This window comes from Carcharodon carcharias, chromosome 10 (assembly GCF_017639515.1).
Source record: "Carcharodon carcharias isolate sCarCar2 chromosome 10, sCarCar2.pri, whole genome shotgun sequence".
Classification (NCBI taxonomy): Eukaryota; Metazoa; Chordata; class Chondrichthyes; order Lamniformes; family Lamnidae; genus Carcharodon; species Carcharodon carcharias.
This window is the reverse complement of record NC_054476.1, coordinates 83,157,146-83,229,234: the sequence shown is the minus strand read 5'-3', so window position 1 is coordinate 83,229,234 and position 72,089 is coordinate 83,157,146.

Sequence of the window (72,089 nt, the reverse complement as noted above, 5' to 3'; positions counted from 1 at the left end):
CAGGCTCCAGCATATTCTGCTGCTCGGACGTCCGTGATGTGAGCAAGGCCCTGGCAGTAAGACCTGTCTATTGCACGTCACACATGTCAAGACGTGTTCTACACTGGTGAGCTTTCCCGCTGACCTGGGCGGACAATCCAGCAGTTGGGGATGAGTCTGGTGGGCTGGCCTTATAATGATAAGCTGAGGTATTGCAATGAGGTCACAATGTCCGATAGCAGGGAATTGATGGGCCGAGCATACAATCGCAAACTAGTTTCATGACGTCGTGAAACCGATTCCTGGCCTTTTTGCCAATTGTCAACTCACGTTGCCAATACGCCCAACAACATCGGGCACGGAAAACCCCACCCTGTGATTCTTTTATGTCTCAGACCCACCCATGATAATCCATATCTCTGACATTCAAGGTTTCTCAAATGGCTATTTTCACTGCTTCCTGACATCCACACTCAAAGCCATATGTCACCACATGCATGTGCTCGCCCTCTTTCTTAAGCAGCTCACTCGCCTAAATACAAGATGCACCTCAGGAACACACTAAGGGTCCTTCAACAGCATCTTCCAAACCTGCGACTTCTACCATCTAGAAGGACAAGGGCAGTAGATAGATGGGAACACCACCACTTGGAAGTTCCCCTCCAAGCCACTCACCGTCCAGCCTTGGAAATATATTGCCATTCCTTCACTGTCACTGGGTCAAAATCCTGGAACTCCCTCCCTAACAGCACTGTGGGTGTACCTACACCACGTGGACTGCAGCGGTTCAAGAAGGCAGCTCACCACCACCTTCTCAAGGGCAATTAGGGGTGGGCAATAAATGCTGGCCTAGCCACATCCCATGAACGAATGAAGAAGTTTCTTTCTCAGTGTTGTCCTGGTCCACAGTTTCATTTTATTCTTTGTCTCATCCAACGCTTTAATCAAGAAAACTGTAGTTTTCAACAGCTCACGGCTACCAACTTTGGATCTTGCTGTTCCTTCACTCCCCTCTGACCCCAGCCCTTCTTCCAATCTCGCCCTTTGCCATGTTTTCACAATCCTCTCTGACCTTCCCCTCTGCCCCTGCACAATTCGTCCTCATTAAATGCTTCAGTTTCATTCCATTCTGCCTCCACCTGAATGCATTTCAAGCACAGCACAATGCTGACCTCCTCTTCCATGGTCCTCACGTCTGCACCCACTTCATTGGGCAGGAACTCTTCCCCTGTGCAGCAGACCCTTTCACTCACCTCTAGTATTCTCCCTCCACCTGAACCTCTCCCTCTGACTTCTTACGCTCTCCCTATCTTTTCATTGAGAACTGCCGGCATGCCATTGACCGTCTCAATACCTCTGTCCCCCTCACTCACTCTAACATGTCTCCTTCTGAGCTTGCTGAACTGCGTTCCCTTATGTCCAACCCTAACAAGGGGCAGAATTCTCCCATCCCACCCGCTGTGGGTTTCGTGGCAGGCGGGAGCAGAGAATCCAGCGGCAGGCAAAAAGTCAGAAATCCGCCGGCATAAAAGCAGTTTGCAATTCTCCCGATGGTGTGTTTATGGCAGGTTGGTTATCCCGCTGACTAGTAGTATGAATGCCATTTGCATTCGTCAACATCTTATGACCAGAAACTGAATTGGATGATCCACATAAATACAATAGCCACAAGAGCAAGTCAGAGGCTAGGAATCCTGTGGCTAGTAACTCGCCTCCTGACTCCCCATCTACAAGGCACAATTCAGGAATGTGATGGAATACTCTCCACTTGCTTGGATAAGTGCAGCTCCCACAACATTCAAGAAGCTTGACATCACCCAGGACAAAGCAGCCTGCTTGACTGGCACCCCATCCACAAAAATTCACTCCCTCCACCACCGACACACAGCAGCAACAGTATGTACCATCTACAAGATGCTGCACCAAGGCTCCTGAGGCAGCACCTTTCAAATCCATGACCACTGTTATCTAGAAGGACAAGGGCAGCAGATAGATGGGAACATCACCACCTGAAAGTTCCCCTCCAATTCACTCACCATCCTGACTTGGAAATCTATCGCCATTCCTTCACTATCGCTGGATCAAAATCCTGGAACTCCCTTCCTAACAGCACTATGGGTGTACCTACACCATATGGACTGCAGCGGTTCAAGAAAGCAGCTCACTATCACCTTCTCAAGGGCAATTAGGGATGGGCAATAAATCCTGATCTCACCGGCAACGCCCACATCCCATAAATGAATTGAAAAAAAACTGACTGGTCATTAATATGTCACATCAAAGATTGGAGCAAAGAGCTAGGTTGAGTCAATCATCTCAATTAAACTTTAACATTGCACGCAGGGCTCAAGATGTTACATATCAGCAATGTCATCTTGGTCACCTCGATGTGTGTGTTAGTGTCTCAGGGACAAAGTGGCATCAGCCACCATGCAAGTAGGGCAGGAAAAACTATGGACCCTCACAGTTTCCAAACGTGTCATCTTCTGAGCTTCACTTTCTTGCCCCTTGAATCATTAATGCCTTCAATGTTTCCTTTCAGAGAGAAGGCAAAAGCAGATATGGATCCAGGGCTCAATGCTGCCTTTGTCAGGGTCCTAATGCAATGGAGGAGGTGAAGGAGGGAGAGGTGACTCCGCGCGCAGCTCCAGCAGGAGGGACATGGTCAAGCGGAGCCAGAGCATGAACAGGAGGGTCAGGAGGAGAGACCCAGACAATGGCGGCGACTCGCCAGACCTAGGGTTTATCGTAGAAGAGTCTCCTGTTTATAAATGAGTGAGAGGCGATGCCGTGCATGTCTGCGCTTGTCCCGAGCTCTGGTACATCACATATTCCACATTCTTTGTAAAGATCTGACACCAGGTGGAGTTGGAGGGTATCCCTTGCCAGTGGCTTTGAAGGTGACAGCGGTGTTCAATTTCTTGGCCTTTGGTTCTTTCCAAGGATCAACAGGGGACCTGAGCGGCATCTGTCAGTCCGCAACACATCGATGCATGAAAGAGGTCATGGCTGCCTTTTACAGGAATAACCATCATTATGTCAGGTTTGCTCTGGACGAAGATAGCCAGGCTGGAAGATTCACTAACTTCACTGCCATTTCAGGCTTCCCAAGAATGCAGGGTGCAAAAGACTGCACCCATGTGGCTATACGGGCTCCATAGCAGCAGGTCTTAACGCTTAATGCAAGGGTTATCATTCCATCAATGTACAACCGGTCTGTGATCACCAGAAGCACACGATCCATGTTTGTGCAAGGTGCCCTGGGAGTTGCCATGACTCCTACATCCTGAGTCACTCCCAGGTGCCTGAGATTTTTGAGGAGCCATTATGTCTGCAGAGATGGCTGCTTGGGGATAAGGGGTACCCACTGAAACACTGGCTGATGACAGCAGTACGTTGCCCTCAGAGCCCTTCCGAAAAGAGGTACAACGCTACTCACAGCTCTGCACATTCCCTTACAGAACAACACCATAGGACTTCTGAAGATGTGTTTCAGATGCTTGGACTGGTGTTTCACTCCAATACATCCCGACAGGGTTTCCCACATCACCGCAGTGTGTTGCACTCTTCACAATCTGACAATGCAAATAAGTGAACCCCTGCCAGAGGATGACCTGGACGAGGATGAAAGCTCATCAGAAGATGAAGATCCGGAGGCCTAGGAACCTCAGGAGGCTGCTGAGGGTCAGTATGAGCATGATCCTGCATGGTAGAAGGAAGACGTGGGAGACCTGCCCATAATACATTAATCGTTGACAGGTTCCAGGAAGAGTAAAGTTAAGTGAGAGAATATGGCCACATCTCTCCTCACCCTCAATGCCAGTTACTTTCACCTCAGGGGATGTCCATCCACTTGCAGCGAGAACAGTCACATTTGCGAGTCCTGGTTTCATGAATCGCCAGGCCTTGAGCTTTGCTTTGGTCCATGGGCCCTGTGAGTGAGCTCATTCTAGGAACTGAGAGTCCACTTCGGAACAAGAGTGATGTGAGGGAAGACTTGAAGCCCTTTGCTGCCATCTAATGATGCAAACAATGCAGAGACTGAGATGTGGACATACTAGGGATCCCCTCCTCCCCTGCATGTCTTTTCTTCTGCCATTGCCACTGAGGAGACACAAATGCCGCTAGAATAACAATGCTGATGAGCTGCCCTCACTCAGTGGTGTTCTTTGTCCCCTGTGTGTGCTGAATCCTTCGCAGAAGCACCAGAGGATGGAGCATGAGCAACATATATGATAGATGGTGATGTGAAAGTCTCGCTGAGAAAATGAGTGTTGATATGTGTCTCCCGCTAATGGTTGTGTGAGATCCCTGAAGAGGGTAGCTGTTTGAGTACATGATGCCATGATGAGAGTTTGATATTGGAGGGAGTTGAAGGATGACTTATTTTGGCAAAATGGATCATCCTCTTCCTGCACTGGATGGCATTTTGGGCACGGTTGCCAGCCATGCTGACCTGCTCTGCAACGGCCTCCCAGGCTTGGGAGGTGAGGCTGCTGCACTTCCTGCAGCCATCCCTGGGATACCAGGCTTGCCTGTGTGCCTGCACTCCTCTGATCAAGGCCTGGAGTCTCAAGGTCTCAGCCTTCTTCTGGCTACAAGACATCTCTGCAAATGTCAGGAAGATAGGTGGGCTGGAGAAAGTGAGATTATGGGAAGAATTTTCCCGTTGGTGAGTGGAGGCGGGGCCTGCTTGCTGATGCGTAAAATGATGCACGGTGACATCGGGCGTGTGTCCCACTGTCACCGTGTGTCATTCAGGTTTTCAGTTCGGCTGGTGCAAAGCTGACTCGGCTGTCAAAGGCCATTTAAAACCTAATTAGCTCAATTTAATGAGCTGTCCATCCAACCTTGGGCTTGGAGGGTAGGCGAAGAGCCCAGACGGCCTTTGCATTTTTCATGAATCTTCATCCACGGGCGGGTTGAGGTTTCATGAAGTATTTTAAAATCTAATAAAAATTTATACTTTTATTCTTTGGCATGTCCCAGCTCATGTGGTAGTGTCACATGAGGGAATATACTTTGAAAGTGTTAAAAGCCTTTAATTAAAACTTTAGCACTGAAACAAATCTTCCTGAGGCATCTCCATGGCACCTCAGGGAATCCCCACCACCCGCACAGGGAGCGCTTAGCGCTTCCAGGTGAGTGTCATGCTGGGCGGGCCTTAATTGTCCCGCCCACATAAAATGGCAGCATGGCCCTGATTGGGGGTGCCGATCAGGTGCGCGCCCACCCCCGCCCGCCCCCGCACAACCCCCAGGGGGAAATTTTTGGCCTATGTGTTGGACTGGTATTTAAATATGGACCTTCAAACCTGCCAGCTGACCCACCAGATGATTCAGCCCAGTACTCACCTGTGTATAATTAATGACCCTCCAAGCGCGGAATCGGGTGCGAGTTCCCGCCATTCTGGCCAGCATGGTGGGCACCACCGAAACCACCCATCACCGCACTTAGTCTCATAAGTGGAAAATTCCACCCTGTCACGAAGAGCTATGAATGTCTATAATGTTATTGGAAATTGTTTTTTAAAATGGAGTTCTAGTGGGGTCTGTGTCTGTGTGTGTTTTAATTGGATTAAAGCCAGCTAGTCTGGGTGCTTTGATAGATAGTAGTTTTGAGATGTTAATTAGGTAAGCATAAGGAGGGTAGAAGGTAAAGTGTAAATTTTCATTTGTTAAACGAAACCATTCAAGACTGCAGGTGAAATCTTACACCTAGCTAGAAGATACCAAGCAATGTGTTTATTTTTTCAGGTTACTAATAAAATTGGTGGGATGAAAGAATGTTATTGTTAGAAGAGGAAAAGTTAAAAGCCGAGTGACACAATGAAAAATTTACATTCAAAGAGAAAAATACGTATAAAGGAGAAAGGAGATTGTGTGTAAGGTAGAGGCATTTTATGATTCAACATGTGTGAGAAGACTCCAGCCTGTAAACCTCAAGTCTGTCTGCAAGGACCCAGAGCTGAAAGGAACTCATTTTGAATTTGACTTTCCAGGGTATGATTTGCCAGGCGCCTGGTTAAATCTATGAGTTTTACTGTTGCCTTAATGGGTGTGCAACTGAGAGTCAGATAAATTAGGTGATTTTTGTAGTTATTATAGTAGTAATTTTGTAGACATAAGTATGTGTTTACAATCTTTCTTGCATTAATAAATGTTTAGTTTTATGAAAAAACTCAACTAACTTGAATATTATAGAAATTTAGAACTCTATTGGATATGTGACCTTCTTTTCCCAGATTAATGATGGTGAATGCTTACTGATAAACCCAATTTATTTTGCTGTTCCCATTGTGAGTCTGGGTAGAAGTAGGTCGCAGGCAGAGTCATGTTTCTGCTGATATTAAAAAGTGCTAAACTTGGAACTGGCACTCTGTGTAACTCTGATCTTACTTCACAGGCAACATTTCTTTGGGAAAACAAGACTGTTATTTGTCTACAAACTCTCCCTGCTCCCTGGGGTTGATATGACCCCACCTCAGCTGTGGTCTTAATAAGACTCGGTGGTCTTATTACTACTGAATTCAAAGCCTGCACCTCGAAACATACAAATTGCAAAAATGGGTTATGAAAGTTGTTTCAAGTTTCTCTCTTGGATTTGAAGAAGTCAGCCTTTACCATTGACTGCGTCATAATAGCCCATTTTCATCAAACCTGCTGACAAGGATAGTGCCGTTGTCTGAAAAACTGACCTGCATCTTGCAGAGGCTGAACGTCAACTCTCCGACACTTACTCTTATGTCTCCCTGGAGCACACCAACATCCAAGAGGAGTTCAACCATTGCTAGGCAGCCTGGACAAGGTGACAGCTGTCAGAATACCAGCCTGCTACTGCTTAATTAAAGGGCCTGACAAGTCTGTCAACTCAACATGGAGGCACTGAATGATAGACTGCAGCTCCTGCAAGATTGTCTGGAGGGTTTACAGGGCATCACCTTGGAGCAACTGGAAGATATTCGGATGACTCTCAGCAATTTAAGAATCTTCCCGATTCTGAGAGAGTTATTCTGCTCCTTGCAAGTGTTAACCTGGCTCCTGTCCGGCCACAAAGCAAAAATGTGCCCAGGTTAATGAAGGTTAATGAAGGTTGATGGATTGGCATGTTTCCAGAGGTAATGTTAATTGTGGAGCACCCCTTTCCCACCAGCTGAGGTGGGGTCATATCAATCCCAGGGAGCAGGGAAAGTTTGTAGACAAATAACAGTCTTGTTTTCCCAAAGAAATGCTGCCTGTGAAGTAAGATCAGAGTTACATAGAGTGCCAGTTCCAAGTTTAGCACTTTTTAATATCAGCAGAGCAAATAAACATGACAATCTGCCTGCGACTTACTTCTACCCAGACTCACAATGGGAACAGCAAAATAAATTGGGTTTATCAGCAAGCATTCACCATCATTAACCTGGGAGAAGAAGGTCACATATCCAATATTTTGCAGAGTTCTAAATTTCTATAATATTCAAGTTAATTGATTTTTAAATGTCTGTGCACAATTGCAAAAAGAACCTGCATAAAGGGATTGGAAGAACTCAAATGCAAAGAGTTTAACTGAAGCCATGCTGAAAGAAGCTGTTTAGATTACCAACCTCAACTCAAGGGACAATGGTGTTGTTATTGTGCAGCTGAATCAAAGGGGAATGCCTTGGAGTTTATCACCTTCCCTTCAACAAGACCCCAGCAATGACTGAGGAGGATAAGAATTTCTCTTGAAATGTTTGTTTGAAGGGTGATGCACAATGAGCTTCATGGATACTTTCACTATTTGAAGATTGATCCTCTGCCCTCTGCCCTGTAATGCTATGGAAATAGATGCATGAGTGTGAGCTTGTAAAGTGAACTCAACATCATCCAACAGAAGATTATTGAAGACATGCATTTGAGTCAATCACTGGAGTGCTGCTCTGGACTGCAGTAGAGTGCTTAAGTTGGAATTTGGTGACTGAGGGAATTTAAGGGTTTATTTCTATCTAACATCTAGTCTTTCTTTAATTTAGTAATTAACTAAAAGTTGCTGTTTGGGTTGGAAGCAGGTGAGTTTTAGGCCAGCTTTATAAGAGGGTTTATACAGGCTCTGCATGCAGCTACAACTAGTTAATTAGATAACTGGCTTAAACAGGTTTTGAGAGGCTAGATTCAGAGTATAAAAACAGGCCATCTCACAGTGCTGACTTTGTCTGCATTGCAGTGCTGCACTGGGCTGTAGTAGAGTGCTTAAGTTGGAGTTTGATGACAGGGGGAGGAGGGAACGAGGTGATCCTTTGAGTACTGTGAGTACGGTCATGTAAGCATTTACTACTTTTATTAGTTATAGTTTTTAAGGTCTTATTTTGTGGTTCATCTTTTGGAAGTACTGTATTTTGTAACAACAAGGAGCAGGGAAGAATGGCCCTAGAGTAGTTGATATTATTTGATATTAAGTATCTTCCAAAATGTTTAATTTAATTTAAAGGGTAAGTCATGGCAGGAGAGCTCAAAGCCGTGGTGTGCTCCTCCTGCTCTATGTGGGAAGCCGGGAGCATTTCCAGTGCCCGGGGCCAGCATATATGCGGGAAGTGTCTCCAACAGCAGCTCCTGGAAGCCCAGATTTCAGAGTGGAGTGGCGACTGGGGACACTGTGGAGCATCCATGAGGCAGAGAGTATCGTGGATAGTATATGTAGAAAGGTGGTCACACCGCAGGCTAAGTGTCCACAGGCAGGAAGGGAATGGGTGACCACCAGACAGAGCAAGAGGACTAGGCAGGCAGTGCAGGAATCTCCTGTGACTATTCCCCTGCAAAACAGATATACCACTTTGGATACTGTTGAGGGGAATGGCCTCTCAGGGGAAAATGGCAACAGCCAAATTTGTTGCACCACGGTTATCTCTGTTGCACGGGGAGGAGTAACAAGTGTGGGAATGCAATAGTTATAGGGGATTCAATTGGAAGGGGAATAGATAGGCATTTCTGCAGCTGCACACAATACTCCAGGATGGTATGTTGCCTCCCTGGTGCTAGGGTCAAGGATTTCTCAGGGCGGCTAGAGGACATTCTGAAGGGGGAGGGTGAACAGCCAGTGGTCATGGTACACATTGGTACAAACAACATAGGTTAAAAAAGGAATGAGGTCTTCAAATCAGAATATAGGGAGTTAGGAAGCAAGTTGAAAAGAAGGACTTCAAAGATAGTGATCTCAGGATTACTACCAGTGCCACATGCTAGTCAGAGTAGTAATAGCAGGATATATCGGATGAATACGTGGCTGAATAGATGGAGTGAGGGGGAGGGTTTCAGATTCCTGGGACATTGGGAACGGTTCTGGGGGACTTGGGACCAGTACAAACTGGATGGGTTACACCTGGGAAGGACTGGGACAGATGTCCTAGGAGGAAAATTTGCTAGAGTGGTTGGGGAGGGTTTAAACTAAAATGGCAGGGGGGTGGGAACCTATGCAAAGAGTCAGAGGAGGGGGAATCAAGGATAAGAACAAAAGACAAAGGGGAATAAGAAAAGTGATAGGCTTAGAAATCAAGGGCAAGAATCAAACAGGGCCTCAGTGAAAAGTAACGGGAACAGGACAAAGTAATGTTAAAAAGACAAGCCTTAAGGCTTTGTGCCTTAATGCAAGGAGCATTCGCAATAAAGTGGATGAAATAACCATGCAAATAGATGTAAACAGGTATGATATAATGGAGATTATGGAGACATGGCTGCAGGGCGATCAGGAAGGGGAACTGAACATCCAGGAGTATTCCGTATTTAGGGAGGACAGACAAAAAGGAAAAGGTGGTGGAGTTGCATTGCTGGTTAAAGAGGAAATTAACGCAATAGTGAGGAAAGGTATTAGCTCGACGATGTGGAATTTGTATGGGTAGAACTGAGAAACACTAAGGGGCAAAAAAACGTTAGTGGGGGTTGTACATAGACCCCCAAACTGTGGTGGTGATGTTGGGAATGGCATTAAACAGGAAATTAGAGACATATGCAATAAAGGAACATCTATAATTATGTGTGACTTTAATCTGTATGTAGTTTGGGCAAATCAAATTAGTAACAATACCGTAGAGGAGGAATTCCTGGAGTGTATGCAGGATGGTTTTCTGGACCAATACATTGAGGCTAAGCTAGACTGGGTATTGTGTAATGAGAAAGGAATAACTGGCAATCTAGTTGTGCGAGGCCCCTTGGGGATGAGCAACCATAATATGATAGAATTCTTCATCAAGATGGAGAGTGACATAGTTGATTGAGAGACTAAGGTCCTGAATCTTAATAAAGGAAACTATGATTGTATGAGGCGCAAGTTGGCTATGATGGATTGGGAAGCGTTACTTAAAGGGATGATGGTGGATAGGCAATGGCAAATGTTCAAAGTACACATGGGTGAACTGCAACAATTGTTTATTCCTATCTGGCGCAAAAGTAAAACAGGAAAGGTGGCCAAACCATGGCTTACAAAGGAAATTAGAGATAGTATTAGATCCAAGGAAAAGGCATACAAATTGGTCAGAAAAAACAACAGGCTCAAGGACTGGGAGCAATTTAGAATTCAGCAAAGGAGGATCAAGGGATCAATTAAGAAAGGGAAAATAGAGTTCAAGAGTAAGCTTGCAGGGAACATAAAAACTGACTGTAAAAGTTTCTATTGGAATGTGACGAGAAAAAGATTGGTGAAGTCAAATGTAGGTCCCTTACACTCAGAATCAGGAAATTTATAATGGGGAACAAAGAAATAGCTGACCAACTATAGACTCTGGAACAGTTCCTACAGATTGGAGGGTAGCTAATGTAACCCCACTATTTAGAAAGGGAGGTAGAGAGAAAACAGGGAATTATCGACCAGTCAGCCTGCCGTTGGTAATGGGGAAGCTTCTTGAGTCCATTATAAAAGATTTAATAGCTGAGCACTTGGAAAACAGTGGCAGAATCGGACAGAGTCAGCATGGATTTATGAAAGGGAAATCATGCTTGACAAATCTACTGGAATTTTCCAAGGATGTAACTAGTAGAGTTGATGAGGGGAGCCAGTGGATGTGGTTTATTTGGACTTTCAGAAGGCTTTCGACAAAGTCCCACAAAAGAGATTAGCGTGTAAGATTAAAGTGAATGGGCGTTGGGGTAGTGTATTGAGATGGATAGAAAACTGGTTGGCAGACAGGAAAGTAGGAGTAAGTGGATCTTTTTCTGAATGGCAGGCAGTGACTAGTGGGGATCGGTGCTGGGACCCCAGCTATTCACAATATATATTAATGATTTAGATGAGGGAACTAAATGTAATATCTCCAAATTTGCAGATGACACAAAGCTGGGTGGGAGGGTGAGTTGTGAAGAGGATGCAGAGGTGCTTCAGTGTGATTTGGACAAGCTGTGAGTGGGCAAATGCATGGCAGATGCAGTATAATATGGATAAATGTGAGGTTATCCACTTTGGTAGCAGAAACAGGAAGGCAGATTATTATCTGAATGGCTATAAATTGAGAGAGGGGAATGTGCAACAAGACCTGGGTGTCCTTGTACACCAGTCGCTGAAGGTAAGCATGCAGGTGCAGCAGGCAGTAAAGAAGGCAAATGGTATGTTGGCCTTCATAGCCAGAGGATTTGAGTACAGGAGCAGGGATGTCTTGCTGCAATTTATATAGGACCTTGATGAGACCACACTTGGAATATTGTGTGCAGTTTTGGTCTCCGATAGAAGGAGTGCAGCGAAGGTTTACCAGACTGATTCCTGGGATGGCGGGACTGACATATGAGGAGAGATTGAGTCAATTAGGATTATATTCGCTGGAGTTCAGAAGAATGAGGGGGATCTCATTGAAGCCTATAATACTCTAACAGGACTAGAGAGGGTAGATGCAGGAAGGATGTTACCGATTGTGGGGGACTCCAGAACCAAGGGACACAGTCTGAGGATACGGGATAGACCATTTAGGACTGAGATGAGGAGAAATTTCTTCACCCAGAGAGTGGTGAGCCTGTGGAATTCGCTACCACAGAAAGTAGTTGAGGCCAAAACATTGTTTGTTTTCAAGAAAGAGTTAGATATATCTCTTGGGGCGAAAGGGCTCAAAGGATATGGGGAGAAAGCGGAAGCAGGCTATTGAGTTGGATGATCAACCATGATCATGGTGAATGGTGGAACAGGCTCAAAGGGCCAAATGGCCCACTCCTGCTCTTATTTTCTATGTTTCTATGAAATAAACTTGGTTGGAACAGCAGGCAGCATGAGCAGAACATTGCAGGATATAAGATAGATGTGCTTCAGTGTTGGCCTGTCAAATTTTCTTGAAAGAACAACATCCAAAATTATTTCATTTTAAGTGTTACAGAGGAAAACTGAACTCCTTTATTTTTTTTGCTGTCTGTCCGCAAGCAGGGATGTTTTAATTTTTGAAATCGGCTGTTTCCCCAAACTCTGTTTGTGAATTCAATTTTAAAGTGGCTCACAGCAAACTCACTTTCAGGTTAAACCAGAAGTATTGTTTATTCATACATTCAAACCTGGTGGATGGTTGTCGCAACTACATAAACACGCACACAAGAAAGAGATAGAAAAGAGTTTTATAACTAGGAATAACTTAAATATAAAAAAAAGAGGTAATGGTATTACTTCATGTGAATGTCAGTGTCCAGAATGTCAGAGTCCAGTGAGGGTTCCTTCATGTAGGAGTTAAAGTTCACGCAGGTTCAGCAGGAGTTGGTGATGATGAAGCAAGATGAGGTTGGGATATAGAGACCTGGTCCGTTCTACAGGCAATGGCAGGAATTTTCCAGAGAACCAGGCTCCGAGGACATTTAGTCTTAAGGCAGGCTTTGTTGTCAGCCTGGAGTCCTGCTTTGGTGTTGACTGGCTGGTTGTTGACAGCAGACTGGAGTAGAAGGGTCTGGCTCATACATGGTTAATGCGGGACTGAGTACAGTACCACCCACACCGTGATGTAAGAAGGCACATGACCTAAACCTAGGATCAGTGTGGTGTTGGCCAGAGATGTGTTCAGACCTATAATGGGGATAGATTCATGCCTGTAGCCTTTACTGTGTATTTGTATTTAGTTACATGTAGTTAATGAAGATTTGCTGTGAACATACAGAAGACTACAAGGACTTTTTTTTAACAGACATGTTCTGCAGCCAACACTGTCCCAACACTGACTGCCCTGGGAGTCCAGGAATGTAACATTAAAACTTTTCAAAGGCCAAAGGAGGTTAGGTCATGTGGTGTTGCCCATTGATGGGTCAGTTTCGGGTTTACCATCAGTTTCCATGTCTCTGGCCAAAATCTATTCATCACCTTAGGAGTTAGATGGTGGCTATTAGTGTCCCTGCAGACATAACAAGTTGGATGTCTCTTTCTTTGTTGTAAGTTCAGGCTGGGGAGACAGATCCTCTCCTGCTTCTTTGTTTCATTGATTGTCATGGGCCCACACAATGACAAGTATGAGATTCCACAAAGATGAAGGTTGAGCTTTGTCCTGTAATTACTGTTGGATGTTTCCAGAACTGTAGCCAACTCGCAAATCATGTGACCTGTAGCAGCCATGTTTTTGGTCCAGCATTGTCCATTTTAAATAAGCAGAAATTAAGATTTACACAATTTATTATCTCTTTTGTGTCTTATGGACACAATGTAAGATTTTTTTTTTTGGTTTGAGGTAATAAGTTTACAAAATATGTTCTGGCATTGTAAGTAATGCCATGGCACTATAGGAAATGGAACAGAAGAGTTGTCTTGTCATCCTGGCCAACATTCCTTCATCAATGGATAATTATCAAACATATTAACCAGTTATGCATTGTACTGATGTCTGTGGGGCATTGCACATGTAAACTGGATGATGTATTTGTCTGTAAAACATCAGAATAAAATACCAAAAAAAAGGACAGCAGTCATTAAATAGAAATTCAGGTGTCCAGTTAAAAATTAGAGGCAACTTAGAGTGGAAATGGGACTTCAAAAACTCAACTAATTGTTGTGAATCTGATTTTACTGCACACAAATCACATTTCTGAAATGCTCATAATGACCCATAACTTTGGTGGAGTAGCAATTGAGTTGAATTGTCACTCCGCTCGCAATTACTAGCCTCTCCTATTTTGCTCAACCTTCAGGCTCAGGCTCTCAGGCTCAACCCAACTCTTGGCTCCCATCCCCACACAGACCCGACCCAACTCCCCCAACCACCACCCCACCTCCCCCCGCCTCCAGATTCCTTCCCACTTACCTTATGCACTGACTTTCTCCCTGGCCTGTTAAGGATCTTTAAATCTGGCTGGATATTTAAACTTACCTGGTTTATAGCAGCTAGTGCCATTAAAAAAAGAGGATATGGCTTACTTAATTACTTACTTAGCTGCCATGCCTGCATTATAGCCACCACTGCCTTCTCCATCCCGTGACTCAGAAAAAAATAAAATGGGATAAGGAAAAAGATATGACTGACAGTGAACAAACAAAAGTTGAAGTAGTGTTGGAATTTTGATTAATCAAAAAACTGTGGATGCTGGAATTCCAAAACAAAAGCAGAATTACCTGGAAAAACACAGCAGGTCTGGCAGCATCGGCGGAGGAGAAAAGAGTTGACGTTTCTAGTCCTCATGACCCTTCAACAGAACTAGGTGAATCCAAGGAAGGGGTGAAATATAAGCTGGTTTAAGGTGTGTGTGTGTGTGTGTGTGTGTGTGTGTGTGTGTGTGTGGGGGGGGGGGGGGGGGGGGGGGGGGGAGAAGTGGAGGGGGGTGGTGTGGTTGTAGGGTCAAGCAAGCAGTAATAGAAGCAGATCATCAAAAGATGTCTCAGACAACAGAACAAAAGAACACAGAGGTGTTGAAGTTGGTGATATTATCTAAACGAAAGTGCTAATTAAGAATGGATGGTAGGGCACTCAAGGTATAGCTCTAGTGGGGGTGGAGGGGCATAAAAGATTTAAAAATATTTAAAAATAATGGAAATAGGTGGGAAAAGAAAAATCTATATAATTTATTGGAAAAAAACAAAAGGAAGGGGGAAGAAACAGAAAGGGGGTGGGGATGGAGAAGGGAGTTCAAGACCTAAAGTTATTGAATTCAATATTCAGTCCGGAAGGCTGTAAAGTGCCTAGTTGAAGATAAGGTGCTGTTCCTCCAGTTTGCGTTGGGCTTCACTGGAACAATGCAGCAAGCCAAGGACAGACATGTGGGCAAGAGAGCAGGGTGGAGTGTTAAAATGACAAGCGACAGGGAGGTTTGGGTCATTCTTGCGGACAGACCGCAGGTGTTCTGCAAAGCGGTCGCCCAGTTTACGTTTGGTCTCTCCAATGTAGAGGAGACCACATTGGGAGCAACGAATGCAGTAGACTAAGTTGGGGGAAATGCATGTGAAATGCTGCTTCACTTGAAAGGAGTGTTTGGGCCCTTGGACGGTGAGGAGAGAGGAAGTGAAGGGGCAGGTGTTACATCTTTTGCGTGGGCATGGGGTGGTGCCATAGGTGGGGGTTGAGGAGTAGGGGGTGATGGAGGAGTGGACCAGGGTGTCCCGGAGGGAACGATCCCTACGGAATGTCGATAGAGGGGGGGTGAAGGGAAGATGTGTTTGGTGGTGGCATCATGCTGGAGTTGGTGGAAATGGCAGAAGATGATCCTTTGAATGCGGAGGCTGGTGGGGTGATAAGTGAGGACAAGGGGGACCCTATCATGTTTCTGGGAGGGAGGAGAAGGCATGAGGGTGGATGCGTGGGAGATGGGCCGGACACGGTTGAGGGCCCTGTCAACGACCGTGGGTGGAAAACCTCGGTTAAGGAAGAAGGAGGACATGTCAGAGGAACTGTTTTTGAAGGTAGCATCATCGGAACAGATGCGACGGAGGCGAAGGAACTGAGAGAATGGGATGGAGTCCTTACAGGAAGCGGGGTGTGAGGAGCTGTAGTCAAGGTAGCTGTGGAAGTCGGTAGCTTTGTAATGGATATTGGTGGACAGTCTATCACCAGAGATTGAGACAGAGAGGTCAAGGAAGGGAAGGGAAGTGTCAGAGATGGACCACGTGAAAATGATGGAGGAGTAGAGATTGGAAGCAAAATTAATAAATTTTTCCAAGTCCCGACGAGGGCATGAAGCAGCACTGAAGTAATCATCGATGTACCAGAGAAAGAGTTGTGGAAGGGGGCCGGAGTAGGACTGGAACAAGGAATGTTCCACATACCCCATAAAGAGACTAGCTGCGGCCCATGTGGGTACCCATAGCCACACCTTTTATTTGGAGGAAGTGAGAGGAGTTGAAGGAGAAATTGTTCAGTGTGAGAACAAGTTCAACAAGACGGAGGAGAGTAGTGGTGGATGGGGATTGTTCGGGCCTCTGTTCGAGGAAGAAGCTAAGGGCCCTCAGACCATCCTGGTGGGGGATGGAGGTGTAGAGGGATTGGACATCCATGGTGAAGAGGAAGCGGTTGGGGCCAGGGAACTGGAAATTGTTGATATGAAGTAAGGTGTCAGAGGAATCACGGACGTAGGTGGGAAGGGACTGGACAAGGGGAGAGAGAAGGGAGTCAAGATAACGAGAAATGAGTTCTGTGGGGCAGGAGCAAGCTGACATGATTGGTCTACTGGGACAGTAGACCTCTCCCTCCAGCAGCACCGCCGTACCCTTTTTCAAAGCTGCGCGTACCCCCAGTTTCATTTTATTCTTCGTCTCATCGGACACCTCAACAAGAAACTTTTTCTCTTTCTCTCAAGTGCTAAGGAATGCAAGCTCCAACAACTCATCGACACCAACACCCATCTAGGACCCTCCACCCCTGCCTGTCCCTCCGTCCCCACCCCATCTTCCAATCCCAGCCTCAACTTCCAACCCTGACATTGTCATCAAACCCACTGACAAGGGTGTTGCTGTTGTTGTCTGGTGCACTGACCTCTACCTCGCGGAGGCTGAGCGTCAACTCGCAGCCACTTCCGCCTACCTCTCCCTGGACCATGACCCCACCATTGAACATCAAGCCATTGTTTCCAGGACTGTCACTGACCTCATCTCCTCTGGGGATCTTCCTCCCACAGCTTCCAACCTGATAGTCGCCCAACCTCGGACGGCCCGCTTCTACCTCCTACCCAAAATCCACAAACAGAACTGTCCCGGTAGACTGATCGTGTCAGCTTGCTCCTGCCCCACAGAACTCATTTCTCATTATCTTGACTCCCTTCTCTCTCCCCTTGTCCAATCCCATCCCACCTACATCCGTGATTCCTCTGACACCTTACGTCACATCAACAATTTCCAGTTCCCTGGCCCCAACCGCTTCCTCTTCACCATGGACGTCCAATCCCTCTATACCTCCATCCCCCACCAGGATGGTCTGAGGGCCCTCAGCTTCTTCCGCGAACAGAGGCCCGAACAATCCCCATCCACCACTACTCTCCTCCGTCTTGTTGAACTTGTTCTCACACTGAACAATTTCTCCTTCAACTCCTCTCACTTCCTCCAAATAAAAGGTGTGGCTATGGGTACCCGCATGGGCCCCAGCTATGCCTGTCTCTTTATGGGGTATGTGGAACATTCCTTGTTCCAGTCCTACTCCGGCCCCCTTCCACAAATCTTTCTCCGGTACATCGATGATTACTTCGGTGCTGCTTCATGCTCTTATCAGGACTTGGAAAAATTTATTAATTTTGCTTCCAATCTCTACCCCTCCATCATTTTCACGTGGTCCATCTCTGACACTTCCCTTCCCTTCCTTGACCTCTCTGTCTCAATTTCTGGTGATAGACTGTCCACCAATATCCATTACAAACCTACCGACTCCCACAGCTACCTCGACTACAGCTCCTCACACCCCGCTTCCTGTAAGGACTCCATCTCATTCTCTCAGTTCCCTCGCCTCCGTCGCATCTGTTCCGATGATGCTACCTTCAAAAACAGTTCCTCTGACATGTCCTCCTTCTTCCTTAACCGAGGTTTTCCACCCACGGTCGTTGACAGGGACCTCAACTGTGTCCGGCCCATCTCCCACGCATCCGCCCTCACACCTTCTCCTCCCTCCCAGAAACATGATAGGGTCCCCCTTGTCCTCACTTATCACCTCACCAGCCTCCGCATTCAAATGATCATCCTCCGCCATTTCCACCAACTCCAGCATGATGCCACCACCAAACACATCTTCCCTTCACCCCCACTGTCAGCATTCTGTAGGGATCGTTCCCCCCTGGTCCACTCCTCCATCACCCCCTACTCCTCAACCCCCACCTATGGCACCACCCCATGCCCACACAAAAGATGTAACACCTGCCCCTTCACTTCCTCTCTCCTCACCATCCAAGGGCCCAAACACTCCTTTCAAGTGAAGCAGCATTTCACATGCATTTCCCCCAACTTAGTCTACTGTATTCGTAGCTCCCAATGTGGTCTCCTCTACATTGGAGAGACCAAACGTAAACTGGGCGACCGCTTTGCAGAACACCTGCGGTCTGTCCGCAAGAATGACCCAAACCTCCCTGTCGCTTGCCATTTTAACACTCCACCCTGCTCTCTTGCCCACATGTCTGTCCTTGGCTTGCTGCATTGTTCCAGTGAAGCCCAACGCAAACTGGAGGAACAGCACCTCATCTTCCGACTAGGCACTTTACAGCCTTGAGTATTGAATTCAACAACTTTAGGTCTTGAACTCCCTCCTCCATCCCCACCCACTTTCTGTTTCTTCCCCCTTCCTTTTGTTTTTTCCAATAAATTATATAGATTTTTCTTTTCCCCACCTATTTCTATTATTATTAAATATTTTTAAATCTTTTATGCTCCCCCCACACCTACTAGAGCTATACCTTGAGTGCCCTACCATCCATTCTTATTTAGCACATTCGTTTAGGTAATATCACCAACTTCAACACCTATGTGTTCTTTTGTTCTGTTGTCTGTGACATCTTTTGATGATCTGCTTCTTTCAGTGCTTGCTTCTCCCTACAACCACACCACCCCCCTCCACTTCTGTCCCCCCACCCAACCCAAACCCCCACCCACCCCCCCCACCCCCCCCCCCCCCCCCCCCGCCTCCCAGCACATACACCTTAAACCAGCTTATATTTCACCCCTTCCTTGGATTCACCTAGTTCTGTTGAAGGGTCATGAGGACTCGAAATGTCAACTCTTTTTTTCTCCGCCGATGCTGCCAGACCTGCTGAGTTTTTCTAGGTAATTCTGTTTTTGGAACTTTGATGCCATCTGTAGATTCAGTTTTTAACTAAAAGCCCTGCTCCCTCTCACTGGCACAGCTTGAGATTCTGTGGCCGTTTCTCACAAAAATGATTTAATCATGAGCTAAGGGAACGTACATGCTGACTGTAAGCCTGTACAATAGGGGTTTACCTTCCCAAGATAGCCCCATGCCGAGCTGTGAACCAGTTGGCAAATAAAGGGCAATTAAAATGCAAGTTAGGAAGTTGTTTCACGCAGAGATGCAACAATTGGCAATTTGCTAACCATGTGTGGTCAGTGAAATCTCAATATTGACCAATTCTTTTGGTCCCTGTTGTTTTTTAGAGGGGATTTAAAAATGAGACCACAGACACCAAAGACAGTTGATAGGGCTGGGTACATACAAATTGTTTTTTTAAATTGACTAAGACAATCCAGTGGATTTATTTTTGTATGCATATAGAATATGTACCAAGTGACTCTCATCAATCTTATCAGCCCGGACATTTTACCTAAAAGCAGTTTATATATGAGAGCAGCCATTGATTCACCTGGTGTTAACTCAGTCCGCCTCTGACAGACTGAAAGAGTTGCTTAAGACATGGAGATCTCAGCCACATCATAAGGTACTTGCATTGTCAAGCTCCTGGGTCCTGTTCCCACACCAATCCATGTTGTTTGTCTGTCTCTGGGGCCAGTGTTAAGGAAACAAACAGGTTTCTGTGATTCCAGAGCTTCTTGTAATCAAGTAAACTTGAGGGCTGAGTACGAGCAGCTCACTCCACTTGGGCAGCTGTTAGTTCGCACGCCAATAGATACCGGGCACTGAGTGGGTGAGATTCATATTCAACCGGAGCTCAATTCAGCCAGAGGGGATTGGTCAGCTTCAAATCCAGCCAGAGGGGATCGGTCAGCTTCAAATCCAGCCAGAGGGGATCGGTCAGCTTCAAATCCAGCCAGAGGGGATCGGTCAGCTTCAAATCCAGCCAGAGGAGATCAGCCAGCTTCAACTCCAGCCAGAGGGGATCGGCCAGCTTCAACTCCAGCCAGAGGGGATCGGCCAGCTTCAACTCCAGCCAGAGGGGATCGGCCAGCTTCAACTCCAGCCAGAGGGGATCGGCCAGCTTCAACTCCAGCCAGAGGGGATCGGCCAGCTTCAACTCCAGCCAGAGGGGATCGGCCAGCTTCAAATCCAGCCAGAGGGGATCGGCCAGCTTCAAATCCAGCCAGAGGTGATCGGCCAGCTTCAAATCCAGCCAGAGGGGATCGGCCAGCTTCAAATCCAGCCAGAGGGGATCGGCCAGCTTCAAATCCAGCCAGAGGGGATCGGCCAGCTTCAAATCCAGCCAGAGGTGATCGGCCAGCTTCAAATCCAGCCAGAGGGGATCGGCCAGCTTCAAATCCAGCCAGAGGGGATCGGCCAGCTTCAAAACGCACCCCTTTATTACCCTTTCCATCAATTATTGTCACCGTTGAACTCATAGATGAACCTAAATTAAAAATACACCTTTCCTTCCCCCTTTACTTTGTATCCTTCCTTTCCCACTGTTCACTGGCTCGTCTTTCCTCTCCCTCCTGCTTCCCTCCTTCTACATTTTTCTTCCCTTCCTCCCTGCTCCCTCCACCCACCCACCCTATCATGACCCTCCGGTGCAGTCATTCCTCCCGTACCCCATCTCCATTTGACCTAAAGGCTGCTTCTGGCATTAACTTCTTTGCACTCTCATTGTACATGAACTAGGGAATGGACGTGCTGAAGCACTCTAGATACCCAGAGCTTCAACACAGCACATTCCAGGGGTAGGCATGTGAGAAATAGTGATAACTGATCAGGTGCCAGTAAATCTTGGCATTTACTGCTCAACATGTCTATTGTGACATGACACCAGGCTACAGGAAATGATTGTTCCATCAGGATTCTTTTAAAAGGCAAAGCCCACATCCCTTTCAGACAGGGAGTTTCAGCAGGGAACAGGTCTAGGCCCTGTGTATTCTGTCTTACACATTCCTTAATGAACCACTTTTACATCAATACAGCTGTAAACTGGATATTTGAGATAACATTTTCCTATGGATTACAGGTCTATTGATTTTTATTCCACATTTGTATCCATTTAATTAGGACATTCCCACGAGCGTCGGAGTTCCATCACTGACGAAGACAGTGAACTTTATCTCCGTCTTTAACTCTCGCTCTGACCTTTGTTTGAGAGGGAGAGCTTGAGTCATATCAGGAGCTCTCAATGCCTGGAGATCATGGTACAGCCTAGAAAGTGAGTAAAGGAAGAAAGACTTGCAGTTATATAATGCAATTCACAACCGCTGGATAAGTTCTTTACAGGTGCACTCACTGTTAAAGAGTAGGAAAATAGAGAGTGGATTTCTTTTCAGGGCAGGTTTCCTGCTGATGATAGGCTGAAGCTGGATATCCACCCAACACCTCCCATCAACAAATGCTTTTACTTTTTATTTATTCTTTCATGGGATGTGGGTGTTGCTGGTTGGACCAGTATTTATTACCCATCCCTAATTGCCCTTGAGAAGGTAATGGTGAGCCACATTCTAGGACTGCTGCAGCCCTTGTGGTGTTAGAGGGGGAGTTCCAGGATTTTGACCCAGCAACAGTGAAGGAACGGTGACATATTTCCAAGTCAGGATGCTGAGTGACATGAAGAGAACTTCCAGGTAGTGGTGTCCCCAACAATCAAATGTCATGTTAGTCTCACACACAAAAAATGAGCCTGGGTAGGTTTTCCTCAGAATTATAGGGCTCAATTTCAGTTCAGTGTTTTTAAATCCAAATTTTTGATTACATCGAAGGTGTCACTATATTTCAATGTTAAAAATAATCTTTTTCTTCAGCTTACGATCGTCAAGACACTCAGGGGTCTTTCAGTTCATATATTATCACTCTGCTCACATACCTTCCTCCAAATACACCTCTCTCTATTCCTTCATGTGAACCTGGTCATGAAAATTCCTTCTCCTTTCAATGAAGGTGCAACTTTCCCAGGCTGCTCTGCATAGCAGAATACGCCCTATCTCTATCAACATCTGTTGGGCAGTGAAGGCTCATTGCCTGGCAAGGCAGAGGAAGTGGCTGGGACTTGGGACAGAGCAATACTTTTCCTCCTGAACCTTTGAAACAGCAGCAATTCCCATTGTTCTTACTCCAGATGTTTTCCTCTCCAAAGCTCTGAGTCAAATTTCATTTGATCGAAAATTTTGCAATCATTTATCATGTGATAAAATTGCATGTGGTCAATCATCACATGACCAAACCTCCAGGAATGCATCCAGCTCAAATTGGCAATTCCATGTTTTGGAACAATCATAGCTCCCTTGGCTGGTATCACTATCCAGGGGGTAGGCTGGGAATTCCCTGTGGTGTTGCAGCAGGCTATGATCATTCCAAAAATCATCACAGTTTGGTTTTCCCAGCTGACTCCCTCTGTTTTGCTGTTATTGATGGTTGGCTGTAACTACTCCTATTATTACTGTCACTACTCCTATTACTGTCACTATTCATATTACTACTATTACTGTCAATACTCTTATTACTCCTATTACTCTTATTTCTGTCACTACTCCTATTATGTACTATTACTGTCACTACTCCTATTACTACCATTAATCCTATTACTGTTACTATTCATATTTGCTTGTGGTTGTTGACATTTCCGATGCAGACTCAATTCCCAGTTACTCCACATTAACAAGCTGAGTATAGCTATGCTACAGGCCATCATTAAGCAAGGCAATACATAGGCACAAGCCAATGGTCCGCCCCACAGGTCACACAGTGTGCGGTAATAAAATGTGGAATATGAAAATCTCAGTGTAATTTGTTTAAAGTGAAGATAGCAACCATTTCTTACACATTCCTTAATGAACCACTTTCACATCAGTACAGCTGTAAACTGGGTATTTGAGTTAACATTTTCCTATGGATTACAGGTTTACTGATTTTTATTCCAGATTTGTACCCAGTTAATTTCTCTACCATAATTATGACATTCCCATAAGCGTCAGAGTTCCATCACTGACTAAGACAGCGAACTTTGTCTCCATCTTTAACTCTCACTCTGACCTTTGTTTGAGAGGGAAAGCTTGAGTTACATCAGCAGCTCTAAATGCTTGGAGGTCATGGTACAACCCAGAAAGTAAGTAAAGGAAGAAAGACTTACAGTTATACAATGCATTTCACAACAGCTGAATAAATTCTTTACAGGTGTACTCACTGTTAAAGAGTAGGAAAATAGAGAGTGGATTGCTTTTCAGGGTAGGTTTCCTGCTGATGACAGGATAAAGCTGGATAAAGCTAGAACCAGATCTAGTTCAAGTCCAATTTTTGACTATATTATGGAGGAAAATTCAACCTGAGGAGTGGCTATCTTCACTTTAAACAAATTAAACTGAAATTCTCATTTCACAATCTATTACAGTTTATTAGCTGTCCTCGGCTTGTTAATGTGGAGTAACTGGGAATTGAGTTTGCATGTGCATTGGAAAAGTCAACAACCACGAGCAAATAGGAGTATTACAATTATAGTAGTAACAGGAGTAGGGGCAGTAATAGGAGTACTAGTCATAATAGGAGTAGTGACAGTCAATCATCAATACCAGCAAAACAGAGTCAGCCAGCTACAGCTGTGAAAACCAAACTGCTGATTTTTGGAATGATCATAGCCTGCTACAACACCACATGGAATTCCCAGCCTACCCCCTGGATAGTGATACTAGCCAAGGGAGCTATGATTGTTCCAAAACATGAAGTTGCCAACTTGGGCTGGATGTATTCCTGAATATGTAAGGAATACAAATTATACGACACTTGCTAAACAACCCTGATTGTGCTAAAATTACACTGACAACCAATTTAAGATTATCAGTTGTGCAGATAAGATGTATGTTCAGTTACTGAGGGAAGTAAGGGTGGAAGTAAAGAAGGTTCCAGTCACAATGATTCAATCCTCCTTGGGTATTGGACCGGTGTCAGAGGATTGGAAGTTTGCAAATGTAACACCATGTTCAAAATAGGGCAGGAGAATAAACCTAGTAACAGCAGGCTAGTCAGTGTAATGCCAAAGATGGGGAAAATTCTAGAGACAATGGCCAAAGTTTTCCAGTCCCTTGTGTTGGAAGATTCCAACCAATGATTTAAAATAAAATGAAATGTCACTTGGAAGAACATGGGTAATAAGTGACAGCCGGTATGGATTTTGGTGTCGTTAGCAAGGGCAGCATTTATTGCCCATCCCTAGTTTACCTTGAGACGGTGGTGGTGAGCTGCTTTCTTGAACTGCTGCAGTCCATGTGGTGTAGGTACACCCACAGTGCTGTTAGGGAGGGAGTTGCAGGATTTTGACCCAGCAACAGTGAAGGAACGACGATGTATTTCCTGGTCAGGTTGGTGAGTGACTTGGAGTGAAACTTCCAGGTGGTGGTGTTCCCATCTATCTGATGCCCTTGTCCTTCTAGGTGGTAGAGGTCATGAGGTTGAAAGGTGCTGTTGAAGGAACCTTGCTGAATTGCTGCAGTGCACCTTGTAGGTGGTACACATGCTACCACTGTCAATGGTGGAGGGAGTGGATGTTGAAGGTGGTGGTGTGATGGCAATCAAGCAGGCTGCTTTGTCCTCAATGGTGTTGAGTTCTTGAGTGTTGTTGGAGCTGCACTCATCCAGGCAAGTGGAGGCTATTCCATCACACTCCTGACTTGTGCCTTATAGATGGTGCACAGGCTTTGGGGAGTCAGGAGATGAGTTACTGTCCACAGAATTCCCAGTCTCTGACCTGCTCTTGTAGCCATGGTATTTATATAGCTAGTCCAGTTCAGTTTCTGGTCAATGGTAACCCACAGGATGTTGGCAGTGGGGGATTCAGCAATGGTAATGCTATTGAATGTCATGGGGAGATGGTTAGATTCTCTTGTTGGAGGGAGTCATTGCCTGGCACTTGTGTGGTGTGAGTGTTACTTGCCATTTATCAGCCCAAGCCTGGATATTGTCCAGGTTTTGTTGCATTTGGACATGGACTGCTTCAGTATCTGAGGAATCACGAATGGTGCTGAACATCCCCACTTCTGACCTTATGATGGATGGAAGGAAGGTCATTGACGAAGCAGCTAAAGATGGTTGGACCTGGGACACTATCCTGAGGAACTCCTGCAGTGATGTTCTGGAACTGAGATGATTGACCACCAACAACCACAACCATCTTCCTTTGTGCTAGGTATGACTCCAACCAGTGGAGAGTTTTCCCCCTGATTCCCATTGACTTTAGTTTTGCAAGGGCTCCTTGATGCCACACTCAGTCGAATGCTGCCTTGATGTCAAGGGCAGTCACTCTCACCTCACCTCGAGAGTTCAGCTCTTTTGTCCATGTTTCAACCAAGGCTGTACTGAGGTCAAGAGCTGAGTGGCCCTGGCAGAACCCAAACTGGGCATCAGTGAGCAGGTTATTGCTAAGCAAGTGCAGCTTGATAGCACTGTTGATGGCCCCTTCCATTACTTTACAGAAGATTGAGAGTAACTGATGGGGACGTAATTGGCAGATTGGATTTGTCCTGCTTTTTGTGTACAGAACATACCTGGGCAGTTTTCCACATTGCTGGGTAGATGCCAGCGTTGTAGCTGCACTGGAACAGCTTGGCTAAGGGCGCAACTAGTGCTGGAGCACAAGTCTTCAGTACTATTGCTGGAATGTTGTCAGGGCCCATAGCCTTTGCAGTATCCAGTGCCTTTAGCCGTTTCTTGATATCACGTGGAGTGAATCGAATTGGCTGAAGACTAGCATCTGTGACGCTGGGGGCTCTGGAGGAGGCCGAGATGAACCAACCACTTCGCATTTCTGGCTGAAATTTGTTGCAAAGTTTCAGCCTTATCTTTTGCATTGATGGATTATTACCTGAGCCACATGCTAATTGGCATAGGGCAAATAAGATTAGAGAGATAACTGCGTGGCTCAAAGACTGGTGTGGGAGAAATGGGTTCTGGTTTTTGGGGCACTGGTTTCAGTACTGGGGAAAGTTGGGATGGTTTACATCTGTACTGTGCTAGGATGAGTGTTCTTGCAAATCACATAGCTAGGAAAGTAGAGAGCTTTAATCTAAACAAGAGGGGATGAGGGATCAAGGGTGGGTAGGGGTAACAATTCAAGGTATAGAGTCAAGACAGGAGAGCAAAATAGTAACATGAAAAATGAGGTTCAGAGAATGGCAGGAAGGGACAGTAAAAACCTGGAAACCTAGTAACATCAACAGTCAAGACTAAATGTTATGAAGGTAACAAAGACAAAACTGAAGGCTCTCTATATAAATGCACGTAGCATTCATAACAAAGTAAATGAATTGCTGGCCCACATTGAAATAAATAAACATGATCTGATAGCAATTATGCAGATGTGGCTGCAGGACGACAAAGATTGGGTCCTTAATATTGAAGGGTACATGACATTCAGGAAGAATAGGGATCTAGATAAAGGGGAGGGCTAGCACTGTTAATCAAAGAGGGCATTGGTGCAATAGTTAGAGATGACCTTGGTTCAGGAGATCAGGATGGAGAATCAGTTTAGGTGGAGGTGTGGAATAGTAAGGGAAAAAAGTCACTAGTGGGAATGGTCTACAGGCCCCCCTAACAGCAGCCACAGTGTAGGACAAAGTATTCTAGAGAAAATATTGTGTGCTTGTAATAAAGGGACGGCAATGATCATGGGTGATTTTAATTTACATATAAATTGGAAAAATCAGATTGGCAGTTGTAGCCTGGATAAGGAGTTCTTAGAATGCTTTTGAGATAGTTTCATGGACCAGCATGTTCTGGAACCAAACAGAGAGCAGGTTATATTAGATTTGGAATTGTGTAACATGACAGGATTAATCAATGACCTCAGTGTAAAGGCACTCCTAGGTAGCAGCGACCACAATATGATTGAATTTTATATCCAGTTTGAAAGGGAGAAAAGTGGGTCTAAGACTAGCATCTTAAATTTAAATAAGGGCAAATATATGGGGATGAAAACTGAAGTGAACTGGGAAACTAGGCTAGAGGATAGATTAATAGAGAAGCAGTGGCAGGCATTTAAGGGGGTATTTCAGAGTATTCAGAATAAGTACATTCCTACTATAAAGAAAAATTCTAAAGGCAGGACCCACCATCCATGGTTAACCAGAGATATTAAGGAACGCATCAAACTTAAGGGAAAAGCATAATAACTCTGCAAAGATGAGTGGCAGGACAGATGATTGGTCAGAATATAAAGAACATCAGAGAATGACTAAAAGGTTAATCAGGAAAAATAAATTAGAGTATGAGAGGAAGCTTGCAAGAAATGTAAAAATGGATAGCAAGAGTTTTTACAGGTATTTAAAAAGGAAAATAGTAAGTAAAGTGAGTGTTGGTCCTCTAGAGAGTGACAGTCGGGAGTTAATAGTAGATAATAAGGAAATGGCAGAAGAAATGAACAAATATTTTGCTTCTGTGTTCACTATAGAAGATACAAAAAACCTTCTAGTAATAGTTGCAAATCAGGAGGTGAACGGGAGAAAGGAACTTGGTGAAATTGAAATCACTAGGGGAATAGAACTGAGCAAATTGATGGAGCTGCGAGTTGCGAGTCTCCAGGTCCTGATGGATTACATCCTAGGGTCTTAAAAGAGGTGGCTAATAGGTAGTCGATGCACAGGTGTTAATTTTCCAAAATTTCCCTAGATTCTGGAAAGGTTCCATCAGATTGGAAAGTAGCAAATATAACCCCTCTATTCAAGAAGGGAGGGAGCCAGAAAACAGGAAACAATAGGCCAGTTAGCTTGACATCTGCCATGGGGAAGTTATTAGAATCAATCATTAAGGAGGTTATAGCTGGGCATTTAGAAGAGCTCAAGGCAATTGGGAAGAATCAGCATGGTTTTGTGAAAGGAAAATCATGTTTAACCAATTTATTAGTTTTTTGAAGGAGTAATGCAAACAATGGATAAAGGGGGTGGGGGGGGGTGTGGGTGGGGGTGCTGTAGACATACTATACTTGGATTTCCAAAAGGCATTTGATGAGGTACCACATCAAAGATTATTACGGAAAATAAAAGCGCATGGTGTAGAGGGTAACATGTTAGCATGGAGAGAAGATTGGCTGGCTGGCAGAAAGCAGAGAATATGGATAAAAGGGTATTTTTCTGAATGACAGGATGTGATGAGTGGAGTCCCACAGGAGTCTGTACTGGGGCCTCAACTTTTTATGAGTTACATCAATGACTTAGGTGAGGGGAGTGAAGACATGGTAGCTAAGTTTGCAGATGACACAAAGCTAGGTAAGAAAGTATATTATGAAGAGGACATGAGGAGGTTGCAGATGAATATGGGTAGGTTGAGTGAATGGGCAAAGATCTGCCAAATGGAGTTTAATGTGGGAAAATGTGAAGTTGTTCACTTTGGCAGGAAGAGTAAAAAAGCAGAGTATTATTTAAATGGAGAAGGGCTGCATAATCCTGAGGTGTAGCGGGATCTGAGTGTTCTAGTGCATGAGTTACAGAAGGTTAGTATGCAGGTACAGCAAGTAATTAAGACGGCTAATGGAATGCTATCCTTTATTACGAGAGGGATTGAACATAAAAGTAAGGATGTTATGCTTCATTATACAGGGCATTGATGAAACTGTACCTCGAATACTGTGTACAGCTTTGGTCTCTTTATTTAAGGAAAGATGTAAATGCATTGGAGGCGATTTAAAAGAGGTTTACTAGATTGATACTGGAATGAGTGGGTTGTCTTATAAGGAAAGGTTGGACAGGCTGGGCTTGTTTCCATTGGAGTTTAGAAGAGTGAGGGGTGATTTTATGTATGCAAGGTCCTGGACTGCCTTGACAATGTGGACGTGGAAAGGACATTTCCTCCGTGGGTAAGTCCAGAACTAAGGGACACTGTTTTAAACTTAGGGCTCTCCCTTTTAAGACACAGATTAAGAGAATTTTTTTCTCTCAGAGGGTTGTGCGACTTTGGAATTCTCTGCCTCAGAATGAGTTCATTGAATATTTTTAAGCAGAGGTAGATAGATCCTTGTTGGGCAAGGGAATCAAAGGTTATCAGGGATAGATGGGAATGTGGAATTTCATGGGGCTCAAGGTTCATGTTGAGTACTCCCAGGGCAACTCCCTCCCATCTGTATGCCACTGTACCTTCACCTCTTCTGCTAGGCCTGTCCTGCGGTGAGACTGGATGGTGGTGTCTGCGACTTTGTCTGTAATCTATGATTCTGTGAGGATGACTGTCAAGCTGTTGCTTTACTAGTCTGTGAAACAGCTCTCCCAATTTTGGCGAAAGCCCCTAGATGTTAGTAAGGAAGACTTTGCAGGTTCAATAGGGGCTGAGACTGGGGTTTGCCATTGTCATTTGCAGTGCCTAAGTCTATACCGGTTGATCCTCCCGGTTTCATTCCTTTTTGTAGCAGTTTGGGTACAACTGAATGGCTTGGCCATTGAATACATTGCTGTGGCATGGAGTTACATGTAGGTCAGACCAGGTAAGGACAGCAGATTTCTTTCCCCTAATGGCATTTGTGAACTCATCCAGTGGGTTTTTAATGACAATTAGTAATGATTTCATGGTCACTTTTAACGAGACTAACTTTTTAAATTAATTGAATTTAATTTTCACCATCTGCCATGGGATTCAAACCCATGTCCCCAGAGAATTAGCCTGGGCCTCTGGATTACTAGTCCGGCAGCATTATCACTATGCGACTGCCTCCCCTAAAGGCAATTTGGTCTAATTGAGTCCTTTGATGAAGTAACAGTGTTGATGAAGATAATGGGGTTAATGCTGTATATTTGGACTTTCAAAAGGCTTCTGATAAAGTGCCATTGATAAAGTAGACTAGTTAGTAAAAATAAAGCCCATGGAATTAAAAGCGAAGTGGCTGCAAGATTGCAAAATTACATGGGATTTCGTAAAGTAAAGAGCAGTTGAATATATCTTGTTCAGGTTGCGTGGCTTTATTTGACTATTTGATGATTGAATGCTGATTAAGCCTTGCTGACAGCTACAGTGAAACGTTCTCTTTTCTCAATCATTCAAACTTACATCTGCTCCTCAATCCATGTTGGATCTCAGTTTCCAACAGACCCTGCTAGAGATATTAAGGCTTTTAGACTCCACTTTATCTAGCCTGGGTAATTGCTTTTCTTCAAGGCCTGTTTTCCCCCCAGAAACATATGTCTCCTCATTCTGCCAATTCACTTCCTCATTGACCTTTTCACCAGGAATTTCATTGTCCTCTCCTAGCCAGCCATCAGAGGATTTCTAATTAATGGCCCAATGAACATGTCACATTCAGCATTCCCTTCCCACCCTCCCCATTTAGGAGAAGCTGGCCTTTGCTCAGCCTCTTTAAGGAGCAGCATGGAGGTGATCAGGAGCTCAGTCAGGAATGTAACCACAAGGTCCAATGCTGGGACCTGCAATTGCTCATTGGGCCACTGAGTATTCATATAGTAGCTGAACTCTGAGATTTCGCCATTGTTCTCAAAGTACTTTATCTTTCAGCAGAGACAGTGATAACAGACTGAGGAAGTCTCTCTCTGGCTTTCTCTCTTTCTCACTCTTTCTTGTTCTTTCTTCCTTCCAGTTGCCTGAGTTTGCTGCTGTGGCTGGAATCAATACAATTTGTGGTTTGAAGTGAGATTAAAAATCAAAAGAGACATGTTAATAATAGTGGCATCTTTTATTTCTCAATGCAAATCTGTTTATATTGGGCTCTCTCTCAGCGAGCACAGTATGGTGAAATACTATCCACCATTAAATGGGTTTGATTGGTCAAAGAATGGAAGCTGCTTTTCTACTGGCTCAATGTTAATTTGGAAGATTGGAGATGAGGGAGTCTGATCAATATGAACACTATGTTGGGACCCTTGCACACCCGAGCCTGAAGCAAGTAATGAATATCTGTAGCTTTTCATATGCATGAGTCTGCGATCTCAGAAACATTGTGGAGGGCAGTGGAGTTCAAACTCGGGAGGAAAGGAATATCAGGGAGGTGCTGCTTTCCTGCCCCCGCACATTAATCTAAGGAAGGCCCAGTTAAATGATCTGTGGAATAGGAGGCTGCATTTTGATGAAGCTTATCACAGCAGCTGGTACATTGCTTAGCAACTGCATCTCGTATATCTCCTTGTGAGAACATCAATTAATTGATCTTTCCCCTGTACCTTTCTGCCAATATATTTAGATTCCAAGAGTCAGCTAGAACTTGCTACAATCAGTTTTAGTGACAGGAAATGGAGAGTAATGGTTAATGGATATTTTTTGGGCTGGACGAAGATTTGTAGTGGAGTCCCCCCAGGGGTTGGTATAGGGACCCTTGCTTTTCCTGATATATATTCATGATCTAGACCTTGGTGTACAAGGAACAATTTCAAAATTTGCATAAGATACAAAACTTGGAAGCATGTTAAATTGTGAGGAGGGCACTGTAGAACTTCAGAAGGACATAGACAAGTTGGAGTGGACAGATAGGTGGCAGAAACAGTTCAAAGTGGAGAAATGTAAGGTGAAACATTTTGGTAGGAAGAACATGGAGATACAGTATAAAATAAAGGGTACAGATCTAAAAGATGTGCAGGAGTAGAGGGACCTGGGTGTATGCGTATAAGTCACTAAATGTGGCAGGAGAGGTTGAGCGAATGGCTAATAAAGTATACAGTATCCTAGGTTTTAAATTAATAGGGGCATAGAGTCCAAGAGCAAGGGGGTTATGTTGAACTTGTATAAGACACTAGTTAGATCTCAACTGGAGTATTGTGTACAGTTTTGGGTGCTGCATTTTAGAAAGAATGTGAAGGCATTGAAGAGTGTAGAAGAGGTTGATGGGAATGGTTCCAGGGATGAAGAACTTCAAATATGAAGAGAAATTGGAGAAGATGGGACTCTTTCTCTCAGAAAATAAGGCTGAGAGGAGATTTGATAGAAGTATCCAAAATCATGAGGGTTCTTGAGAGAACCCATCTTGAAAGTATCGAGAACAAGACGACATGGATTTAAAGTAATTGGTAAAAGAAGCAAAAGTGATATGAGGAAAAACTTTTTCAAACAGCAAGTGGTTAAGGTCTGGAATGCACTATCTGAGAGTAAGGTGGATGCAGGTTCCATCGAGACATTCAAAGGAAACTAGATTATTATTTGAAAATAAACAATGTGCAGGGTTACAGGGAGAAGGCAGGAGAATGGCACTTGGTGAATTGCTCATTCGGAGAGGTGGCACAGACATGATGGGATGAATGGCCTCCTTCTGCACTGTAACAATTCTGTGACCTTATCATGGATGTGGTGGATTTAATGCCTAGTGAAGCTCAACACTCTTTCTGCTGTCACTGTTACAGGGGCTTACCACTGGGAGGCCCAGAACCTTCCTGCTTCAGGTGATAGGCCCCTTTTAATATGCATATCGGGGCACATTACACGAGAATCCTGATTGCCATTTCAGGATAGAACAAGTAAAATCTCAGGACCAGCCCCACTGGAAAGGCAGGTTTTAAATATCTTAATTTAGTTTAATTTTTTTTCATTTATTCTTTCATGGAATGTGGTCGTTGCTGGCAAAGCCAGGATTTGTTGCCCTTCGCTAGTTGCCATTGAACTGAGTGGCTTGCTTGGCCATTTCAGAGGACAGTTAAGCATCAGCCACATTGATGTGGGTCCAGAGTCACATGTAGGCCAGACCAGGTGAGGACAACAGATTTCCATCCCTAAGGGGCATGAGTGAACCAGATGGGTTTTTATGCTAATCGATGATAGTTTCAATACTGTAATATGTCTTTAAAGGATAGGAGCATGACATTGCTTGAAAGGACGTGTTTTATGTGATCCAGTTTTAGATTCACTTTTACTTTTAAACAGAGCACACACATAGCACTGCTGCTGATGTGTCTTCAAGCTTTATACCTTTCTATAGCTGTTCTCATGTGCCTAGTCTCAATAAATGAACCCAATGTTTACCCAATCCCTTATGAGTGGTACGTGCCTTTATATCATTATAAAAACATGACACGGTGGCAGCAAACACACAAAATGGGAGCAGGAGTAGGCCATTCGGCCCCTCAAGCCCGCTTTGCCATTCAACAAGATCATGGCTGATCTATTTGTGTTTCGAATTCCACATTCCCATCAATCCCTGATGACCTTTGATGCCCTTGCCTAATGTTGCCTAATCTATCTATCTCCGCCTTAAAAATATTCAATGACCTTGCTGTCACTGCTGCCTGATGCAGAGAGTTCCAAAGTCACATAACTTTCTGAGAGAAAACATTTTCCCTCATCTTTGGTCTAAAAGGGCAACCTATAATTTTAAAACAGTGGCCCCTAGTTCAGGGCTCACCTACAAGAGGAAACATCCTTTCTATGTTCACCTTGTCAATGCTGTTCAGGATGTTATATAGTACAATCAAGTCACCTCTCAACCTTCTAGACTCCAGTTATTTTTTTATTCATTCATGGGATATTGGTATCACTGGCTAAGCCACCAATTATTGCCAATCCCTAATTACCCTTGAGAAGGTGATGATGAGCACCTTCAACCACTGCAGTCCATGTGGTGTAGGTACACCCACAGTGCTGTTAAGGAGAGAGTTCCAGGATTTTGACCCAGTGACAGTGAAGAAACGGTGATATATTTCCAAGTCAGAATGATGAGTGACTTGGAGGAGAACTTTCAGGTGGTGGAATTCCCATGTCCCCCCTAGATGGCTGCAGTCGTGGTTTTGAATGTGCTATCTAAGGAGGTCGGTGAGTTCCTGCAGTACATCTTGTAGATGGTACGCAATGCTCCCAGCATGCATTGGTGGTGGTGGGAGTGAATGTTTGTGGATGTGGTACCAATCAAGCAGCTCGCTTTGCCCTGGATGATGTCGAGCTTCTTGAGTGTTGTTGGAGCTGCACTCATCCAGGCAAGTGGAGGGCATTCCATCACACTCCTGACTTGTGCTTTGGGGTCGTCAGGAGGTGAGTTACTCACTGCAGGATTCCTAGCCTCTGACCTGCTCTTGGAGCCACAATATTTATATGGCTAGTCCAGTTCAGTTTCTGGTCAATAGTAATGCCCAGGATATTGACATTGGGGGATTTAGTGACGGTAATGCCATTCAACATCAAGGGCCAATGGTTAGATTCTCTCTTGTTGGAGATGGTTATTGCCTGGCACTTGTGTGGGGTAAATGTTACTTCCAACTTGTCAGCCCAAGCTTGGATATTGTTCAGGTCTTGCTACATTTGGACATGGACTGCTTCATGATGAAGCAGCTGAAGATGGTTGGGCCTAGAACACTACCCTGAGGAACTCCTGTAGTGATGTCCTGGAGCTGAAATGATTGGCCTCCAGCAACCACAACATTTGTGCTAGGTATAACTCCAACCAGAGGAGAGAATTCCACTTGATTCCCATTAACTCCAGCTTTGCTAAGACTCCTTGATGCCACACTCAGTCAAATGTGGCTTGATGTCAAGGGCAATCACTCTCACCTCACCTCTAGTGTTCAGCTCTTTTGTCCATGTTTGAACCAAGGCTGTAATGAGGTCAGGAGCTGAGTGGCCCTGGCAGAACCTAAAGTGAGCGTCAGTGAGCAGGTTATTGCTAAGCAAGTGCTGCTTGATAGCACTGTTGATGGCCCCTTCCATTACTGATGATTGGGGGCAGACTGATGGGGCCGTAATTGGCTGGTTGGATTTGTCCTGCTTTTTGTGTACAAGACATGCCTGGGCAATTTTCCACATTGTCAGGCAGATGCCAGTGTTGTAGCTGTAATGGAACAGCTTGGCTAAGGGTGCATCAAGTTCAGGAGCACAAGGCTTCAGTACTATTGCCGGAATATTGTCAGGGCCCATAACCTTTGCAGTATCCAGTGTCTTTAGCCATTTCTTAATATCGTGTGGAGTGAATCAAATTGGTTGAAGACTGGCACCCAGAGGAGGCTGAGATAGTATCCTCAATGTGAAGGTGGGACTTCATCTCCATAAGGACAGAATCATTCCTTAAAGATAATGTCCCAGACACCACCATTCCATTGCCGGGTATGCCCTGTCCCAAGGGCAGGACAGACCCAGCAGAGGTGGCGGCGCAGTGGTATACATTCGGAAGGGAGTTGCCCTGGGAGTCCTCAATTCGACTCTGGACCTCATGAAGTCTCATGGCATCAGGTCAAATATAGGCAAAGTAGCCTTCTGCTGATTACAACCTACCCCCTACCCTCCCCTCCTTCCCCCCTCTCCCTCAGCTGATGAATCAGTGCTTCTCCAGGTTGAGCATCACTTGGAGGAAGCACTGAGGGTGTCAAGGGCACAGAATGTACTCTGGGTGGGAGACTTCAATGTTCATCACCAAGAGTGGCTCGATAGCACCACTACTGATGGAGCTGGCTGAGTTCTAAAGGTCAACTGCTAGACTGGTGCTACAGCAGGTGGTGAAGGAACCAACAAGAGGGAAAAACATACTTGACCTCATCCTCAACAACCTGCCTGCCGCAGATGCATCTGTCCATGACAGGATCAGTAGAAGCGACCACCGCACATTCCTTGTGGAGATGAAGTCCCGCCTTCACACTGAGGATACCCTCCATCGTGTTGTGTGGCACCACCACCGTGCTAAATGGGATAGATTTCAAACCAATCTAGCAACTCAAGACTGGGCAATCATGAGGTTCTGTGGGCCATCAGCAGCAGCAGAATTGTACTCAAACACAATCTTTAACCTCATGGCCCAGCATATCCCTCACTCTACAATTACACAAGCCAGGGGATCAACCCTGGTCCAATGAAGAGTGCAGGAGGGCATGCATAAAGCAGTACCAGAAATATTTAAAAACAAGCTACAATACAGAACTATAAGGTGGTAATTGTAGAGTGGGGGATACACTTGGCCATGAGGTTACAGGTTGTGGTTGAGTACAATTCTGCTGCTGTTGATGGCCCACAGTGCTTCATGGATGCCCAGTCTTGAATTGTTAGATCTGTTTGAAATCTATCTCATTTAGCACCGTGGTAGTGCCACACAACACAATAGAGGCTATCCTCAATGTGAAGGCAGGACTTCGTCTCCACAAGGATTGTGCGGTGATCACTCCTACCGATACTGTCATAGACAGATGCATCTGCTGCAGGCACGTTGGTGAGGATGAGGTCAAGTATGTTTTTCTCTCTTGTTGCTTCTCTCACCACCTGCTGTAGACCCAGTCTAGCGCTATGTCCTTTAGGGCTCAGTCAGTAGTGGTGCTACCGAGCTACTCTTGGTGATGGACATTGATGTCCCCCACTCAGACTACATTCTGCGCCTTTGCCACCCTCAGTGCTTCCCCCAAGTGGTGCTCAACACGGAGGAGCACTGATTCATCAGCTGATGGAGGGCAGTACGTGGTGATCAGCAGGAGGTTTCCTTGCCCACGTTTGACCTGATGCCATGAGACCTCATGGGGTCTAGAATCAATGTTGAGGACCCCCAGGGCAACTCCCCCACTCCCCTGATTGTATACCACTGCGCCGCCACCTCTGCTGGGTCTGTCCTGCCAGTGGGACAGGACATACCCGGCAATGGAATGGTGGTGTCTGGGACATTGTAAGGTATGATTCTGTGAATAAGACTGTCAAGCTGTTGCTTGACTAGTCTGTGAGACAGGTCTCCCAATTTTGACACAAATTCTCCCAATTTGACACAGGTGGTTAGTTCGGTTTCATTCCTTATTGACTCGGTTTTAGCGGTTTGATACAACTGTGTGGCTTCCTAGGCCATTTTGGAGGGCATGTAAGAGACAACCACATTACTATGGGTCTGGGACGGCAGATTTCCTTCCCTAAAGGGATTATTGAACTAGATGTGTTTTTACAATAATGGACATGGTTTCATTGTCATCATTAGACTTTTAATTTCTGGGCATTACCCAGGATCTCTGGATTGCTATTCCGTTGACAATACAGCTACGCCATTGCCTCCCCCAAACAGAAACAAGCCCAATCTGTCCAACCTTTCCTCATAAGACAACCCACTCATTCAACCTATCAATCTAGCAAATCTCCTCTGAACCGCCTCCAACCCATTTACATCTTTTGTTAAATAAGGAGACTAAAACTGCGCACAGTATTTGAGATGTGGCCCTGTATAACTAGAGCATAACATCCTTAATTTTATGTTCAATTCCTCCAAAAAGAATACCATTTCATTAGCCTTCTTAATTACTTGCTGTACCTGTACACTAACCTTTTGTGACTCATGCACCAGAACACCGAGATCCCTCTGCACCTTGGAATGCTGCAGCCATTCTCCGTTTAAATAATACTCTGCTTTTTTATTCTCATCAAAGTGAACGACTTCATATTTTTCCACATTATACTCCATCTGCCAGATCTTTGCCCACTCACTCAACCTATCTATATCCACCTGCAACCTCCTGATGTCCTCTTCACAACATACTTTTCTACCTATCTTTGTACCATCTGCAAATTTAGCTACCATGTCTTTACTCCACCACCAACCCCCCCCACCCCCCCCCACCATCTAAGTCATTGATGTAAATTGTAAAAAGTTGAGGCCCCTGTGGGACTCCACTCATCACCTCCTGCCAATCAGAAAAAGACCCATTTACGCATATCTGTTTCCTGCCAGCTAGCTGATCTTCTATCCATACTTATATGTTACTCCCTACACCATGAGCTTTTATTTTCTGCAATAACATTTGATGTGTCACCATATCAATTGCCTTCTGGAAATCCAAGTACAGTACATCCCCAGACTCCCCTTTATCCACAGCACATATTACTCTAATAAATTGGTTAAATATGATTTCCCTTCTACAAAACCATGCTGACTATTCCCGATTACCTTGAGTTTTTCTAAGTGCCCAATTATAAACTCCTTACAGATCAATTCTGACACCTTCGCCACGACAAACATCAAGCTAATTGGCCTATAGTTTCCTGTTTTCTGCCTGCCTGCCCCACACACCCCCGACTTTCTTGAATAGAGGGGTTATATTTGCTACTTTCTAGTCTGATGGGACCTTTCCAGAATCTAATGAATTTTGGAAAATTAACATCAGCACATCTATTGCCACATAAGCCACCTCTTTTAAGGCCCTATTGAAGTCTATCAGGACCTAGAGACTTGTCAGCCCACAGATCCATGAGTTTGTTCAGTACTGCTTCCCTAGTGATTGTAATTTCACCAAGTTCCCCTCTCCCTTCCACCTCCTGATTTACAGCTATTACTGGAATGTTTTCTGTCTCCTCTATAGTGAAGGCAGAAGCAAAATATTTGTTCATTTCATCCGCCATTTCCTTATTACCTGCTGTTAACCCCCAACTGTCACTCTAGAGGACCAACACTCACTTTACTTACTCTTTTCCTTTTCAAATACCTGTAGAAACTTTTGCTATCCGTTTTAAATTTCTAGCTATTTCCCCTCATCATAATTTCTTTCTCCCAATTAATCTTTTAGTCATTCTCTGCTGTTCTTTATATTCTGATCAATCATCCAACCTGCCACTCAACTTTGTGCAGTTATATGTTTTTTCCTTAAGTTTGATGCTTTCCTTAACTACTTTAGTTAACCATGGATAGTGGGTACTCCCATTAGATTTTTTCTTTCTAATAGGAATATACTTATCCTGAGTATTCTGAACTATCCCCTCAAATGTCTGCCACTGCTTCTCTATTGATCTATCTTCTAGCCTAGTATCCCAGTTCACTTCAGCTAGGTCAGCTTTCATGTCTATATAGTTGCCCTTTTTTAAGTTTGAAATACTAGTTTTAGACCCACTCTCCTCCTTTTCAAACTGGATGCAAAATTCAATCATATTATGGTCACTGCTACTTAGGGGTGCCTTTACCCTGAAGCCATTAATTAATCCTGTCACATTACACAATACCAAGTCTGTTATAACATTTTCTGTGGTTGGTTCCAGAATGTGCTGCTCTAAGAAACTATCTTGAAAGCATTCCATGAACTCCTCATCCAGGCTACTACTACAAATATGATTTTCCAATTTATATGCAGATTAAAATCACCCGTGATTATTACCATTCCTTTATAGCAAGTACATAACATTTCTTTTTGTATATTTTTTCTACATTGTGGTTATGTGAGGGGGCCTGTAGATCATTCCCACAAGTGACTTCTTTCCCCTACTATTCCTCATCTCCACCCAATGTGATTCCACATCCAGATCTCCTGAACTAATGTCACCTCTAATTATTGCACCAATGCCATCCTTAATTAACAGTGCTACCCCTCAGCCTTTACCTATCTTCCTATTCTTGAATTTCACATACTCCTCAATATTCAGGACCCAATCTTTGTCACCCTGCTGCCACATCCCTGTAATGATTAACAGATCATATTTATTTATTTCAATGTGCACTATCAATTAATTTACTTTGTTATGAATGCTCCGTGCATTCAGATACAGAGCTTTTAGTTTCCTCTTTTTGTTATCTTTTGTGCATGCTGTGGGATGGCATCTGTTTTCCACGAGATTGACAGTGTGAAATATGTGTTTACCACTCTTCATCATGTTGTGCACGTCATCATCATTTTTCTAGTTTTTCCCTCACTTCAAGTATATGTTTCTGATGGGATACCAGATGGTCACTCAGATTGTTTGAAAGTACCCATTGTGTATGGTCTGTTTGGGTAAGTACACAGCTCTCTGTAGCTGCATCAGCCTTTGCTCTAGTGCACTGCAGCTGCCAATAGCCCTTTCTACCACATGCCTTGCAGCATTAAAGGAAAGCTGGACATTTTATTAGTGCATGCAGAAGGCTCAACTTCCACATGGCTTGCTAGGTTTGTGTGTTCTAGTGAACGTGTCAACAATTAGGGTTGTATTTAGGACTTGTAATCTTTGTCAACCCGTGAGGATCGCTTCATACTTACATCCATTTTGAGGTAGCACCTTGATGCTATATGTTTTGGGTTTGTCGAGCATATCTTTCTGGAATGCTTCCATGGAAGTGGATGTGGTCACCAACTCAACAATTCTGTTTGCTAGCTCTGTGCTTGAAAAATCACAATCCGTACACTTTCTCTGCATCTGCTGACAAAGTGGTCTATGGATTCAGTTGACTGTTTTGGAAATACATGAACTCTAGTCGATGAATACAGAAGTTTAACCTGATTCTGAACGGGACTTCCAATGTAGTCCCTATCTTTTGGGGACCCTTTAGCTCTTCTGCTGTTTATGCTTATATGTTCAGCCTGTGTATACCTTCATTCCCAATCACTAGGCATATTTCATGGCTTACTTTTCTGGTTTAGACACACCTGAATCAAGAGACCATAGCTCTGTACACTGTTCAAACATTCTGACTTCAGGTGGTAGGTCAGCTGCATCTCAATTCAAAGCGAGGAATTTTGTGGACATTCTGACAATATCCCTTTGATCTTCCTCCTTGTTTTATTCAGTTTATTGTTCAGCCACTCTCAACCACCTGTGATAATCGCAGTCTTCTCCAGCTTGATTTTTATGATGGCTTTGTATTGTTTTTCTTTTTGTTCAATTCTCCCTTATTTGTTATTGATCTGTCCCACATCCTGGTCACTTACCTTTCCCAACTAAGCTAACTCAGTACAGGTCCTCTCGATGCACTATCCTACTCACCATGGGGGATCCGTCTACTTACCAGCTCTTTACTTGCGCACTATCCTAGCACTGTGTCTTCAAAGTTATTCTGCTGTCATCACACCAAGTTCTCAATACTCTCTGATGCTGCAGCTTCATTGTGGTCTAACTAAAACATTGAGGGTCATCTCATGTCATGTAGCACAATCTAAGACTGTTCACCTTGTTGTACCTGTATTGGATCTTGCCGCCATGTCATGTTTTTATAATGATATAAAGACACCAGTCACTCATAAAGGATTGAGTAAACACTTTGTGGGCTCATTTATTGAGACTAGTCATGTGAGAATAGCTAGAGGAAGTCATAAAGCTTGAAGACATGCCGGTAGTAGAGCTGTCTGTGTCTCTGTCTAAAAGCAAAAGTGAAACTAAAACTGGACTGCATGACACACTTCCTTTCCAGTGATATCATGCTCCGATCCCTTAAAGGCACATTACAACAAAGTCTAGCTTTCAGATATTTTCTTAAACCCCATGGTGGGATTTGAATCCTTGCTGCAGAGCATTAAGTCTGGTCTCTGAGTTACTAGTCCTATGACATTACCAGTGCGATATCATCTCCCTCTTTGCAGGCTACAGAAGAACATGAGGGCTCCTTCATGTTTCACTGAAACAATCTGAGCTGCTACCGCCCCATGCTACATTCTCTTCCATGAATGTGACCACCATCCCGCTCCCATCCACAATATTTTCCATGCATTTGGCCAAATGGCCTCCAGGCTGCCTGATATTGTGCCTGTCCTGGATGCAGTGAAGCTTCCCAGGCTTCCCCATTAGCTCTGGCAAATTGCTGGTTCTATTTAAACATGACTGCGTCGCAAGATGGCTCCAGCGTCTCCACTGCTGAAACCGGCAGGTTTCTGGTACCTTCGACGGTTGGCTCTCCCAGACATTTATCTTCTGGATTTTTGAAACTACACCAACCGAATAGAAATATGTTGTGATGTTATACCAATGAAATGTCTTCATACTTCCTTTTCTTTAAAGTGCAATATAATGTAGTTGAGAGGCAGCCTCCAAGGCATCTAAAATGCTTGGGTTCATGAAACGGAACTTGCATCAATATTCAACTACAGTGAAGGAAATGCTATACCAGACAATAGTTAGACCACACCTTCAATATGGTGTAACCACTTGGGACCCATATACTGGTAAAAACGTTACCCTCCCTGAGAGAATGCTATATCGGGCAGTTCATTTTGTTACAGAAAATTACTCGAGGTACTAGTGTTTCCCAGTTAGTCAGGTCACTCAGCAGGTCCAGTCCCCAGAACTGAAGAAAGGCCCATAGGTTAACATGTCTCTATAAAATTCTGAATGGACAGTGAAACATTTCTAAACAGTACATCAAGCCCAAACGTGACCGAGCTCGAAGTATTTACAGCCAACAATTCCAACTGTATGCACTCCAACATGCTTCTTTTGATAACTCCTTTTTCCCTAGAACTATTAATGACTGGAACAATCTTCCATAAACCATAATCTCCATGCTATGTAAGGATTCTTTAGGAAAACCTGTTGAGCTTTTTTCGTTAATGTGACTATCAAATGCGCTCATTGAGCACCCCCTGTGAAAACTCCCTAGTGCAAAATTATATGGGGAAACCTTACCACGCACCACCTGGCAAGTACCCTCAAATTCAGCAACCCCTTAGAAAAAATACGTTATCATAATTGTGACTTGTGACTGGCAACCAATCAAGCAAATTGGAAATTCTGTTAAAGTTCCTCTTCTTGGGATCATCCCAGTGATAGTCAAGAGAGGATTTTTTCAGGGAAGAATGTGCACTGATTGTCAGCAGGTTATCACTCTGCAGCGTAAGTCAGGTTAGGAAAGATTGAGAGAGTTATTTTTCTTCCCAGCATTGGAGAGGCTGATTTACTACATCTGTACAAAACTACACAAGCTGCAATATTTTGATCAAATCAAGGAAAGAATAAATAATTGAATGCCTGAGGAAATGCATTCCAGGATAATCAGACAGAATCTTCAGCCTCGGCAGCCTGATTGAATTTGTTACCGTGACAACGAGATGTACAGTTTCTCGAACCCCTTTTTTATACCACAGATTAAGATTTGATTTTTTCAAGGCTGTCATGCTCCATTTCTGATCTGGTGTAAACAAGTGCAAGGGCACTGGGAGCCATGGGCAGTGGGTGTTATGGCCTTTGACCCCATGAGGTAACCTTTGATTCAGTTCAGTTGAGTGGGATGAAAGTCTCTTCCCTTTGACAGCAGCAAGGAGCCAGTTTAAAGTGTGTGTTTGGAGCTGTCTCAACTCATTTTCTAACAGTTACAAGACCACAGCAGAAACAGACCATTCATGTGGCACAAAACCAGCAATGAACCATCTTAAAAGGACCATCGGATGACCGTTGTGAAGAACTTTTGAGGTTGGAGTTAATATAGGCAGAACAGTAGCAAATGGAGTTCAATTCATGGAATTGTGAGGTAATGCATTTGGAGAAGGCTAGCAAGGCAAGGGAATATGCAATAAATGGTAGGATGCTGAGACGTGTTGAGGAACTGAGGGACCTTGGAATGTATGTCTACGGATTGAATGTAGCTGGATAGGTGGATAAAATAGTCAAGAAGGCAAATGGAATTCTCCCTTTATTTAGTTGAGAACTATAGCTGGTTGAGACTATGACAGGGAGATTATGCTAGAATTGCATGAAATGCTAGCTCGGCCCAGCTACAGTTCTGCATACAGTTCTGGTCGCTTCATACAGGAATGGTGCAATTCCTCCAAAGCATACAGAGGAGATTGATAAGGAGGTTGCCAGGGTTGGAGAATTTTTGCTATGACAAAAAACTAGGTAGGCCCAAGTCATTCTCTTTCAATCAGATGAGGCTGAGGGGGGATTTAATTGAGGTATATAAAATTGAGGGGCCTAGATGGAGTGGATAGGAAGGATGTAATTCCTTTAGGAGTGAGGCCAATAACCAGGGGGCATAGATGTAAAGTAATTAAAGTAAAGCCAAGAGGATTATTGGAGAAGTTTTTCACCCAGAGGGTAGTGAGGGTCTGAAGCTCTCTCTCTGAAAGGTTGGTAAAGGCAGAAACCCCCATCGCATTTATAAAATACTTGGATGTACACTTGAAGTGTCATAACCTACAGGCAAGGGACCAAGAGCTGGAAAGTGGGCATTGGATGGATAACTTTTTTTGACCAGCACCTCATAGGATCAGTATAAAGGAACTTTATCATAAACCCATGCTGTGTCCAGCACAAAAGTGTTTGATGGGACAGCGTAAAGGGTGATTTACTCTACACCTAACCTGTGCTGTCCCTGCCCTGTGAATGTTTGATAGGACAATGTAGAGGGAGCTTTACTCTGTATGTGTCATGGACACAATGTGTGTGTTCCTTTACTGCCCATGATTAGTATGTTTTGTATGAAGGAGATGTGCCTTTTCTTACCCTTGGAGTGTGTGTCCCAATTAAATAATACAGCAGCAAGCTTTTGTGGGTTTAAAAATAAAGGTTATTTATACTCCCACACTCAGCCTGAATTAAACACAACTTCTCACGTACTTGTTTATAAGCAAACGCGCATGCATGCACTTACACACATAACGATTATATACAGATAAAATAATGCACTTTTACAGATTGTAGTTATCTCAGCCTCTGGTTTATGATCTCTGGTCTCTCACGTGGCAGGCCTCTGGTCTTTGAATGGAGCTGATGCTTTAAAGTTGAAGTGAAGGTCTTGTAAAGTGAAGGCTTCACAGGAGGTTGTGGGGTTTCATGTAGTGAACTATTTGGGAGGTTTGAACTTTAACTGGAACAGGTTATATACTTTGACTGCCTGGTGTCTAACAGCTTGTTTCTGAGCCTGGTTCACAGACTGGTGGAACTGATAGTTCGATGGCTTTGGCATAATTGTCTGCAAACAGATCCTAGATGATCATTTAAGCAGCCAAAGACAACATGGCCACCTCCATGTGGATTTTCCCAAGTTCAAAGTCATTTTCCAAATATGGTAGGGTTTTCATGTTGATTACACATCCTGTGTTGTGGGTTAAAACCTCTGAAGGCTTGAGACAGTCAGTGTTTTTGTTTTAGAATGACCCATTCAATCTCATAATATCCCTGTGATTGGTTTCAGGGAAGAGCTTCGACTCAAGTCTGGAAAGATCTTTTGTCCCCTCTTAAGAAGGGAATGGTTCCAATCCATAAAGGAAGTCAGATAACCTGGGGCGGCCAGCTTTTCTAGCCTTTTGTGTTGAGTTTTGAAATATAGAATTAGTTTGAAGTCCAGAAAAGGACATGCCAGTCCTAGGCATGACACTAACCCTTGCTGAACTTGCCCTTAAAGTGGTTGAAGGGTAAGTGGAGAGGAAGCTTTACTCTGTACCTAACCCATGGTGTACCTGACAAATGGAAGTATTTGATTTGTAGAGGGAGCTTTATTCTGTATCGAGCCCATGGTATACATGCCCTGGGAGTGTTGATGGGACAGTGCAGCAGGAGCTTTACTCTGTATCTAATTTGTGCTGTACCTGATCTGGCAGTGTTTGTTGGAAGAGTGTAGTTTCACCAACAATGGCATTTCCTATCTTAATAAACATAGAGTTAACCAAGTAATAAATGGAACGTGATGCAGAATATTCTGTTTTTATCAGAGTGAAGAATCAGTCTCCGGACAGGTGCACATTCATGGTGAACTCAGAGAATCAGTTCTACCCAGTAACTGCTCTGATACAGGATGAGAATTTATAGTTAGTAAGGATGATATCTCAGTTTAAATATGTAGCTTGAAGATAATCCTTTAATGATCAGACTCTGACAATGTTACAATGAAACAATTGGTTCAACTCAATTTCACAAAGCTGTAATATGAAGCAGAGCTGTTGAATGGTGCTGAACGGTAATGTGGATTTAACTTTAGTCAAGTTATTCCCTTTTCATTCAACTTTGGATTATAATGAACCTTTAACAAGTTCAGATAACAAGGTTAGACTAACAAGGCTGATAATTGCAATTAAAAAGGATATACTTTGATTCTGACTGCAGCATCTGAAATATCAACTCTTAGATTCCAGATCACCACAAACAGTGGGTCCTCGCCTGAAAAGTATACAAACCAACCCTCTGTTAAAAAGAACTTGTTAAAAATTTCCTTCTATTATCTTTCAATATGATTCTGGTGCATTAAAAGATTTCATATCTCAAGAAGCACAGAACTCAGTTTATTCTTTCTGGTACCTCTTCCCTATTTGACGTCTAATGCTAAACATCATCTCCCAATTGGCTCCCGATGCCTGGCATCATTTCCCCAGTTGACTTCAAGCGCTGACCATCATGCTGAACTGAATGAATCGTAAGCAGGTAGCCTGTCTGAAGTCTCTTTGTGATGTTCCCTTTGGACAAATTCCCAACCTTGATACTGGGCCTGTCTTTGAGTTTTGCCTCCTTCCAGTTCACTGTCTGTCATTCCCATGTTCCCTGTGATTTTACCCCTACCCCATGATTTACAACCCATCTCCCTATGGATCCTTCCCTCATTTTGCCCATCCAAGACTTAACCTGCCCAGGGTTCATCCACCTGATTTATATCTTGCCAATGATTTATGACGACCCAATTTGCTCAATTGCAGTCTCCGCTGCAGTCAGATCATGAGGTCCTCACCTGTTCCTCCATGGCGTCAGTAACGAATGTAACAATGCACTGCTGTAGCTCAGGGACAACCTGCGATACATCTGTAAGAGCAGCTGATGTGCATTCACCCAAACCATGAGTACGGGCTTGTCCTGTGTGTGAGCTGGTGTACGAGCATCAGAGAGGAGCTGAAGTATTGAGCTGAATTTTGATCTGCAGGATTGGCATCACTCATAGGAGAAGGTGGGGGATGGGTACTGGGGAGGGAGGAGGCATTCAAGCAGGTGAAATTAACAGTGGCTTAGGAAGCCAGCTTGGGCCAGCTGCCTTTCAGGTTTCAGTCCTGGGCATTAGGCTGTGTGTGTGTGTAGGAGACACAGATAATCACCAAAGATATGTTAATCACTAGGTTAGTGATATTGATATGGGATTTCTACTTGAACTCTGGGCCCATGTGTTTCCCAGGTTTCCTGGAACTAACAGTGAAAGCACAATAAAAACACAATGGCAATCGAGGGGCTGACAGCATGTCAGGGAAATGTGTCAATAAAAACTCAATACTCACAGCTCCTTTCTTACCCAGTCTATGGAAAAGGGTTTGTTCTCAGTACTTGTACTAAGAGGTTAATCTAAATACTTTGGGGGTGTTATCTACACTTTGGAGGCTTGGGGTCTATTTGCACATTGGATTTCTCAGGTCAGCACAGTTGTCACTTACACTGCCTTATCCTAGACTTCCACTGAGGACCAAGGTGACCAGCTCCAGCAGCAATAACAGGAGTAACAAACAAGCTCCTACTTACAGAAGTGGTTTCGCAGGAGGGAGGGCTGCAGGAGACAGGTGCACCTCATAGAATGCCATATATGTCTCACAGGGAATGGAATTTAATGCTCCCCCCCCATGGCAAGTTTGGTGGTAGGGGACATTTAATCAGGCAGAGGGTGGCAGGTGAAACCCTGCTGCTTTCTTGCCTACAACCTGATTAAGTCCAGGGCAGGAAGGCCAATGGAAGGCCTTCCCACCCTGCCACCAAGTGAGGCCCTCAACTGAGCAATTAATACCTTTTTAGGGGCCTCATTCCACTACTGCTAGTATTAACCCAGCACTGGACAGGGGATCTCACCATGCTGGGAATATGAAAAGCAAACTCTGCTTGGGTTGCTTGAGGGCTTCCAGGATGGGTGTCTCATTTAAAAGCACTCAATGCCTAATTGTGGGACTTGGCATCAGGAAGGGTGGGGTTGGGGGGGGAGGTTCTGTTGAGAACTAACCCCTCCTTCCCTGCAACTCTCCTCGTGCCATCAGTCACCTGTGGCCAGGGATCCAATGATGTCTTACCGGCAGCAGCCATGCCACCCCAGTGACACTGCCGTCCAATAGCGCTGCCAACCTCTGATTGGACAGCATCCTCAGGTCAGCATCTCTTAGTGGGTGGGACTTTTGTCCTGGGGTCCTTGATACTAGGTCAGGCCCACTGCTGCCCTGTTAAATGTCTGAGTGACACTTAATTCAGCGTGCCTTCTCTAAAAGAGATGATTTGGGGCTCTTGCCAGCTCTCCAGTCTCATGACACCTCCACTAAAAACCATTCAGGTTCTAAGGGCAGAAGATAATCTTCCTTAGTGAGTGATTTTTATTCATTCCAAGGATGTGAGGGTCACTGGCAAGGTCAGCATTTTTTTGTTCATTAGCCTTGAGAAGCCACCTTCTTGAACCACTGCAATCCATGTGCTGTAGGGACACCCATAGAGTGAGTTCCAGGATTTGACTCAGTGACAGTTCCAAGTCAAGATGGTGTGGAGGAGAAGTTGTTGTGTTCCTATGTGCCTGCTGCCCTTGTCCTTCTAGGTCAGGGATGGGGAACCTTTATCTCATCACAGGCCATTCACACATCGGCCAAATCACTCATGAGCCACACACACATAATCAATTTAGCTTAGTTAGAGAATACAGAAACGTTCAACTCACCCATTGTTTTAATGCAATGCCTGAATTTGAATATTATACTGCTAAATATTATTATGGTGATTTTGCTGACGCTTCTATCCAAAGCAAATTCATAACGACGATGATAAATGCAATTTTGAAGACGCTACTGTCATAGGTCTATATTTTTAGAAACCTTGCTGCGTGCCAGATGAAATTGAGCAACAGGCTGAATCTGGCCCACGGGTCATAGGTTCCCCACCCTGTTCTAGGTGACAGAGGTCATGTGTTTGGAAAGTGCCGTTGACAGATTTTGCCATTGTCGTTTTGGTGCTCGGGTTGGTACCGAGTGGTCCATCGGTTTTTTTTGCTTATTCAACTTTCTGTAGCCATTTGACACAATCAAGTGGCTTGCTAGACCATTTGAGAAGGCATTTAAAAATCAGCCACAGTGCCCCGCGCCTGGAGTCACATAGGTCAGAATGGGTCAGAACAAAGATTCCCTTCTCTGAAGGCTATTAGTGAACCAGATAGGTTTTTAATGACAATCCTGTCATTTCATGATTATTTTTAACATGATTCGCATTTTATTCCAGATTTTATTAATCAACTTAATTTATATTTCCTCAGCAGTTATAACGGGATTCGAACTTATGTCCCTGGAGTTTTGGTCTGAACTTTTAGATTACCAGTCCAGTAACATCATTATTATCTCCCATAATGGTGATATGGGAGCATCTCATATGATGTGGGGTCTCGTGTGAGGTAGTGGCAGACACAGTCTGAGAAGAGGCCTTGTTGCCAGCTGAACCTGGTGGTCATGGTAATGCCATCACATTTTCTTTTTGTTGCCTCTAGACCCTTCTAGATCTCCCAGGAGCCACCATGGTTCTCTGCTTCTCCCTGCTGTTCCCTGCTTTCTGTTCCTGCAAGGAGAGAAAGATTTATAAGTGAGAGTGATAGCGTGTGTTTAACGGATGAATGGAGAGCATTTGTTGATGGTGACCATGAGGGCGAGGCATGTTATTGAATACAGATAATGGCCAGTGTGGTGTCTGAATGGACAGATGAGTGTGGACAGTTGAGATACAGGAGTAATCTGTGCTAGAGCAGGCAGGCTGACAAAATGGGCTGGTGCACACATCTAGATGGAGAGACGTGTCATTGCCTTTCCTGGCTACCTTAGGTCATTGAGGCACTTCCTCCAGTGGATTCAGGAGTGTGGTACCATATTCCTCTGGGTAACCTTCAAGGCTAACTCCAGGCATACCTTCTTTGTACCAGCAGCAAGCTTCATCCTCCCACTGCTAGAAAACAGTGTTTCTCTGCAGCTCCTTTACAGTTCATAAGAGCATATCCAAGGAGGTGGAGTTGAAGAAGGGTGCAGCCTTTGTCCATCTCAACCCCATCATAATATGGTTTGGCTCGTAATGGCAACTGCAAATGCTTCAGCTTGCATGTTCAGAGTGTTCCTACTGAAGTCCAGATTACATCATGTAAACCCAAATCTCATTAATTGGATGGGAAACCCTAAAGTAAAATGATAATGAGGCAGCTGAGTTTAAAAAGTCATTGACAGACCTGCTGAACATAGCCTTCTGGATTTCTCACGTGTCATCGAATACCCTCAATACCCAGCAAGCTCCCAGGGTATCAGTGAGTTGAAATGCAGACTATTGGTTCTACCTTAAAACAGGCTCAGAGCAGACAAGGACTGGCACATGTATAATACCAAATAGAAAATCAATCAACCACCTACATTTCCCAAGGTGAAAATAGATCAGAGTCAAATGATTATTAAACTTACCATTGGTCTCGAGGATGGGAGGAGGAGAAGCAGCGTAGGTGGAAATGTCACCATGACCTGGCACTAGTCTTTAATACACAAGGTACAAGATTGCAATGGGGGCAAGGAGCTCAATCTGTCAAATACCATAGCTTGTTTTGATGAAACACCATTGCAAGGAATAGGGTCCTTTAATTCTCTCTCTCTCTCTCTCTCTCTCTCTGAAAAAGTACATAAACAATTTGAAGGAATCAGAGACCAAGACAAGTTGGAGATAAAGATCACAATGATTGTGCTCCCTGCACTAAGGCTGCTAGAGTCTATAAACATTCCCGAGCAGATATCAGGAAGCCTGCCGCCACCTTCCATACACCCATATCTATCCCTTATCTAGCAAATGGCTTCCAGCATGAGGTAAATAAAAAAGTAGAGGAGATGGGGAGGTGACCATCCTGTCCTGTATTCATTGGTCATTGGGTTTGAACATAGTGTAAACTATCAGCTCCTAGAAATAAAGTGTATTAATGAGTGCCCGGAGACAGGGGGCAGTTCTTGTCAGGCTGCCTCCTTCAGGTGGAAGATGGACCAGGGAAGATGAAGGAAGACTGGGGGAAGAGTTCCAGAACATTTTTGCTAGAGAGCAGAATGCTGCCATCACAACCTGCTGAGGTCAATACACCTTGTGCTAAGTGTCCATTCATCTTCTGGGATCAGTGAACCACTCTCAACTGTCATGGGTTGTATACTTTTCCTGTCTATGTAGCTAATGCATTAAATCTAAACTGTTGCTTCTTAATAAACTACCTTATAATTTCTTACAAATACGTGACTGGTCATCTTAGGTATGTGACTCCCAAACCCAAAGTCTTACACCATTTTAACTCCCTTCAGCTTCAGTCACATGACCAAATGGTGAACCACCAGAATAGCCTTGTCTCAGTGGTTGCACTGAGAAGATCTTGCTGAAGTCTGCACTTATTCCTAGAGTTCCCTGTGATTTCCACCTTAAAATGAGCAATGTGCTGTCTGCCTCAGATTGTACTGAGTACAATACTCCCACCTGTGTCAGACATCTCAGCACTTAATTCATGTGTGGCTCAATTTATTTTCCTATCAGTTGTAAATATTACTGAATGAATAGATTTTTCACTTTACCACGCTTACAGCCCAAATCTTCAAAACTGAGAATACTGTACAGTGCTCCATCATTTCAGCTCTTACTAAAGTCTCGCTAACTGGTGCCAGTGATGGGAACTGTGACCATGAATGAATTTTTAGCGAACCCTTTATTGTTTGATGCAAGAATCTACAGAAGGACTTTGGAACAGAACTTAATGTCAAAATAACAGCAGCACTAAGGGTGCTCACTGTTATTTACAGGTAAAAGATTCTGTAATTCAGCAGATGTCTGGTTAAATGTGAACGTCCAGAAGAATCTGTCCAAGTTGATCCACTCCATGTTTGCCCTTCACCTCCCATTTCTTTATGGACCAAAATGTATTTGCCCGTTATTCTGAACATTTAGTCTTGTCATTATAAGCATAAGTAATAACAATTAAATTACTGTTAATCACAGCCAAGCAACCTTTTTAGCATTGAAAATCAATTGTTACAAGTGTGGGGTTTCATTCCTTCAAGTTTTGAATCTTTTTGGGTGATTTTAAAAATGTAAAATTTTATTTTCAATTCTTATGTTTCCTTTGTGTCTCTTTTTCTCAAGCTAATCTTTCTTTTCCTTTCTCTATTCCTCTCAGTACCTTATCTGATGTTGAATTCAATTGTTGAGTTGTCAGAGAGCTGGCAGCAAGCCAATGAATCCAATATTGGTGCACAGACTTGGGACTAGGCATCAGAAAGAGGAGCAGGAGTAGACCCACCCAGTGACTGGTACAGGCCCACCCATGGGAAAAGAAAGTAATTTACAGGAGAGATTGAAGGGATGAGAGAAGGAGGACATTGTAGCACTGAGAATTCTAACCAAACTCCAATCTTCCCTTAAACAACTAATTTAATCTTATGAATAAAATTCTGTGGTTACATAGTTTATTTACACAAGTGGGAGAGATTAGTTATCCATGGGCTGAAGAAGCAGTGTGACTAAAGCCTACTGGCTGCCGTTCACTGTGAATTGTTTAGGACTGATGTAACATCGGAGCTGTAACATGAGCAGCTCCTGTGGTCCTGGAATGAACATAAAAGTGTAGCAACATGTCAGCAGTGTGCATGTGGTTCCAAGCATAATGCTGGCTGCAATGGCACATGTCTCTGATGTCAGAGGGGGTTAGATTCTGCCATTACTGGGCTATCTTCATCAAGCCCATTGGCTGTGGGATGTCCAAAAGGAGACAAACAGGATGCACCATTGCACAGATCAAATAGCAATGGCCTGCAGTCCTTTCACCTGAGAGACCTAAGTTTTGAACTCAGTACGACAGATTCGTTAAAGAACAGGATATTAACAAGGGTGGCTACATAACAGGGGGTGCAGATTTTAGAGCAGGACACCTGGATTTATGCATGTTGTGGCGTTTCCACAGCATTTGGCTCTTGGACTTGAGAGACCCCCTACCAGGAAGGTAGCCTGATTGACAGCCATGGCTTCTATTCTGATGGATGGCTCTCTCAATCCGATCCACAAATCCCGAGACGTAGCACGTCCAACCCTTGATCCTGAGGGTCTTTGTATGGGGTGGGGGTTTGAATTAGAGGGGGGGCATCTGGGGGCTGTGGGGAAGCACCCCTGCTCCTTGTGCTATAAAGTTACTTAGCCCCACCCAGTAGCTGACCTCACCTCAATCCAGCTGCCGGGTTTCCCGAGCTCTGGGAAACCAGGAAAATCACTATTGAATTACAGGCTGGGAGAGGTTGGGTGTCTGCTTCGTGTCCGTCCTCCAGTAAACCTGAAGCAGGTAGCAATTGTAGTACAGTGGGAAAGTTTCTGAACTAGTAATCCAGTAATGAATGTTCTAGAGATAGAAATGCAAACCCCACTGTGCCAGCTGGGATCGTTTGAATCCAATTAATTCACTAAACAAATCTGGAATCAGTAATGATGACTATTGTAGAGTAATTTGTTAATTCCAACTGTTTAATATACTAATCAGATACACATCGTCGCAGGAATATCACCTGGTATGTTCTCTCTTGTTCAGCCTTGTGACAGCTGTCGCCTGAGCAGAAAGATGTGTATCAATAAAGCTCATGTTTCCAGACTTCTACAGACTCATTGGGCAGAATTTTGCGCTTGTCAAGTGGGCATGTGCCCGACCCGAACAAGCATAAAATGACGCGTGATGACATCGGACATGCGTCAAATGTTCCCAAATGTCCTTTCAGGGAAGCAGACCTGCCATCATTACCCATTCTGCCCTGTACGTGGAGGTAATGGTATTCTCAAGCATCTGCTGCCCTTGTCCTTCCAGGTAAAAGAGGTGGCGGGTTTAGAAGATGCTGTAGAATGAGGCTTGGCAAGTTGTTGCAGTGCATCTTGTAGATGGTACACACTGCTACCACAGTGCGTCAGTGCTGGAGGGAGTGAATGTTTGTGGATGGGCTGCTTTGTCCTGGATGGTGTCAACTCCTTGACTGCTGTAGGAGCTCATCCAGGTAAGTGGAGGCAATTCCATCACACTCCTGAATTATGCCTTGTAGATGGTGGACAGGCTTTGGGGAGTCAGGAGGTGAGTTACTCACCACAGGATTCCTAGCCTCTGACCTAATTTTGTCATCACAGTATTTATATGGCTAGTCCAATTCAGTTTCTGGTCAATGGTGACCTCCAGGATGTTGATAGTGGGGGATTCAGCAATTGTAATGCCATTGAATGTCAAGGCGAGAAGGTCATTGCCTGACACTTGTGTGGTATGAATGTTACTTGCCATTTATCAGTACAAGTCTGAATGTTTTCCAGGTCTTGTTGCATTTGGACATGGACTGCTTCAGTATCTGAGGGATCATGAATGGTGCTGAACATTGTGCAACCATCAGCGAACATCCCCAATTTTGACCTTATTATGGGCGGAAGATCATTGATGAAGCAGCTGAGGATGGTTGGGCCTAGGACACTGCCCTGAGAAACTCCTGCAGTGAAGTCCTGGAGCTGAATGACTGACCTCCAACAACCACAACCATCTTCCTTTGTGCTAGGTATGACTCCAACCAGTGGAGAGTTTTCCCCCTGATTCCCATTGACTCCACTTTTTCTAGGGCTCCTTGTTGCCACACTCTGTCAGATGCTGCCTTGATGTCAAGGACAGTCACTGTCAGCTTACCTCTGGAGTTCCAGCTCTTTTGTCCATGTTTGAACCAAGGCTGTAATGAGATCAGGAGCTAAGTGGCCCTGGTGGAACCTAAACTGAGCGTCAGTGAGCAGGCTATTGCTAAGCAAGTGCCGCTGATAGCACTGTTGATGACCCCTTCCATTACTGATGATCGAAAGTAGACTGATGATAATTAGTTGGATTGGATTTGTCCTGCTTTTTGTGTACAGGACATACTTGGGCAATTTTCCACATAGCCAGGTGTTTGCAAGTGTTGTAGCTGTACTGGAACAGCTTGGCTAGGGGCAAGGCAAGTTCTAGAGCACAAATCTTCAGTATTATTGCCGGAATATGGTCAGGGTCCATAGCCTTTGCTGTATCCAGTGCCTTCAGCCATTTCTTGATACTGCTTGGAATGAATCAAATTGGCTAAAGATTGACATCTGTGATGCTGGGGATCCAAGGAAGTGTTCGAGATAGATCATTCACTCGACACCTCTGGGAGAAGACGGTTATAAAATATCCAGTCTTGTCTTTTGCACTGATGTGCTGGGCTCCCCCATCACTGAGGACGGGGATATTTGTGTAGCCTCTTCCTCTGTTAGTTATTTAATTGTCCACCAACATTCATGACTTGATGAGGCAGGACTGCACAGCTTAGATTTGATCCATTGGCTGTACAATTAGTTCTGTCTATTGCACTGTTTAGGATGCATGCAAGTCCTGTTTTACAGCTTCATCAGGTTGACACATCATTTTTAGTTATGCCTGGTGCTGCTCCTGGCATGCCCACCTGCACTCTTCATTGAACCAGGGTTGATCCCCTGGCTAGATGGTAATGGTAAAGTCGGGAACATGCTGGTTCATGAAGTTACAGGTTGTGTTTGAGTACAATTCCGCTGCTGCTGATGGCCTGCAGCGCCTCATGGATGCCCAGTTTTGAGTTGCTAGATCTTTTTGAAATCGATCCTATTTATCACGGTGGTAGAGCCGCACAATACGATGGAGGGTATCCTCAATGTGGAGGCGGAACTTCGTCTCCACAACAACTGTGTGGTGGTCACTCCTACCAACAATGTCATGGATAGATGCATCTGTGACAGGGAGATTGGCGATGGATAATGAAGTTGCTCACCCAGAGTACATGTTACGCCTTTCCTCAGTGTTTGTTCAACATGGAGTACTGATTGATCAACTGAGGCAGGGCAGTAGGTGGCACTCCGGAGGTTTCCTTGCCCATGTTTGACTTAATGCCTTGAGATTTCATGCTGGTCAGCAGGACATGCTATTCTGTTCTAACCATTTCTATTTGTTCTGGACCCATTTTTTTGTGTCTTTTCTTATTTCACTATCACCTCCTTTTCATTGGCTCCATCTTCATGTTTGTCATTTAATTATTCCTGCCCTCCACTGTATCTCAGACCTTCTCTTTTGTGCTTTTTTGCCCACTTTTCCTTGGTTTAGTATTTGCTTTACATCGAATTATGGAGCAACTTCAGCATAAAAACAGGCCATTTGGCCCATCTGCTCCATGCTGCTGTTCCGGCTACACATGAACCTCCTCCTATCCTATTTTATCTAATACCAACAGCGGAACCTTCTATTCATTTCTTCCTCATGTACCTACCGAGCTTCCCCTTAGACACATAAATTGCTAAAAGTGTGTAAGACGTTCAGCTCTGACACCTTCAGGTTCTGATGAAAAGTTGTCAATCTGAAATCAATTGGTTTTATTTCTCCACTGATGCTGCCAGAACAGCTGAGTGTTTTTCAAGCTGAGTGTTACAGATCAAAAATGCTGCTCATGGGGAGAAGTGCATGGCAAACACTCCCTTTCACACTCAATGGACTCACAAGATGTGATGGGAATTGCAGCAACTCTCTCTAGTGGCCGTGCACTGGTCCTGCAGCTCTACTCACTCAGCGGATTCCTCACACTCCCAGAAAGACAGCATAAAGCAATAAGCTCTGTGTATAGGGTTGTCCACATCCACCATGCTCAGGACTCTTTTAGCACCTGGTCATACACTAGCAACGAATTCCTAACAACAGTAACACACCCTCTTTCCTCTCCTCACCCCACCAACAACAGAAGACATGGACAAAATAACTGGAAGACATTCCTCAAAAGTTATTCTTACGCATAAGTGCTTTCTAAGAAGATTTGATGAAGCTGCAATAAATCAGAATCATGTCACGGCTTTCTAATTTTACATTCCTAGCAAAGGAAGCAAGGACTGCTGAACACAATTCCTGGCCTCTCCGTATCAACTACAGGCTAGGGTTTCCGAAATATTCCATGGGAAATCTATAGCTTCATCAGATTCCCATTGTTATAACAACTAGATTATCTGTAACTAAGGAACGCCAGCTGCCAGGCTTCAGAATCTGTGGAGCAAATGCCATGGTCATTGAAGCTTACTCATGCTGTGATGGCCTGGGATAAGTAAGTGCCAACACACTATGACACCCAGATGCAGCACTGTGTCTGAACAATTGAGCTCAGCAGACTAGCTCTTCACAAATGTTAATTGATTCCATTATTACTGCCAGCCTTGTATTTGAAAGGTAAACATGTCCTTTAGCTGACAGCATTTTAATTACTGGAGCTGCAATCTCCTATACCACTGTACAGTAAGGCAGAAGCACTGATTAATTAGAGCAGAGTGCCAGAACCCTGAGGGGTCTCACAGTTGTTCATTCAGACTGTAATAACATACTCTACATGTTTAGAAAAATCAAGCAAGCCATCTAAAATGTGACAGTTAAGAATTTATCAACAGCATATTCATTTTTGGTCTTCAGCGGGGATATTACTGGAAAAAATTGGTAAATGGGACTTTGATTTGAATATTCTCTTATATGTCAGACATATCTTGCCCTGATTCCTGACTGCTCCAGGGTTGTTTCTGTCTCAGCAGCTGTCCAAGGGCAGTGAATGTAAAGCATGTGAGACTATAAGTGAGAGAGTACTGGTGTGTGATGGTGTGGGGGGGTGAGAGAACGTGAGTGTATGTGTTTGCGAGAGTGTGTGTGAGATGAGACCAAGAGGGAGTGTGTGAGTCTGGGAAAGTGTGTGAGAGTGTGTGAGTGTGAGAGAGCGTGAGTGAGTGTGAATAATTGTGTGTGTTTGTGATAGTGAGTGAGTGTGTGAGTCTGATTAAGTTTGTGATAGAGTGTGAGTCAGTGTGAGTGAAAGTGTAAGTGAGTGACAGAGTGTGAGTGTGCATGTATAACCAAGTCTGAGTATGACTGTGTGAGAGAGTGTGAGTGAATGTGAGTGAACGCGTGTGAGTGTAAGTGTAAGAAGGTGAGTGAGTGAAAGTGTCAGTGAGCATTTGTGAGTGTGAGAGTGAATGAGAATGTGTGACTGTTTGACTGAGTGTGACTTGGTGTGTGAGTCCGAATGAGTAGGTGAGAGTTTGACTCTGTAAGAGTATGAGAGCATATGTGAGTGTGAGTATGCATGTGAGAATCCGAGTGTGAGAGATAGTTTTAGAGTGTAAGAGTATGAGTGTGAGTGAACGTGTGAGTGTGAGAGAGAATAAGTAAGTGAGAGTGTGAAGATGTGTGAGTATGAGTGTGTGTGAGCCTTAGTGTGTGAGCCTCAATGAGTGAATTTCGGTGGGTGTGTGAGAGAGTGTGAGACTGTTTTTGTGTATTTGAGAATGAGTGTGACTGTGAGTGTATATGAAAGTGGGTGAGTGTGTGAATGAAAGTATGTGTGAATGATTGTGAGTGTGAATGTTTCCGTGTGTGTGAAAATGTGAATAAGTGTGTGAGTGGGAGTATGAGAATGGGTGAGTATATGAGAACGAGTGTATGTGATTGTGTCTTTGTGTGAGTGAGTCACCGACTGTGTGAGAGTGATAATGCTTTTCCCGAGTGTGTTTTGTTACTGATGGGCTGAATTGCCAACATTCCCTTCCCTAACCCTAACCCTAACCAGAATGGAAGATTGAGTCAGTCACTAGGATGGTACAGCCTGTGATATTTCTCAGTTCTATGGAAGGGGTGAGTATGAAACAGTAAGTGTTTAGGAAGGGACTGCACACTGCGAAGGTGACGTGGATGAGGTAAACCCCGTAACCTGACCAATCTCTGTGCTTTAGAACAAAAAGTTGTTGGGCAAAACCCAAAAGGAAAGGAGAAAAAGAGGTAGGTGGACAGTAGAATTTTTAAAATGAGAGTTTCAGAATCGAGCAAAAGGTTCGTGATGTGGCTGGACAGGATCTCCCCTTTCTGAAGTCTTTGGCTGAGTTATTAACTTACTGATTGTCAGGTTTATTCCTGGTGAGCCAATAGCTACTTGCGTGTGTCTGCCTTCTCACCTGTTTGAATATGGACCCCGTTTAACCTTGTCCCTAATCTCCTGGTACCTTCCCAGTGTCCGCTGCCTCACAAAGTTCCCCATTGCTCTCTCTCAGCATTCTGTGATGGATCTCCTGCTGGATTTTAACTCCCACTTTTACTAAACAGATTCTGTCAGGTTGTGTCCACTCTCAGCTCCCTATTCTCTGAATTAGAAAGAGCAAGAAATAAAAGAGAAATAGCTTGTTTTATATAGCACTTCAGGGCACCCCCAAGTGCTTAACAGCCAATGAAATCCCTTTGACGTGTAGTCCCTGTTATTACAGGGGAGATGCGGCAGCCAATTTGCACACTGCAAACTCCCACAAGACCAGATTGTCAGTTTTAGTGATGTAATTTTTCATAAAAAATAACTGATTCAATGAAATTGTGAGTTGATGAATAGCCCTGAGAGATTATATGTCATTTGGTCTACCCATGAACATCCTGACTTCCAAAAACTGGGACGTTACAAACTGTGTGAGGCTGAGCTTGAGGTTGTACAGCCACAGAACATCAGACGTCATTCCTAAAACTGTCACTGACTTCGTCTCCTCTCAAGATCTTCCCTCCATTGCCTCGAACTGCATAGATTCCACTCCACCCCCCGCCCACCCCACACAGCTTACTTCTACTTCCTTCCAAGATCCACAGACAGGACTGCCCTGGTAGACCCATTGTTTCAGTCTGTTCCTACCGCATGGATTGGGCTTCATTCTACCTTGACTCTTATTTTCCCTTATCTGCTCTCTTGCCAACTATACCGATGATTTTTCTGATGCCCCCCGCCACTTTAACAGTTCCAGTTTCTTGGCTCCATTCATATCCTTTTCATTATGGACATCAAATCCCTCTAAGCTTGCATCCCCCACCAGGATAGTCTGAGGGCTTTCCACTTCTTCCTTGAATGGATGCCCAACCATTCCCCATTCACCGCCACACTCCTGCGTCTAGCTGAATGTTCTCACATTAAATAACTTCTCCTTTAACTCCACTCACTTCCGCCAAATAAAAGGTGATACTATGAGTATCTACATAGCTCTGCCTCTCTTTTTGTACAATATGGGGGACATTCTTGTTCCAGACCTACTCAGGCCCCCTCCTTAACTCTATCTCCATTTCGCTGATGACTAGATCGGTGCCCTTTCCTGCTTTCGCCCTGAATTGGAACATTTCATCAACTTTGCTTCTAATCTCCACTCTTTTCTTAACTTCACATGGTCTGTCTCCAACTCTTCCCTTCTCTTCCTTGACTTCTCTGACTCCATTTCTGGGGAGAGGCTATCAACGAGCATTCATTATAAGCCCACTGACTCCCACAGCTACCTTGACCACACTTCCTCACACCCTAATTCCTGTAAAGAGTCTATTCCATTCACCCAGTTTCTCCATCATCACCTTTCTAACCTTTTATCTATCATAATGCTGATGATTGCACAATGTTCAGCACCATTCACGACTCCTCAGATACTGAAACAGTCCATGTCTAAATACAGCAAGACCTGGACAATATCCAGGCTTGGGCTGACAAGTGGCAAGTAACATTCGTGCCACACAAGTGTCAGGCAGTGACCATCTCCAACAAGAGAGAATCCAACCATTGCCCCTTGACACTCACTGGCATTTACATCCTGGGGGTTACCATTGACCAGAAACTGAACTGGACTAACTATATAAATACTGTGGATGCAAGAGCAGGTCAGAGGCTAGGAATCCTGCAGCGAGTAACTCACCTCCTGACTCCCCAAAGCCTGTCAACTATCTCTAAGGCACAAGTCAGGAGTGTGGTGGAATACTCTCCCCTTGCCTGGGTGAGTACAGCTCCAACAACACTCAAGAAGCTTGACACTATCCAAGACAAAGCAGCCACTTGATTGGCTCCCCTTCCATAAACATTCACTCCCTCCCCCACCGATGCACAGTGGCAGCAGTGTGTACCATCTACAAGATGCACTGCAGGAATTCACCAAGGCTCCTTCGACAGCACCTTCCAAACCCACGACCACTACCATCTAGAAGGACAAGGGCAACAAACACAGGCGACACCACCACCTGGAGGTTCCCCTCCAAGTCACTCACCATCCTGACTTGGAAATATATCACCATTTCTTCACTGTCACTGGGTCAAAATCCTGGAACTCCCTCCCTAACAGCACTGTGGGTGTACCTACAACACATGGACTGCAGCGGTTCAAGAAGGCAGCTCACCACCACCTTCTCAAGGGCAGTTAGGGATGGGCAATAAATGCTGGCCCAGCCAGCGACACCCACATGAATAAAAAAATGCTCTGATGATGCAATCTTGCACAGTAACACTTCTGACATGTCGCTCTTTTTCCTCCACTGAATATTCCTCTCCACCTTGGTTGACAGAATCCTTGACTGTAACCATCCTATTCTCCACATTTCTACTTTCACCTTTTCCCCTCTCCCAGAACCCTGATAGGGTTTCTCTTACCCTCACCTTCCACTCATCAATCATCACATTCAATCATCATCCTCTGCCATTTCCATCCTTCCGGCATGATGCCAGCACCAAACACATCATCTCCTCCACTCTCCTTTCAGCATTCTAAAGGGTCAATTCCTCTGCAACATGCTAATCTACTTCTCAATCTCCCCAACATGCCATCCACTCCCCATGGCATCTTTTGATCCAAGTACAGGAGATGCAGCACCGGTTCTTTCACACCTGCCCTTTTAAATGCTCTCTCCTCACCATCCAAGGACCCAAACATTCCTTCCAGGTGAAACTGCCTGATTCTTGCTGTACTCCAGTTGTTAACACCAGCCAGCCCAAAATGACCCATTTATTCCTACCTCTATTTTCTGTTTGTTAGCCAATCCTCAGTCCATGCTAATGTATTGTTGTAATGTGTCTTTAAGGGCTATCAGTATGACATCACTAGAAGGGAAACGGTGCTGTGTGATCTAGTCTTAGTTCCACTTTTGCTTTGAGCAGAGCACACAGACCCAGCTCTGATGCCTTCAAGCTTAATACCTTTGTATAACTATTCACATGTGCCTAGCCTTAATAAATGAACCTGCAAAGTGTTTACCCAATCATGTAGGAGCGATTGGTGCCTTATATCTTGCACAGTAAATAAGCCCAAGGTATTATATAATTATAATGACATGACATTTATTACCCCCAATCCAGTGAGACCGATGAATGCTGCATCTCAATTTAACAATGCATTTTTCGATGTGCTGCTGGGAGCAGCTAGGACCTGGAGATAGAGATGAGAGGAAGAAAGCTGCTGCTGCCATACTGCTGGCATAGCTGGAGGCAGATGAGGAGATCAGTAGCAGGGGCACTGCGGCTCACTCCTGGATTCAGTGCAGGAAGCAATTTAATGGCTTCACCAGGTTAAGAAAGTTCAATATTTTAAATTGCCAATATTTTTTCATATCTTTACTCTCGGCCGGAGTCCTCAACTGTGCAGCAGGAATCCATGACAAATTCAAACAGGACTGATTCCTTCTGAATGCGTGCTGTCACAGGGCACATGCATACAAAGTAGCAGTTCAAGCACTTGCATCTCATTGAGATCATTAAGACAAGTAGTTGGGCTTTCCACCTGGTGAGTCACATTTCATAAGTGGGTCAGAGCAGATTGGTAACAAGGACAGAAATGGAAAATCAGCGTCAGAGGACCGAGACGTGTCCAAGTTTGACTTAGCTAGATACAGATGCTGTAACTTGGGGGCCATCAGTGTAAAGAGGAATCACTGAGGAGCAGGAAAGAATGTGCGATGTATTGAGCACACTGACCATGATTGCAGAGAGAATGGACGAGAGAATGGATTAATGTTGCAGGAAATTGTGATGCTGTCTTCTTCAATGGATACAGTGACCACCTCCAAGGAACAACAAACACTGTTATCAAGTGAGTCCATGTACACCTTCAGCACATTTGTGCAGACTCTGAATGTCAACGTTTCTGACATCTTACATATGTTAACCTTGGTCTTACAGGATCACACAGATTTGCACTGACATGTTCCCCAGGACAATGGGAGCAGTGAAGTGTGGTTGGACCATGAAAGGCAAGATGGTGACAGGGGGCATGAAGGTGGGGACTGTACTCAAAGTGTTTCCACTTTTTACCCGATGCGATCCCCCTGTATCCTCCCCACCTCCCCTTGTCTTGGTGCAGATGTGGCAATCATGGGGAAGGGTCTCACAGGCTTCAAAATCTGCGGAGTGTTGGCCAAAAGCATCTGAGCAGTCAGAGCAGGGGTGTGAGCAGCCTGCCTCTGGTCCAGTTGAAAACACAGGGCTTACACCATGTAGGGGCAGTAGGAAATGGAACAATAAAGATTTTTTAACTCCTCAAGGGTCTACAGTAGGGTGGATGAGAAAATGTTACATTGTGAAGTTTCTGTTCTTTAGTCAAATCACATAAATGTTATTATTTTGATCACTTTCCTGTTCTGCTTAACTTATTTGATGATTAATGGGAAGACATGAATTGACTGGGGCCAATAAAGGGTGGATTCTTATTTGCAGGAATGCTTTGTGTCAATGGCATTGGGGAGGGTGATGGGGTTGGGAAGAGTTTATTGCACATGGTTCTCATGCTATGTTCACTGTGCAGCCTAAGTGGGCCTTGCATTAACATGGGATCCCTGGCATCCTGGATAGGAGTGTGCAGCTATTCGTGCATTGCTATCAGCACCTTCCTTCTCCTTGTCTTTCTTTGTCTTCCTCCTCAGATCTGCTCATAGGCAATCTGAATCTCGCTCCTCCTGCAAGTCCAAACCTCACTGCTGTGCAACATTTGCAGAGCGTACCACACCATGAGGTTCTGGTTGGTGCATAGTAAAGGTGTTTCTATATCTGTTCAGGAACCTAAAGCTCATCTTCAACATGCCTTTGGCTTGTTTAGCCAAACATCTAATGTCATATGGGACTTATTGTAGGTTTATTGGGCTTCATTGGTTGGGCCCTGACTAGTATTATCAGTCAATTTTGGAGTTAGCCTTCTTTGCCTCCTAACAGCCACCTCTCAAGTCTGCTGGCAGGTCCAAAGACAACAAGGGCTGTTGCAGGATGAAAGCACCAGGTTGTAAAGAAGGCTTTTGGAATGCTCTCCTTCATTGGCAGAGGTATAGAACATAAAAATAAAGATATAATGTTGAAATTGTATAAAACACTGGTGAGGCCACAACTGGAGTATTGTGTGCAGTTCTGGGCACCACATTACAGGAAGGACATAATAGCTCTGGAGAGAGTGCAGAGGAGGTTTACAAGAATGTTGCCAGGGTTAGAAAAGTGTAGCTACGAGGAGAGATTAGATAGATTGGGGCTATTTTCCTTAGAACAACTAAGGTGAGTTGATTGAGGTGTACAAAATTATGAGGGAAATAGATAGAGTGGACTGGATAAAATTGTTTCCCTTGGTGGAGAATTCTAGAACCAGGGGACATAGATTCAAGATAAGTGGCAGAAGGTGTAGGGGGGACATGAGGAAGAACTTTTTTATGCAGAGGGTAGTGGGTGCCTGGAATTCGCTGCCCAAGTTGGTGGTAGAGGCAGAAGCTCTAAAATCTTTTAAAAAGTACCTGGATCGGCACCTTGAGTGCTGTAGCTGCAGGGCTATAGGCCGGGTGCCGGAAGGTGGGATTAGAAAGGGCACCTGGGTGTCCTCAGGCTTTCATGGACAAGATGGGCTGAATGGCCTCCTTCTGTGCTGTAACTTTTCTGTGCTTCTACGGTTCTATGGCAGCTCCCTGGGAATCTTGTGTCCACCTGCAGAAAGATGTTTCTGTGGCTGCACACCAACTGCACATTGATGGACTGGAAGCCTTCAAGATTTATTGAACACTCCTGGTTGATCAGGAGGTACCTGGTTTGCCACTTAAGTGCAGTCAATGATGCCCTGCACTGTGGGATGCCAGCCAGAGATGAAAACCTGAGTCATTGCAGGCAAAGCTCACATCATTGCCAGCCCTGGAAAACAACCCATCAGTCACCTGTTTGATACAGTTGTGAGTTGGCTGGGAGATTCTGACTTGTCTCTGACAGAACCCTGGAATCAGCTGGAGGCAATAGAGCTGATGGCAGCAGTCACTTTGGCAGCCATTGATAAAGCCTTGTCCAGCAGGGAGCAGGTCTTCTAGAGCCAGCACATGTCTGCCACGACCTGCCTGTACTCTCCTGAGACACTGCTGCTCCAACATATCAAGAAAACTCAGCCTCTGCCTGTACTTCCCGTGTGGCTGTGAGCTACATCCCTCAGCTGCTGACCTCCCTGCTGCCCAGCTGCAGCTCTCTCAATGGCAGCTGATGGTCATATTGCTCCTCATCCAAGGTCCAAACTAAGGCAACAAAGATGCCATCCATCATGATGTATTTCAGAAAACCTCCACAGTGTAGGAAGTTCACTCTCAGCAAAAATACTGCGAGCAAACACTTTCCATGAGCAGATAAGAACGCAGTTGTGTGGACTGAATATTTACTACAACATCTTTGTGAGTTTAAATTTACCCTTCAATTGTCACTTTCCCTGATAGGTTTAAGGAAAGTCGTCGATATGACTCTCAATTTAAAAATGTGTTGAAGTATTGCTCCAGCTGAGTGATTAATTTATAATAGGCAACTAGCCTCTCCAGAATGGGGTTGTACAAAAACAGCCAAACACACTAGCCGGCTTCCTGACCTGCTTGCATTATTCCCAGATTTAACTCCTCACCCACACCCAAACTCACACCTTGCTCCAGGTTAAAACTTCCCTGTTCAATCGGCAGAGTCCTTGTGATGCGTGATCACACTTGATGCCGAGTCAGGAGATTGTACGTTCAAGTCTGGCTCCAAAGATTGGAGCACTAAATCTTGACTCACGCTTGGATGCCTTTCTTCAGATGACCTCTTAGGCAAAAAAAAAGTCCACGGCATTATTTGAAGAATCCCCAGTGTCTTGCCAATATTTATTCCTCTACTAGCATCACAAAAAAACAACTTTCCATCATTTACCTCAATGCGGGATTTAGCTATGTGCTAATTGCTTCTGTACTTCCCTACATTACAACAGTGACGACACTTCAATAGTTCTTCATCAGCATGAATTGCTGTGAGACATCTTGAGGTTGTCAAAGAAGTCATTCTTTAGGATCCAAGCCTCAGGTACCATGAGCTGAGCAAGTACAAAGCTCTGTCAGGGTTAATAGTGATCTAATGAAACCTGGGTGAATATTAGCACCCTTAGTTCACTCAATGAACTTTGAGATAGCCAATTTTGTGGAGGTATTCTGAATCAAACAAGAACTGAGCCAAAAAGCACACAGACAGATCGGCAGTTTCTTTTTAATGCATCTTCATGCACATATTTTCCCCCTTTGGGAAATTGTGGGAGATGACGGAAGGATTCCTGGACTAACAGCCCATTGAACCATCTCATGAGTGCACCTTCCAAGCCCAACAATTCCTAGTGTGGAACTTGAACCCAGAGCTTCTGGCCTAGAGGAACGGACAGTACCACTGCCTCATAAGACCTCCAACAGATTAGTAGTCAATGCCACAGATCCAGGGATTGTTAAAATGGAGGGGTGCCGGCCTCTGATACTCAGAACTTTCAACTCAAGATTTCTCCTTCATTTATGGGTACAACCCTGTTATTGTAAAACTGTCCTACCCTCCCAAAGAGCCCAACGGCGACAAAAAGACAAGTTCAGGTTATGAGAAACCCTCACAACAAGGATTTCACATGCTTTAAGATAAAATTTCAGCATCAGCCCGCAGATCTCTGCATTTCTGTACTATGGCTGGTCCCTTGCCTCTCGAAATGAACTTGCATACATGAGCCCAGCACAAGATGTGTAAATCGGCCCAGCCTCTGCTTTATGTAGGTTCTGCATTCTCATCCCTGAGATTAATCACACATTACAAAAGTTTTATTGGAAATTTGATGCTGCAGTTCCTTAAACGTCGTCTCAAAACAGCTGAAGAGGAAGAGGTGGCTTGATTGGCACCTCATCTATCACCTTCAACATCAACTCTCTCCACCACCAACGCCCATGAGAAGCAGTGTGTGCCATCTACAAGATGCACTGCAGGAACTCACCAAGGCTCCTTAGGTAGGACCTTCCAAACCCACAACCCCTACCATCTAGAAGGACAAGAGGCAGGAGACACATGGGAACATCACCCCTGGACGTTCCCCTCCAAGCCACTCACCACCCTGAATTGGAAATATATCACCGTTCCTTCACTGTCGCGGGTGAAAATTCTGGAACTCTCTCCTTAACAGCACTGTGGGTGTACCTATACCACATGGACTGCAGCGGTTCAAGAAAGCAGCTCACCACCACCTTCTCAAGGACAACTAGGGATGGGCAATAAATGCTGAACCATACAGTGATGTCCAAAATCCCACAGAAGAATTAAAAACCCATAGCTTTGACAAGCTCACTAGCTTGTGCTCCTACTCATAATAAATTCTATTTTCCTACAGTCACCCACATCAGTGCTTGGGATTTTATGCATCTGCTCCAATTAATCATAAAATATTTAAAATCTGGCTGTGTGCTAGATTTTCAAACACTGTTCATTAACCATTTCTTGACATCTCATTGAAATCAAAGGTAGTGGCGATGTATCCTTCAGCTATAATGACCTCATGTTACATCCACTACACGCTTCCCAAGTTCCATTTCTCCCACGATTCAGTAGTAGGTTAGTATTTTTGGCTTTGAAGTCTCAATCAGAATCATATTAAAGGCTTACAGCTGGCACTGTGGCACAGTGAGACAGAACAGAGTGTCAGCTGTCACGCACATGTCAACAAAACCAAAGACAAAACAATTGCCAGTTTCACTCCCAGCAGATCCACACAGTAAGCAAATGGCAGGCTCATTCCCAGTAGAGAAAGACAGTAAACCATTGGCAGTCTCACTCTCCAGAACATATCCCTTGAGGATCTGATTACTGTACCATGCAAGGGCCTGCATTGAGACCTCAGTTATACATCATTTTAAGGAGGTAGATGATGGGATAGAAAGTTGCGTATCTAAATTTGCCGATAACACAGTGATAGGCAGTATTGGAAGGTGACAGTGATAGGCGGTATTTGAGACAGTGTAGATAACACAATGATAGGCATTATTGGAAGCAGTGTAGATGATACAGTGATGGGCCGTATTGAAAGATGTATAGAGGACACAGTGATATGCGGTATTGGAAGCAGTGTAGATGACACAATGATGGGCTGAATTGGAAGCACCATAGATGCCAGTGTAAAATTACAAAGAGATGTTAATTGATTAAGCCAGTGTCTAAAATGTGGCAAATGGAATTCAATGTAGGAAAATGTGAGGACGTCCACTTTAAAACTAAAAAGCGTTAAACAAGTAACTTTCTAAATAATATAAAACTGCAGTGAAAGCCCAAAAACATTTAAGGATACAAGTACATTAATGATTAAAATGTGTCAAACTGGTAAACAAAATAATCAAAAATGTTAATTGAATGCTGTCCTTCATATCTAAAATATTTGAGGGTAGAAGTCATACTTCAACTATACAAAACCAGTTCAGACCACACGTGGAGTACTGGGACGAGTTCCAGGCACCACACTTCAAAGTTGGGAGATGTGTTCTTTTATCTCAGAACCTGGGTGTGGGATTCGGTATTAAGACAGACTGTAGACATACTCTGGTATCTGCTTATTAGTACTACAGCCAAACAGCTTACAGAGTAGGTACATAGCTCCTAGGCATGATTCTGACAAGAGTCTAGCCCATGACTAACTTGTGTCAGTGATATATCATCATCTAAGCCATACATTAGCGTATCCCATCTGTTAACCCCTTATACTACACTTATGAAGCACATATTGACTGTGGAGAGTGGAACATAGGGCTTAGGAGCAGGAGTAGGTTATTCAGCCCTTTAACCCCCTCCACCATTCAATTATATGATGTCTGGTTGTGTTCTCAACCCAACTTTCCTGTCTGCACCCTGCCACCACTCAGCACAACCACCCCACCACCCCCGCACCCCAACCCCCCCCATCCAACTACCATAATTCTTAAATCACTCGTCTATCAAAAGCCTGTCTAATTCAGCCTTAAACTAATTCAACAACCAAGCATCCACTGTTCCCTGGGGAAGAGAATTCCACAGACTAACAAGCCTCTGAGAGAAAAAAAAATTTCTCCCCACCTCCATCTTCAGTCCTCTTATTCTTAAATTATGTCCCCTAGATCTAGTGTCTCCCATAGAGGAAACACCCTCCCACCCTATCAAGTCCCCACAGCACCGTTGATATTTCAACAAGATCACCTTTCATTCTTCGAAACTCCAATGGGTATAGGCACAACCTGCTCTACCTTTCTTCATATGTTAAGCCCTCCATCCCAGGAATGAGTTGAGTGAGCCTTCTCTGTACTGCTTCTAAAGCAATTATATCTTCTTTCAAATAAGGAGACCAGAACAGTACATATTATTCCAGATGTGTTCTCACAAAGGCCCTGTATAGCTGCAGTAAAACGTCCCTGCTTTTATATTCCATTCCCCTTGCAATAAATGCCACTATTTGCCATCCTTTTTGTGATTCATATACCAGGACACCTAGACTCCTCTGTACCCCCAAGTTCCGCAATCTCCCTCCTTCTAAATAGTATACTGCTTTTCCATTCCATTAAGAACCTATTTTTATTTTTCTTGGACTGTGGCTTCAAAAATTGGACTGTGGCTTTAAAAACTACAATAGCTGCAATTGAAAGACATTTTCACTGTAACAGGATGAGGAATATCTACAATGTTGCTATCCTGGAACAGAGGGTGCCATAAAAGAAAAGGATGTGTCGGAAAGGAGTCCTGGACTAAGTGGAGCTGCCTGATGACAGTATTTTAATTGGCTCCTGACCAGGTGACCAGGGTATTGTGTGGTAACAGTGCAGGTAGTACAGCTCCTGGCCTGCAAAGAGGGAAGACCTAAAACCTCTCTCTCCTATGTTTGTAAGATTCCAATAATTCTGCCATAATAGCTAGCTGGATTTTTCTTCATATCTCTGTAACCTGCTTTCTCTAAAAACCCCTGTCAAGAGGAAAAGGAGAAAAAATCACTAGCAGAGACATTGAAAAGCAAGTTTTTCAACCAGTGAGTCACAGACTGAAAGTGCTGGGAGGCCACCTTGTGTCATTAACAACAAACTGCAAGGAATTTGAAAGACATTAATCAAAATCAACCCATCTAATCCTATATTCCAGAGTAGTGCTATTGAAATATTGTATCTCACCCTTAAAATCCATGTTTTGTGTGTCTTGTGTGTGTGTGTGTGTCTGTCTGTTTGTGTATAGGGGTTTAAGAAGGGGTAGAGTTTAAGTTATAGCATTAGAAGTTAGAAGTTCATATTTCTGCCTTTTGCCACTAGTTAAAGACAATTTGTTCCATAAACAGTTATTTACTTAATAAGTTTACAAACCTGGTGCTCGTATTCTGTTAACCAAAATTAAATAGGTAGGTAGAATTGGGGAAATCTGGTGATTTGGTCAGACCTTTCACATTTGGCGTGGCTCAGGGAACAGTGGGGCTTGATATTACAGCACACTATCCCCAGTGAGTCGTGACAATTCTTCTTGCCAAATGGACAAGTTCACATTTTCCCACATTATACTCCATCTGCCAATTTTTTTCCACTCATGTAACCTGTCTATATCACTTTGCAGACTCTTTACTGCCTCTTGACAACTTACTTTCCTATTTATCTTGGTATCATCAGCAAATTTAGCTACCATATATACAGTCTCTTCTTCCAAATCACTGATATAGGTTCAAATAGCTGAGGCCCCAGCACTGATCCCTGTGGCAGTCTACTAGTTATAGCTTGTCAACCCCTAAAAAATATATTTATCCCTACTCTCTGCTTTTTGTTAGCTAACCAAAGCTTTATCCATGCTAATATGTTACCCTCTACACCATGTTCTCTTCTCTTATGCAATAGCCTTTGTTGTGGCACCTCATCAAATGCCTTTTCGAAATCCAAGTACACCACATCTACAGGATCCCCTTTACCTACCTTGCTTGCTAAATCCTCAAAAATCCACCTATTACCTACCAGCTGGCACCTTACCCACCCTGCCACCTCTCATCCTGACCCCTAGCCATCCTACACCTCACACTCATTCACCAACACACTGAAAAGCTATTTAAATGTCCCAACACTTTTCAGTGTGTCTGTTAATGAAGACTTACCAAAATATGGCAGGTAGTACAATAAAAAGGCGGTATGGTTTGGCTTCCCCGACAATCCTGCACTACAAGGAAGGATTCAGAGAACAGGTACGCTCACATTTCTGAAGATGCCCTGTTCAGAAGTCCAGGTCATAAATGTGGAGCTCCAGTGCATAGTAAGGAAACAGGAGCAGAGTGGCAATCTGATACTCCATGCAAGTTTCAGCCTGTTATGATTTTCTAAGTGCCCCGCTATTACCTCCTTCATGATGGATTCTAGCAAGTTCCCCATGACAGATGTTAGGTTAACTGGCCTGTAGTTTCCTGCTTTACTGCCTCTACTATCTTTGTAGCCACTTCTTTTAAGACTCTAGAATGCAGGCCATCAAGTGCTGGGGGCATGTCAGCCTTTAGGTCTAATGGTTTTCCCAGAACCTTTTCCCTAGTGATTGTATTATGTTCCTCCCTCCCATTCACCTCTTGATTTTCAAGTATCATTGGGAAATTTGCTAAGGCCAGGATTTTCCCCTGGGCGATTTGGGGGCGGGGCCCACTCGCCGAGGGGAAAATGACGCGAGATGTCCCCCCATGAGGGGGACATGTTAATAATTTTTAAATTTTTGTATTTTTAAAGTTTTTTGGACTGTCACTGGTCTCCCTGAGACAGGACTTTGCCTCAGGGAGAAGTGCCGTCTTTCATGTGCATGTGCGAAAGAGAGCACTTTGACAGCTGGGGATTCCCTCCCCACCCTGCACAGGGAGTGCATAGCGCTTCCCATTGGGGATGCCTCTGGGCAGGCCTTAATTGGCCTGCCCACTCAAAATGGCGGTGGGCCCCGTTTCGCTGGTGGGGGTCGGCTGGCCGCCTGCCACCGAGCCGGTGGGGCCCGCACGCCATCCGAGGTCTTCTACAGTGAAGACAGGCACAAAATACTTATTCAATGCTTCTTCCATTTCCTGTTTTCCATTATCAGTTCCCCAGATTCACTCTCTAGAGGGCCAACACAGGCTTTAGTTACTCTTTTCCTATTTAGATACTTGCAGAAATTCTTACTATCTGTTTTCACATTACTAGCCTGTCTTCTCTCAATCTCTACTTCATCCATCTTTATTTATTTTTTTAGTCATTCTTTGCGGATTCTTAAAATCTGACCAATCTTCTGACCCACCACTAATCTTTGTAGATTTGTACAGTGTTCCCTTCAACTTGATATAATCCTTAACTTCA